The 71,860-nt window shown below is 44.4% G+C and overlaps 3 protein-coding genes across 6 annotated transcripts in view; all 3 read right to left on the reverse strand.

Moving 5' to 3' along the window:
- Positions 1 to 227: 227 nt before the first annotated feature.
- Positions 228 to 28,575, reverse strand: LOC138773403 (F-box/LRR-repeat protein 21-like). 2 transcript variants are annotated; one of them, XM_069954108.1, is made up of 7 exons: positions 28,460 to 28,575; positions 27,761 to 27,807; positions 14,304 to 14,399; positions 9,130 to 9,505; positions 7,935 to 8,057; positions 1,921 to 2,092; positions 228 to 995 (listed from the first exon to the last, which is right to left on the reverse strand). In XM_069954108.1, exons 3-7 carry the CDS (start codon positions 14,363 to 14,365, stop codon positions 352 to 354), a joined length of 1,377 nt encoding a protein of 458 aa, XP_069810209.1. In that variant the 5' UTR covers positions 14,366 to 14,399; positions 27,761 to 27,807; positions 28,460 to 28,575; the 3' UTR covers positions 228 to 351. The 2 variants fall into 2 exon arrangements, with proteins under 2 accessions (XP_069810209.1, XP_069810210.1); XM_069954109.1 differs by lacking the exon at positions 14,304 to 14,399.
- An 18,399-nt stretch (positions 28,576 to 46,974) lies between these two features.
- LOC138782159 (securin-like) lies at positions 46,975 to 59,997 on the reverse strand. The gene is made up of 7 exons (XM_069956807.1): positions 59,913 to 59,997; positions 50,267 to 50,370; positions 49,840 to 49,970; positions 48,851 to 48,932; positions 48,604 to 48,756; positions 48,418 to 48,474; positions 46,975 to 47,006 (listed from the first exon to the last, which is right to left on the reverse strand). Exons 2-7 carry the CDS (start codon positions 50,340 to 50,342, stop codon positions 46,975 to 46,977), a joined length of 531 nt encoding a protein of 176 aa, XP_069812908.1. The 5' UTR covers positions 50,343 to 50,370; positions 59,913 to 59,997.
- A 2,902-nt stretch (positions 59,998 to 62,899) lies between these two features.
- Positions 62,900 to 71,860, reverse strand: part of SLU7 (SLU7 homolog, splicing factor) — an 11,843-nt gene continuing 2,882 nt past the window's right edge. For all 3 annotated transcript variants that reach the window (XM_069969774.1, XM_069969794.1, XM_069969785.1), the window contains exons 4-16: positions 71,193 to 71,273; positions 70,529 to 70,693; positions 70,321 to 70,389; positions 69,011 to 69,058; positions 67,699 to 67,824; positions 67,478 to 67,575; positions 67,252 to 67,319; positions 66,184 to 66,323; positions 65,670 to 65,831; positions 64,885 to 64,989; positions 64,714 to 64,782; positions 64,362 to 64,463; positions 62,900 to 63,277 (exon numbers count right to left, since the gene is read on the reverse strand). In XM_069969774.1, coding sequence (XP_069825875.1) covers positions 63,098 to 63,277; positions 64,362 to 64,463; positions 64,714 to 64,782; positions 64,885 to 64,989; positions 65,670 to 65,831; positions 66,184 to 66,323; positions 67,252 to 67,319; positions 67,478 to 67,575; positions 67,699 to 67,824; positions 69,011 to 69,058; positions 70,321 to 70,389; positions 70,529 to 70,693; positions 71,193 to 71,273 — 1,413 coding nt within the window. In that variant the 3' untranslated portion in view covers positions 62,900 to 63,097. The remainder of the gene's footprint in view (positions 63,278 to 64,361; positions 64,464 to 64,713; positions 64,783 to 64,884; positions 64,990 to 65,669; positions 65,832 to 66,183; positions 66,324 to 67,251; positions 67,320 to 67,477; positions 67,576 to 67,698; positions 67,825 to 69,010; positions 69,059 to 70,320; positions 70,390 to 70,528; positions 70,694 to 71,192; positions 71,274 to 71,860) is intronic.

Raw genomic sequence — 71,860 nt, forward strand, 5'->3', positions numbered from 1 at the left:
CAATGTGATGAGTAACGATAAATCTGCCGCGAAGCCTTAACATACACAGTACCTAAAGTGCTACATTTAGGCTCAGAGCCTATCATAAGCTTTGATAAATATCTGCAAGTATTCATATTTCTTTGAACATGAGGCACATTAACAATAAATCTATGGTTGTATAATTTAAACCCTATATTACTAGCCCAGTATCCTCCTATAAAACAGCTCTCTATGTGATGAGGGTTAAATAATGTTCGTTTTGAAATGATTGTTTGGTTTGCAAGGACAACTTCTTGTGACATTGTATCTAGTTTTGTTGGAATTGCATAGCAAGCAAAAGTAAGACACTTTCTAGGTCTCTTCCGTAGTCTACCAAGTCGGCATCATATCCGGAAACCACATTCTTCCAAGGTGCTTTGAAACTTCACAGTGAATTTGATCCAGATTGTACTTGTTGTCTGGGATAAGTACTTCCTCCATAATAGAAAGTTGTGTAAGTCTCCTTCCACACATTTTTACAAACTCAACAAATGCGCTGCAAGTCACTTCGCACTCTCCGAGTCCAATGGCGGTCAGGTTTTTACAACGGTCAGCGATACGAATCAGCTCATCGTCCAAAGGTTGAAGTCCATTTGCACAAACCACAAGCTCGATGAGTCTGGGACAGTTCATGCCGATACGACCTAGCATTGCTTTGCTCACCGCCCGGCCAAAGTAGAGATGAGTAACTGGAGTCTCTTCTCGGAAAAATGCATCAAATTCCTCTTCATATAGGAAGAAGTACATAACAATATTGACCTTCGGAGAGTGTCTGATGAGGGCGTCCCAGCTTTGCTTCTTTATGGTGTGAAATTGTGTTTGACCTGGATTTTCACTGACTACATCAATACGAAGATGTTCAAGACGGACATGTTTTTCAGTCGAAAGGGCCAACAGTAATTCATCGCTCAGGAGATGGTAATTCAGGGCAAGTTCTCTTAGTCCATGACATTGATCGGCCACACACAAAATTCCTAATTGAGATAAAAGAGTATAACATGAGAAAACTAAAGCGCTATTGAGGGTCTGGGTCCAACAAGTCAGAGACGCAGTCCAACTTGACTGTGTCCACTTCCCCCTCTGTGTCTATGAGACCTGGATCGCCCCATAGACCTTCATCAGACCTTGTCTAAGAATTATCTGCTATTAAAGCAAATTCATATGTCATACAGACACAGAGTATCCCTCCCATATTAAAGTGGCCACTCACATAGGTCAGCATAACCTACCGATTTCAATGGAACCAGCCAACCCTCTAATGCATATAAGATTTTTGGCTGATGCCAGTTCAGTTTATGTCCCACGGAAAAGGACTGCCCATCTTAAATTTCAACATGCATGATTCTTTTTTCTCCAGAAGAACAGCCCAAGGGCCTGGCAGTGGCTTATTTAAAGGAAACCAATCCGCATGGTTGTGCTGATCTGGTTCCCTCAAGCACCGTATAGAGCTACTGTAGCTTTAGTAGTAGTAGCAGTAGCTTTAGCAGGCAGAAAAATACGTTTTATTCTGCCGCATGAAACAGGGAGAGGGACGGCAAATAGTCATTTGGGCAGGAAGCCACCCAGGTCTAGTCACGGCGTTTTCCCTGACAGACAGAGAGAACCCTTAGTGGCCCCTCTACCTGTCAATCATTGCTGCACTGCTTGCCGACCAGCAGAGAACAGTGACTAGTCCTGGGCGGCTCCCCGCCCAGATGACTAGGTGCCGCCCCTCTTCCTGTTTCACGCAGCAGAATAAAACTTGTTTTTCTGCCTACTAAAGCTACAGTAGCTCTATACAGTGCCTGAGAGAACCACATCACCACAATCCTACTGATTGGTTCCCTTTACGTCTTTCCCTGTCTGAGATCCACTAGTAATAAGAAATGGTATAAAGGTAATACAGCTATAATATCTTACCGGCAGGTGATACATGGGGGCAGCTGCTCATTTTCAATAACTTCAAAGTATCACTGTTGTTTGCAACTAAAACCTTTAAGGAAGGGTCATCCACTGGGGTATCATCAATCTTTATTGAAGACAACGACTTTGAGTTGACAAAGACTACGGTCAGTGCAGATACAAAGTGTGACTGAAGTAAAGAAGACATTATGATTGATTATATAGCATCCAGATATTATAACTACAGGTTTTATATCATTGTCATTCATTAAAGGGATGTTATAAACATTAATCTATTTCCAGCCCGTTCAGCCATTCAGCAGCTGTAGAGTGACCTCGCGGTCGGGTACCACAGACTGGAACAGCATGATGTGTGGACAGTGTTGCCTTTATCCACCCCTCCCCAGCCATAGCAAAAAAAGCCCTCCTGCCTGGAGTACCCCTTTAAATCATACATGCTGCAGTACCACAATGTATGCGCATTGTCAGACTTCTTGTTACTATACGAATTATGGGGGAGATTTATCAAACATGGTGTAAAGTTAAACTGGCTCAGTTGCCCCTAGCAACCAATCAGATTCCACCTTTCACTCCTCACAGACTCTTTGGAAAATGAAAGGTGGAATCTGGTTGCTAGGGGCAACTGAGCCGGTTTCACTTTACACCATGTTAGATTAATCTCCCCCTATATGTCTGGCAGGTGCAAAGCCAAGTATACAGCTAAAGATAGGGCCTTGATACAGGTGTGCCCATGGATAATTCTAACATGCTGCATAGTCACGTCACAGTCACACCTTCCCTGCTGGGAAGCAATAGGACACAGGGGGTATGGCTATTTTTAAAGGTCCATTGAATCTTGTTGAAAAACGGTGAAAGGACGACCCAAAAAAAATCTGTGTGAATAATTTAAAATAATATCCGTTGTCCTCTTAATAACGGGCACCGATAAAGGTCCTGAACATTATTTTGCTGTCCGGGGGAACAACGGCTGTTATTCTATGCATTGTGTGAACTAACGGCTGTTGTTTCCATAAACTTCCATAAAAAGCATTGAAGAATACATATGCTTTTTGGTCTGTGGCAGCAATGGGCTTGTCTGACCACTGGGTCTCTTCTCTAGAGATAAGAAAACCCTTAAAGAGGACCAATCACCTAAAAATCACTGTCCCTATTATCAAAGGAAATCTCTCCCTAAGTCTATCTATGAAGATACAGACTGCCTGTGCAGTCTGTATCTTATTCCTTTACCCAATTCTCTTGATAGCTGAACGAAGGCCGGGGCGCCGCCATCTTGATGACGTCACTTTGCATTTCACCGCTGGAACGCAAGTGACGTATTCAAGATGGCGTCGCCCGGCCTTCCAGCACCGAACAAGAGCATCAGGTAAAGTATAAGCTACAGACTGTAAAGGCAGTCTATTTATGAAGATACAGACTGCCTTTGCAGTCTGTATCTTATACTTTACCTGTTCCTCTTGTTTGCTGCAGCAAGGCCGGCACCGCCATCTTGATTACGTCGCTTGCGTTCCACCGCTGGAACGCAAGTGACGTATTCAAGATGGCGGCGCCCGGCATCAGACTGCAACGGACAAGAGGATCAGGTAAAGTATAAGATACAGACTGCAAAGGCAGCCTGTATCTTCATAAATAGACAAAATGAAGATACAGACTGCTGTTGCAGTCTGTATCTTATACTATACCTGTTCCTCTTGTTCGGCCCGGCCGCCGCCATCTTGATTACGTTACTTGCGTTCCACCACTGGAACGCAAATGACGTAATCAAGATGGCGGCCGGCCTTGCTGCCGCTGTGGATGACGGGAGCTTCCTGTCTCGAGCCGGCTCTTTTGAAAAGAGCCGGCGCGAGACAGTGAATTGAAAAGTTAATAAAACAAAAACGCGGCCGAAAAAATAAATAAAAGTATTTACAAATGTAATTAAATAAATAATTACATTGAATTAGAAAATAAAAAAAATAAAAATTTCTTCCGTGATTGGTTCTCTTTAAGCACGATTTGGTTCATCTGAACCGGAGCATGCAGCATCTGATTACTGGCGGCTGAAGAAGTTGGATACAGCCCTAAGACTGCTTGGAAGACATGGATACAGCCATAAGTAGAACTCCCCAGGGCTGCTCAGCTTGTTCAACTTGTTCAGCCACCGGTTATCTAAATGCTGCATGCTTGAGGTTTGCTCATCTCTCTACTCTTCTCCTGTGGGTGCTGGTGTTGTGGTGGCGATGGCTGCCATGTAGCATAACACCTTCTAGGTTAAGGACCCTCTTGAATGAGATGGCCATAAAGTGGCATATGAGCTTATACAATTGGATCAAAATACGTACTTATGACTTAGTGTTAATTTTGAAAGTTTTGCTGAGAAGCAGTAGATATAGATGAGTGGTCTTTATGGTGGACACACTTTGACCACCTACCAGTAGCGAAATTAGAGGGGGGCAAAGGGGGCGGTCGCCCCTGGGCCCACCAAGGCTGGGGGCCCCCCGGGCCGGTCCCCCCCAGTACACTTAAGGGCCGCAGAGGCAGGGTGTTAATTAGGCTGCTCTGCCACTTTAAGGCTGCCCGGAAGTAGTGGCCGCTGCACTCAGGGCAGACACTGCAGCTTCCTGTCTGTGTGTCTGCTCACTCTATACCAGGGCAGAAGAGACACAGACAGGACCCCCTCCTCACAGCCCGGGCCCCTCCCCCACTCCCTCACTACCTCCTCCGGCTGCTTCCTGCTCTCGTGGATGTCGGGACAGAAGAAGAAGAGGGGCCCAGAGTCCGACTGTGAGGAGAAGATCAGAGAACTGCACCACATGGCCCCCTCAGAGCTTCCCTGCAATTACAGTAAGTGCTGTGTGTCCTGGGTGCATGTGATGTGTGTGTCCCTGGGTGCATGTGATGTGTGTGTGTGTGTCCTGGGTGCATGTGATGTGTGTGTGTCCCTGGGTGCATGTGATGTGTGTGTGTCCTGGGTGCATGGGATGTGTGTGTGTCCCTGGGTGCATGTGATGTGTGTGTGTGTCCTGGGTGCATGGGATGTGTGTGTGTCCCTGGGTGCATGTGATGTGTGTGTGTCCTGGGTGCATGGGATGTGTGTGTGTCCCTGGGTGCATGTGATGTGTGTGTGTGTCCTGGGTGCATGGGATGTGTGTGTGTCCTGGGTGCATGGGATGTGTGTGTGTCCTGGGTGCATGGGATGTGTGTGTGTGTCCCGGGTGCATGGGATGTGTGTGTGTGTCCCTGGGTGCATGGGATGTGTCTGTGTCCTGGGTGCATGGGATGTGTGTGTCCCTGGGTGCATGGGATGTGTGTGTGTGTGTCCCTGGGTGTATGTAATGTGATGTAAGAAGAGATAAGTAAAACTTAGTGTTTAAGGCTATGTTCACACTACATACAGTAAGTTCCGTAGTAATCATGGCCATTGTAACAATGGCCGTGATTTCTACGGAACTTATGTAGTACTGCCTTCTGAGGAATCCCGGCTGGAGTGTATGCACATAGGTAGAGTTTATTTAGTAGTGTTCTCAAACCTGTGACAAAACTACAGCTCCCATCATGCCCTTCTGGCAGGAGATACTGGGGATTGTAGTTTAGGAACAGCAGGAGGGTCACATGTTGGAGAATACTTTACTAAATAAACTGTACCCCTAAATGATTGCTTCCTAACAGTGGCTCCTGAGCTGTTACCAAACTAAAACTTTCATCATGTCCTGCCACCAGGGTACAATGGGAGTTGTAGTTTTGCCACTGGTAGGGAAACCATAATTTAGGAGGGAGGTTTATTTAGTATAGTGTTCTCCAACATGTGACCCTTCAGTCGCTACAAGACTAGAACTCCCATCATGTCCTGACATAATGGAGGTTGTAGTTAAGGAACAGCTGAGGAGACACTGGTTGGAAAACAATGATTTAGGAGGTCAGTAGTAAAGTACATTAGAGGGGACAGTGGTACAATACATTAGAGAGGACAGTGGTACAGTACATTAGAGAGGACAGTGGTACAGTACATTAGAGGACAGTGGTACAGTACATTAGAGGACAGTGGTACAGTACATGAGAGAGGACAGTGGTACGGTACATTACAGGGGGCAGTGGTACATTGTAGTAATATAGTTTAGGGGGCAGTAGTAATATAGTTTATTAGGTAGGCAGTGGCAAACTACATTGTGGGCACAGTATAATACGGGGACAGTGGCACTGTTTAATATAAAAACAGTTCATAAGAGGCACAGTTTATACAGGGGGGCGGTGGTACAGTTCATTAGGACAAAGGGGTACCATTTATTTAGCACAAAGGGGGGGCTAACTGCAGATGGAGGCACAAAGTGGGGGCCCAACTAGTGTTGAGGGCATAAGGGGGGGGCTAACTACAGAGGGCAAAGAGAAGGAACACAACTACAGATGGGGCATGAAGAGGATGTCTTACTACAGATGAGGACACAATGATGGATCCTAACTACAGATACAGGCATAAAGAAGGGATCTAAGTATAGAAAGAAGCACAGAAAAGGAAAAATGACTACAGATTGGGCTTCAAAGAAGTCTCTGTTACTGTTTAAGGGCACTATGATGGAGAGTTTGTATAGAGGTGGTTAAAGGTGCTGTAAAAGTAAGGTGCTGAAGATGTTTGTCTGGCAGATACTGCTGTGATGATTTGTGGTTAGAAGAGTCTTCACAATGAAAAAGAAAAGGAAACCTGACCCACTCTCATCAGAGAAGACGTCACCTGTGAGTCACTGGATGTGTCTGCACTTTACTTACACCTCTATTTGTTTGGGGTCTACTGAGGTTCCCTATGGGTAACATAATAGGTTGGGGGCCCACTCAGACTCACTCGCCCCCCTAGGCTGAACCCCTAGCTACGCCCCTGCCACCTACTAATAATCATTTCTTCTTACAATGCTTGGTAACATGCCCTATAATAGTTGAAAGTTTCCAAAGCGTAGCATTTCTTATATTAAACTCCTATGAAATGGCTGTTCACTTCACTGTCACTTATTCCTTTATATATAATCTGATACCACAGGAGAGGGATCCAGGTCACAGACGCTGGAGCTTGTTAAGATGCCAATTCATCTTTCATTTTGAATTGCGTCCAAATATTCTAGTTTTAACAAGACATTTCTGGTTTGCAAACACTATCCCAAGATGCCGCACCTTAGATTACATAGTCACAAGTAACATCATGCAAGTGGAGGCGATAGGGTTATTGGGAGCATATTGTAATGTATGGCTGGCGTTATGGGGTCTGAGTGTTTTCCATAGCATGCACAGCTTTGCTCATGTTAAAGTGTAACTGTCATTTAAATGTAATTTTTCAGAAATCAATAAGTATCAATAGTACAAGCGATTTTAAGAAACTCTGTAATAGATTTTATTAAGAAAAAGAGTTTCATTCTGTACTTCTGTTTTCCTAGGTCCCCCCTCACTTCACAAGAAGCAGGATTTATGTGTCCATTATGGTCTATGGAGAGGGGAGGGGTCGAGGGGGGGTGAGTGATCACAGAGAGGAAAGAAACAGAAGTCCTGCACAGCATAACACCCTGCAATCTTCTCTCAGCAAGTTCCCAGATAAGCAGTGACCTTTCTGACCTCTGAGTTCAGTGTTTTATGTGCCCAGTCTGCAAACTGTACAGCTGCTTTTCTGCTCTCCCTGCTTACTCATCCTCCTCAACCCCTTCCCCTTTATAGGTTATAATGGACACAGCAAACCCATCTTCACTTTGCTTCTCTGTAATGAAGACAGATTTGCCTGATAATGCACAGACAAGAAGTGAGGGGAGGAGGCTTAGAAATTGTTTTTTGAGTACAGAAAGAGGCTTTTTTTGCCTAATAAAACCTATTACAGATTTTCTTAAAATTGCTTGTACTATTGATTTCTGCAATAAAAATGTAAATGATAGTTACACCTTAAGCTTTCCCACCTCCATGAAAGACGTTACCATGGTAACTGTGCACTCACTATTGCCATCGAACACAGCGCGTTCATCGTTACTTAACACATATTGAAACTCTATAAATCCTGTTAATTTTACCTTGGAAACGTTCATGAAGCTGGGCTTTGCTGTGGATATTAATCCAAGAGTTTTAATGGAACAATTTACGAGCTGAGAAAGAATGTCGCAGGCTGCTTCTGCCGACTCTGTGCAGCTATCAACCTGAAAAATAAAGAAAAGGCCCAATTCAGTACATAGTCCTCCTATCTATGTTGAGGGAGTAAAGATCAAAGCACCGTCTGGGGAGAGGAAGGAGAACTGTGGCAGAGATCACCTTCTCACATCTATGTTTTAGAAAAATAATTACATTGCAAAAGACACTGATTCCTCCATTATTACTCCTGGAAATTTACAGTATATAGAAGCTTAGAACTGGGCATTGCCAATCTGTTTGTCAATAGGGTGTGTCATTACACAATCAATGTGACAGTGTCAAAGTGTAAAGGGACACATCTTATTATAAATGGTTACACCCAATTGTCAATTTATTCACACATTTCCAGGCAAACTAAAAGGGGAACCATGTAACACAGATCTAAGTACAGTATTTACTAAAACACATTGGGGGAGATTTATCAAACTGGTGTAAAGTAGAACTGTCTTAGTTGCCCCTAGCAATCAGATTCCACCTTTCATTTTTCAAAGAATCTGTGAGGAATAAAAAGTGGAATCTGATTGGTTGCTAGGGGAAACTAAGACAATTCTACATTACACCAGTTTGATAAATCTCCCCCACTATGTGAGCTCAAAGGTCCATTATAAAGTAAGCTTCTAGGCGAAATTGAGATTGAGATTTACAGTATATACATACTTCTGCTAAACGACTGTGTATAATTAGTACAGGCATAGGGAACATTTGCAAAACTAAAATTCCCATCAAGCCAGATTTGGGTGTGCATGCATAATAGTAATTGTAGTTTTGCAATAGCTGGAAGGTCTAGGTTCATCCCTGAACTAGTAGTTTATCCAAGAAATCCTCTGTGCATTTTGGTTTTAGGAGTCCAGTGGGTGGTCCAATTTAGGAGTAGGACCGCCCAGTGAACCCCTGAATCCTGAACTGATTGAGGAATAAATCTGCTCAGCTCCTGTATAGCCCTGCTCAGCTCCTGTGGTGCAGTAACCCAGTCCTGCCACTACACAATGGACGGAGTCAAGGCCTCAGTCCTTGTATTTATGTATTTAGACACTACATTTAGGGTTTTATTATTCTTTTATGGCTTATTATGAACAATACCTTGAAACTAACATACTGAAGATGATCAGCATGTTTCTTAATGATTTGCTGGATGAGATCGGGATGTGTAGACTTCAGGTACGATGTAGCCGGCTGGTTTAGTTCAAACTCAAACTTTCTCCATAACTCAGGAATATGGAAAACTTCATTCCAACGGCGACAGACAGATGATGCCCGAGCCCTGTCAACAAGTGGAAGGTACTGAAAGATATGCAAGACAACATGGTGCGGCAGACTTGCCCAGTCCAACATGCAGGACTGCATTTGAGATTTCTGCAGTTTAGGTGGCGGAGTGTCCTTTTTTTGTTTCTTTATTCTTTTTGGTCCTTCAACAACTTGGCTGTCAATAGTAACAGTGAGTCTACCTCGTTTCATTCTGGAGAGGAGAAACACAAGAAAGGTTAAAAAAAAAAAACAGAATTCATTTTACTTTTTCTGCAGCATGTCAACCATTGTTGTTATTATCACCAGTATTCCATGACATGAATACATACATATACATATAGGACATATAGAGGGGTCTCATGATCCCTCCCCTTTGACTTTGAGTTTAAGTTTCTTCATACCTCCGTAACCTTCTATGAATATAGGCTTGCCTAACCTGCAATAAAGGACTCTTGTATCCACCTACCCAGGGAAGACCTGCCTCTTAAACTCTCCCTACTGACCCCGTGGCATAAAACAGCGAATGAGACATACGTACCCCCCTCAATCTCCTTGCATGCGCGATATTCCAGTCCGAGCTGTGTTCCCGTTCCGCCAGCTTTGACTAATGCCCCGCCTCCAGAGCTGAGCAGGGTGTGGGATGTCAGTAGAAGCCAGCAGAACAAGAACATAGCTGCTACTAAAATATCACACACAGGTTATTGTTAAGGCAGTAGGGAGGCAGACAAAGAGTCTAATTTATTTAAAGGGTAACTATAATATTTAGCGGGTGGCTATCAAAAAACCTGCCGCTGCACTCTAGCCACACTCTCGATGCATGCACGCACCAGAAACAGATTCCTTCAAGCATTGCAATCAACTGTGCTGCTGGAAGGAATCCGTATCTGGCCTGCATTGGCAACGCGGCTGGAGTGCAGTGGCAGGTATTCTAGGTAACCTAGTCTTAAGATGTATTGAGTATATCAAGGAAGCCAAAGTCTATAGAGCCATTGAGTGAGTAATCTACAACCACTTACCAGAGGTGATTATGGACGTCTGCCAAGACTCTGGTGATAGAATTCCTTTAAAAACCATAATGATAGATTGCTGGTACATCCACCAAGCCATCTTGTTGAGACAAGGATGGGATCAGTTACTGAGGCCCTGTCTGGCTACTTTGGGTGTGTATTAAGATCAGAATTTTAAATAACTTCTTTTTTTACAAGATATGGTTGGTAGACAAATTCCAAATGACTGTGATGGATGTTGAGACCCTGAGAGATCTTCTTTACAGCTCATCAAAGGGGACAAATCCTGTACTTTCATCAGTAATGCCTTGTATTTCTTCTTTTTGACCTAACAAGTGATACCATGAAAAAGTAGGCACTGCTATGGGGACCCCCTGTAAACCTAACTTTTTTTAAATATGTGTCTAGCTGATATATAGGGCAAAATAATATATGGCTTTAAAAATCCATATCTTAAAGCGACTCTCTACCCACAATCTGCCCTCCCAAACCACAGGTGAATAAAAACTACTTTTAAACTTGCAGCCCTGTGTTAAATTGGCGTGGCCTAGAGTGTCAGTGCCCTAGGCTTCCGACGCCTCTCCGTCCCTCCTCCCGCCCTTCATTATTAGGAATGACCCCGGGCAGAATTTCTCCTAATCATCACTTGTCACCTGTGCACTGTTCAGACAAGTGATGAATAGGAAAAATCCTGCCTGGGGGTGTTCCTAATGATGAAGAGGGTGGGGAGGAGGGACAGAGAGGCATCGCAAGGCTAGAGCACAGACACAGGGCTGCAAGTTTAAAAGTTGTTTTTCAGGGCAATAACTGCATCACCTGCCGAACGGACCCCAGGACAGATCTTGGATTGAAAGCAGCTATCTGACAGTACAAGCGGTTTGGGAGGGCAGATTGTGGGTACAGAATCGCTTTAAATATTCACAGATATATTCACGTATAGATGACATATAGTCTGGCCGGGGGTCATCTGATTTATTGAAGTTATAGGTTTTAAACCACAATGTATTGAATTTGAATTGAATTTCCAGTTGTGATGATGTAAACCCTCCTGAGGAATACTGATTTTGTCACAAACCAATGGGCAATTTAATCTGTTCAAAGATTAGAAGGGACTGGCACACTGTGGTGTTTTTTCTCCCATAGACTTCAATGGGATTGTTCTGGCTGTCTCAAAAACGCCATTGCTGTACCTTTTGTGACAGCTAGGTCATGTGATGGCAAAGGAAAAAAGTTCAGCACACAAAACCGCCTAAACCACAAAAAAGATCATTCACACATAAAGTCAGAAACGCTAGACAAAAATTCCAGAAAAAATGCATGGGTTTTTTTAAAAAAATTTCTTTTTTTGTTGCGTGAAAAAAATTAGGACAAAAAGTGTGTATGAGGGCACCCTTACACATATAATGGACCTTCCCTGTTCCTATGGAATTCTGGTCAAAAGTCCACACAATCTGCTGTCAGATAACTGGACTTTCTTTGGCCAGATCTCAGGCACATATTCTTTGAGGGCCTTAAATAGGCCAACTGCAGCACAATACAAACACCAATCACTGATCGATGATTGTTTAAAGAGCCTTTACATGCCTTCACTATCTTGCAAGCAGGACAATATCAACCTAGGGGGCTGATAATCACCCTGTGCAATAAGATCCTTATGATTCAATTACCTCCACCAACTAGACTAATTCAATTCAATACTGTCCCCTTGAATTCAATTTTGGGTCTTAGGGTCTGTCCACACAAGCAAACATGCTCCGATCAATGAGATTGGCGCTCATTTGCAGTGCCTTTACGCGGCACAACTAATCAAGTGGCCATGCCCCACAAACATTCCCTGTATTGTTTATGCACCCATTTAAATACATTGCTACCGGCTGCACACCCCCTTTTTACATTTCCCCTGTTGTGGCCGATAAACAATGATTTCTGGGACTGTTTAAAGGATGTGATCAGACGATGAATGGGCGTTTTCCCGCTTCTAGGCTGATCACTGACACTTTTACGTTTGGTGATTATGGGCCAAATAAGCATTGCTGGGCAAACTTTTTGCCTATAATTATCCCCTGTAAAAGGGCCCTTAGACATACACAAATCTATGTTGATACCTAACTCTTATATTTAGCCTTCTAAAACAATTGGTAAGACTATGTTCTATTCCCCTTTTTCCCTTTGTTCTCCCCTTTTTTTCCTCTTTAACTTCTGTAGTATGATCCTACTTTTTCAGAGTTGGAATTGTTATACAGTTGGAATTGTTATACACTGATGTTCATGGCACTCTCTGATAGCTTCTTTCCATTAAAAATGTTTTTACCATTTTCCTTTTTACCATTTTCTATGTTTCATTAAACGCCTAATAAAAATCTAAATTTGAAATGAAACTGCAAATAATAGTCTGAAATTATTCCCAGAATGTTATTCAGCAATCATTTTAACTTAGAGCATTACTGTCATTTAAAATAACTTTTGACATGTTGTACAGACAAGGCAAACCTTTAGATCGTTTGGGGTCTCGGTCCTGAGAATCCCTCCAAAAGTTAAAGAAGCATTTTTTTTTTTTTTTAATTGTTCCCCCGGATGCAGGCTGACACATATACGTAACGAAGATGATCAGTATCCCGCAGCTCAGCTTCGTTCCCATCCAACAGCGCCGCTCGCATCCCGCTGGAGGTGACCTCACCACTTTTTTAACTCTTGACCCTCTTCTGGCTCTCATAGAGATGCACTGGAGACCCTGGCTGCTGAGTGGCCTCCTTAGCTGTAGAGCAGGAGCTGAAGAGGTCACGTGGGTGCCAGCAGACTCTGAGCAGCGCCGTAGGACTGGAACAAAGCTGCGCCGCGGGACACCAATCACCATTGGTAAGTATATGTGTCAGCCTGTGGCCGAGGGAACAATAAAAAAAATAATGATAAAAACAGAATGCTTCTTTAACTCAGGTTTAACTAATCTAAGCTTTTGACATGTCTGTGCAAAATGTTATAACTTAACCAAAATGTCAGTAATGCTTTCGATTGAACATTCCCTTTTAAACCTCATGTCGTTCTGGGCTAAACATATCTTTATAGCTGCAGTAGCCCCATTTTTCTGATACAGAGCTCAAAATTCCCGAAATGAACCTATATAATGTATAAATGTAAAATCATGGCTCATAATATAGACCACTAGAGGAAGCATTGGAGCATATTACTGACACATTTAACTCAACAATACACCACAAGGCAACAATCTCCTTTGCTGCTATAGAGGCATTTATCATTTAACTCGGTCCACGCAGGGGATTTTGAGCTTCGTATCAGAAAGTGTCAATGTCGTTTATTTTTTTTTCCGAAATCAATAGTACAGGCGATTTTAAGAAACTTTGTCGTTGGGTTTATTAGGCGAAAAAAGCATTTTTATCATGAAAAAGCAGTTTGAAGCTCTCTCCCCTGTCTTCTAACATTGTGTATGGAGAGGGGAGGGGTGAAGGGAGATGAGGCACCAAAACAGGACAACAAAGAGTTAACTTACAACAACACGACCCGGCTATCTCCTCTGACAGTCCGCACTGACCTCTCTGACCTCTGAATACAGCTTTCACCCAGCTCCTGCCTGTAATCCTTTGTTCTCTGCTCTCTGCTGCTGACTCATGACCCTCCTTCCCCCCTCTCCATAGCACAGACAGGGATGTGTGTCACAATTTTCTGATATTTTGCAGTGAATGGAAAAGAAGAGGGAGGGGGGACCTGGGAAAAGTCTTTTTAAATGCAGATAATGGAATATTTGCCTAATAAACCCAAATACAAAGTTTCTTAAAATCGCCTGGACTATTGATTTCTGCAAAAAAACCAAAAAAAAACGACATTGACTCTTTAAACAAGAGAGAAATCATCTTCCAACCAAAGTAAATTTAGAGATGAATAAATGGTGGTGATTCACTTTTACGACAATGAAACAAGGGATGGACAATCTGTTCCTGTTTTTGTACAGTAAGAAGTGATTTCCATATTGGGAAACAAATTTCTTACCTAAAAAACGCTTCCAAGTTATAGCTTGTACTTGATGAATGAACTGAGGTAACCGCTGCCATGGGGCATTCACCAGCATCCGTCCACTTTGACCTCCTACCTCAGCAGAATACCATAAAAACAAGCCCGTCAGAAAATATATATAAAAACTAGCACAAGACATGTAACACAGACCACAAACCAGACAGTGACTAATATATGCAAAGTACATAAATGTCCATGAATTAAAAAAAAATGGCATACCAAAAGGATAAAACAGAAAGTATAATAATAAAAAAAGTAGTCATATATATATATATTTTTTTTTTTCAAATAAACTAACCAACAATAAATAATTATTCTATGTATGCGCGTTCAATGTTACTAACAAATACTTGACGCAGTTTATGGTGCAGCTGAGTTTATAGTCCACACTAAAACCATGAGCATCAATATGAATACTGCCACAATAGCTGCCTCCACTCTTCTAGGGAGGCTTTTCAGCCTACCTAGAAGAGCAGGGGTGTCAAACTCAAATACACAGTGGGCCAAAATGTAAAAATTGAACAACGTTGTGAGCCAACCATGATATTTAATGAGCATTGCATGCAGCGTTTCTGGCATTGTCAGAGCAGCGTGAGGCGTTCCTGGCACTGCCTATCCTAAAGTAATTTTCCCGACATGAAAGTTACCCATTATATCCCTCAAGCAGTAGGTAATCCCATAATTGTGCCCCATGTAGTAGCCACCCCAAATAGTGCCCCACATAATAGCCAGGCCTACTGTTAGAGACCTACAAAGTAGCCAGCCCTCCCGATAGTGTCCCACATAGTAACCAGCCCCCAATAGTGTCTTATAAAGTAGCCAGCCTTCCTAAGTGCCCAATATAGTAGCCAGCCCTCCCAATAGTGTCTTATATAGTAGCCAGCCCTCCTAAGTGCCCAATATAGTAGCCAGCCCTCCCAATAGTGTCTTATATAATAGCAAGCCTTCCTAAGTGCCCAATATAGTAACCAGCCCCCAATAGTGTCTTATATAGTAGCCAGCCCTCCCAATAGTCTCTTATATAGTAGCCAGCCCTCCTAAGTGCCCAATATAGTAGCCAGCCCTCCCAATAGTGTCTTATTTAGTAGCAAGCCCTCCCAATACTGTCTTATATAGTAGCCAGTCTTCCCAATAGTGTCTTAAATAGTAGCCAGCCCTCCCCAACTGTGTCTTATATAGTAGCCAGCCTTCCCCAATAGTCTCTTATGTAGAAGCCAGCCCTCCCCAATAGTCTTTCATATAAAAGCCAGTCCCTAAAATGGTCTCTTATATAGTAGCCAGCCCTCTCCAATTGTTTTATATAGTAGCCAACCCTCCCCAATAATCTCTTATGTAGAAGCCAGCCCTCCCCCGTAGTCTCTTATATAGAAGCCAGCCCTCCCCAATAGTGTCTCATATAGAAGCCAGTCCCTAAAATAGTCTCTTATATAGTAGCCAGCCCTCTCCAATTGTTTTATATAGTAGCCAGCCCTCCCCAATAATCTCTTATGTAGAAGCCAGCACTCCCCAATAGTCTCTTATGTAGAAGGCAGCCCTCCCCAATAGTGTCTTATATAGAAGCCAGTCCCTAAAATAGTCTCTTATATAGTAGCCAGCCAACCCCAATAGTTTTTTTTTATAGTAGTCAGCCCTCTACAATAGTCCTGTATAGTAGCCAGACCTCCCCAACAGTCTGTTATGTAGAAGCCAGTCCTTAAGAATAGTCTTTAAAATAGAAGCCAGCCCCTACTGTAGTTGTTCATGACTGCCCCCTTAACTTGGACTCAGCCTTCCTGGAGCTCCAGAGGCTGCAGGAGGCGCGCGATGACTTTAACACATTGCCAGCTTTGGGGCACTACTGAGATACTTCTAGGCCACGGGCTAAAAACTGCCTGCGGCCTACGAGATTATAATATGGGTGGTCCAAGCAGCTCTACGGACCACCGATATTATAATCTGCTGTAGAGATGAGCGAACCTCGAGCATGCTCGAGTCCATCCGAACCCGAACGTTCGGTATTTGATTAGTAGTGGCTGCTGAACTTGGATAATGCTCTAAGGTTGTCTGGAAAACATGGATACAGCCAATGACTTTATCCATGTTTTCCACATAGCCTTAGGGCTTTATCCAACTTCAGCAGCCACCGCTAATCAAATGCAGAAAGTTCGGGTTCGGATGGACTCGAGCATGCTCGAGGTTCGCTCATCTCTAGCTGCAACGTCAGGTGGGCCAAATTTAATACAGCAATGGAAAAGCATGACGGGCCAAAAAAAATGGAACCATTATGACATGACTGGGGTTGGCTTTTCAGCCTACCCATTGCTAACTAATAGCAATGTGAATATGAACTAGATAGACCCTCCTGTCATTCACCAAACCAAAATTCATCCAGCACACTACGCAGTGTTGGAGCATTAGTCAGTTGTGTGATGCATAAATATGCAGAGGATTATAAACATAATTAGTATAGTCATACGCAGAAATGTCCAAGCGATATAAACTATTATATTTACTATGCACGGTGAACACCACTTTAGTGTTGCCATAGCTACTTTCCCTGTTTTTCGAACAGTCCATGGCCTATGGCGCACTTAATCCATCACTGATGTATATAATAATAGCTGTCAAATTGTTTCCATGTATTTTTTTGATTTGTATTACATTGCAGTTTATTGTTGTATTATTATTATGTACATCTGCATTGTACATTACGTGGACCTGTATTAAGGGTTTATGTAGATTCCGGACCACCTGGAAAACTGGGATACAGCCTATGGCTATGGCTGTATCCCAGTTTTCCAGGCGGTCCTCAGGCTGTATCCACCCTCTCCACAGAGCGGGCAGATGGCGGGAATCAGAAGCTGAGAGTTCGGGTTCATACGAACCCAAACCTCGGCCGGTTCGCTGATGTCTCGAGTCACAGGTTGTTAAAGTGCTGGAAAGCCACTCTTAATTTTGTGCTATTTTAGTGGGTAGCAACTAGAGATGAGCGAGTACTAAAATGCTCGGGTGCTCGATACTCAAGGAGAATATTTCCCGATACTTGGGTGCTCGTTTCAAGTAACAAACCCCATTGAAGTCAATGGGAAACTCAAGCATTTTTGCAGGGGACCAAAGCTCTGCACAAGGAAGGTTGCCTGAAAACCTGGAAACCTCAGAAAATGATGGAAAGAACACGGGAATGGACAGGAAACAGCAGGGGCGGCATGCATGGATGCCTCTGGGGCTGGCTAATTGCACAGTGAGGATAGGTGAGGATAGGTATAGCTGAACTACAGATCCCAGCCAGCCACAAGAATGTCAGCAACAGGACAAATTGACTACTGACTACAAGTCCAAGCCAGCAGTCAAGAGTAGAAAAAAAAATGTTTTAAAAATTTCAAGCCCTTAGAAGGACTGTTGGGTTCTTCATGTCGGATTCCTGCCTAACCGCACATTAATTCCCTGCCTAACACTCTCCCTGACAGACAGCAGCTCTTTCCCTAATCTCTTCAAGCCTGCATGTGAGGAGAGCATCGCGGGACCTGATTCTTATATGCCCAGGTCATCTGATCTGGCCAGCCAATCGCTGCTATCGACATGTAGGGTTCCCACTTGATGCTATGAGCTCCCAAATACTCTCCTGCATGATGATTGGCTGAAAAAAAGCCGCCAAACATGCAGGAAGAAGAAGATGCCATTGTCTCGAGTATCAAAAGGTGCTCGTTGAGTTACAAGCAACAATTAGTACCCTAATACTTGAACGAGTACTAAGCCCGGACGAGCATGCTCGCTTATCTCTAGTAGCAACTAAGCTTAGAAAAAGGAAGGAAAAGTGATGATTGAGCAGACAAGGTAAAAGCTTGGAGAACTGCGGCCTAGTGCGTGACAAGCAGGGTTGCCAGGCAACACAAGTCTCATCACACTAGAGGGATTTATACAATGCAGCCTATTGTTGCTGAGGCCCTGGTAACACACTGCATTGCTACAGATAGCTAGGACAGAGTTACACGAGACAAGCTCACATTGTCCACAACTAAAAGGCCGTGTGATTAAGACACTATCACCTTGGTCTGCCCGACTGGTTCTGACCCTTGGCTTGTTTAGTACCCGTTTTTGACAGGGCTGTGGAGTCGGAGCCATGGAGTCGGAGCTAGTTTTGGCTGGAGTCGGAGTCGGAAAAAAATGTACCGACTCCAGCTGTAAAAAAATCTTTAAAAAATGTAGAATTGAATTTTGATATGAATTTTACAAGTTTTGCTCTTGAATATATATTATGAGCAACATTCTAATAGGACACTGTCCCTATTACATAAGGGTGGTCATGGAAAAGTTGTCGGTCACTATTTGGCAGTTTGTTTCTGAGCTGGAAGAGTCCATTGTGTGGGGAGAGATCTGTGCTGTTCTCTTCCTGAATGCTGGATGACTGTATATGAGCAGCAGTGTAATATGAAGATATCCTGTGTAATATAGAGGAGGAGGAGAAGACATAAGTAGTGTAGCTGTAACCTCTGTCCTCAGTGTGGGGTTTTCTCTCTGGGAGAAGATTGTGTGTTTTTCTTCAGTGTTCAATGGCTGCAGCTGTGTGTGTGTGTGTGTGTGTGTGTGTGCTATGGCTGCAGTAAGCTGTGTGTGTGCTATAACTACAGCAGGCTGTGTGTGTGTGTGTGCTATGACTACAGCAGGCTGTGTGTGTGTGTGTGCTATGGCTGCAACAAGCTGTGTGTATGTGTGCTATGGCTGCAGCAGGCTGTGTGTGTGTGTGTGTGTGTGCTATGGCTGCAGCAAGCTGTGTGTGTGTGTGTGCACACTATGGCTGCAGCAGGCTGTGTGTGTGTTTGCTATGGCTGCAGCAGGCTGTGTGTATGTGTGCTATAGCTGCAGCAGGCTGTGTGTGTGTGTGTGTGTGTGTGTGTGCGTGCTATTGCGTGCCCCCACAGTGACTTTCTATATCACTGTGTGACCTCTCTATCACTATGTGACCTCTATATAACTATGTTTGACCCCTCTCTATATCACTATGTGTGACCCCTCTCTATATCACTATGTCTGACCTCTATATTACAGGGATCTGGCATTGTTAGCAGTGTTTCTTTAAGTCTGGTGAATATTTAGTTAGAAACATAGAAGACTGTCAGCAGGAAAAGATCACCTGCTCCATCTAGTCTAGTTCTGAGTTGTTCAGGACATGGAGGCTGGAGACTGGCTGCACCCACTGCACACACAGGAGAAGCTGCTTTATATGTTTCCTTATTCCTCAGAAGTCGCCCCAGGATCATGTAGGACATTAGGGAGAAGCTGCTGAGCCAGTGTGATAAATAACTCCCCTGGTATATGACCGGCCATTTATAAAGGAGCAGGAGTCGGAGTTGGGAGTCGGTCCTGCTAAAATTCAGGAGTCGGAGTCGAAGTTGGAGTCGGTCCTGATAAAATTCAGGCGTTGGAGTCGGAGTTGGAGTCGCAGCTGCCGATTACCGACTCCACAGCCCTGGTTTTTGACCCTTGGCTTGTTTAGCCCCCATTTTTGTTTGTTTGTCTTGTCCCCATTCTGTGAATCATCTTTGGTGCAGAAAGGAGCCATTGCCAAGTTGTACTTTACCACCTACACAGGGGCGCAGCTTATGTCTCCTGGGCCCTTGTGCGAGAGGTCAACTTGGGCCACCACCCCCCCCTTTCAGTGATGCTACTGGTAGGTGTATGTGTGTAGATAGATAGATAGATAGATAGATAGATAGATAGATAGATAGATAATGTACCGCAAGACAGATATTACCAATAACACCAGCATATAGAAAGAAAAAATATTATCACCATATATATTACCGCCATACTGTTACTGTCCAAATCCTGTATACTGAGACCAATATTACTAATAATACCAGCAGTAGTGGATTATAATAGGGGCGTTTGGGGCGGCAGCCCAGGGCCCTGAGCTCCTGAGCTTTTTTATGGCAATTTTGGACAAATCAGGACATCATGACATTATCTATACTGTACTATGAATGCCAGGCTAGTGCTGCCATAGTTACAGTGGGGTGGGGGGCCTGAGGTAAAGTTAATCCGCCCCTGAATACCAGTATACAAGGGGGAAATATTACCGCCACACCACAACCACTACCATTACCACCATATTGTTACTGACCAAATCCAGTATACTAAGAACAATAAAACACAGTACCAGATAACAAGTAACAAATATTACCAGCACATACTGACTAACACCGCCACATACCGACTAATACCAGCACATACTGACTAACACCACCGCTGCTACTGAATAAGATCCACTGTTCACAGATCACTATCACCTCATCCAGTCATATAGAGGTGGACGCAGCTCCACACAGGTTGTATACACCATATACATTACAGTGCAGTTATATCAGATGACTCACAGGGGACATCTTCTCTGATCTGAGTTCTTCCCTTTTTATTTTCTTCTTCTCCACCTGCCCTGGGCCGTTATGAGAACTTCTCTGAGCCATGAATCCACAGAATCTGCCAGACAAACATATTAGGCTCCTCACTCTGGCACTATCCTCATCTCTCTACAAACTGCACACCTGTATTGGCCCCTTTACACCCTTCATTTAGTGAGTAGCCCTGACACTATGTGACCCCCCTTATAGTATATATAGATGGCCCTCACTGCATGTTGCCCCCCCTTATAGATGGCCCCCCCTCCGCTTATAGATGGCCCCCCTCTCCCTCCTCCCCTTATAGATGGCCCCCTCTCCCCCCATTATAGATGGCCCCCTCTCTCCCCCATCCCTTATAGATGCCCCCCCTCTCTCCCCCATTCCTTACAGATGCCCCCTCTTCCCCCATTCCTTATAGATGCCCCCCTCTTCCCCCATCCCTTATAGATGCCCCCCTCTCCCCATCCCTTATAGATGCCCCCCTCTTCCCCCATCCCCTATAGATGCCCCCCTCTCCCCCATCCCTTATAGATGCCCCCCTCTCCCCCATCCCTTATAGATGCCCCCCTCTCCCCCATCCCTTATAGATGCCGCTTCCTGGTCTGAGCTGCGGCTTGAGACGTGACGTCTTAAGGCAGCTCAGCGATTCAGTGGCCAAGGTGGGACTCCGCTCCGACTGAGCTCCGCTGGGACTGGGACTCTTCTGGGACTGGGACTCCGCACCGCTGAATGGCTGAGCTGCCTTGAGACATCACTTCTCAAGCCACAGCTCAGACCAGGAAGTGGCAGCTGGATGAGAGAACGGGGCGGCGTGATCTGGGACCCGGCGCTGGAACCGGGGAGGTAAGTTAACGGCGGCCTCTATTTCCACCCTTTTCCCGCCCATACCCTAAAAATAACCCCGACCATAGTTGGGGACAGCTGGATGGGTTTTGGCTTTAGGGATCGATGTCCTTATCTCCCCCCCTCCCTCCTGGCGTTACTGCGACAGATGATAGTATAAGAAGTACAGTTACATTTCTACAATAAAGTTCAGGAAAACTACACACTGAGTTTGGTGTGCATCCATTTTGGCACCCTATAAACCAGAAATGCCAGATATTGGTTTACAGGGTTATAATGGCCTCCCTCCACTCTGCACTCTCTATATGCTTACTCACATGCCTGTGTTTGTGAGCTAAAAACAATATGCAAGAATCACATTCCCAGTGGCATATTCATAGGGGTTGCAACAGTTGCCATTGCATCCATGGCTCTCCAGACTGTAGAAATACAACCCCCATCATGTCCTGCTGGCAGCTCATGTTGTAGTTTGATAACCTGTGGCACACCTGTGTGTTTAGTCTGCCCCAGGGCCCTTCTGAGCCTTTATCTATGCCCTGCACATTCCTCTATAATAAACTCAGCTATAAATCTGTTGAACTTTTCTCTTGTTTTCTTTCGGTGTGATGAAAGCCGAGAGGCAGGAAGAAGGAGAGAGGTGGCACGTGATTACAGGGAGGAAACAAAGCTAATCACCTGAGCACACTACAAAGAAACCTGTTTCTACTGTAATCTGCTAGACACCAGCAGAGGAGTGACAAGGCATATTTAGAGAGTGAATGTAATGGAGGGATCCCAACTATAAAGAAGAATTCACATGGGATTATAATCACCCATTGGGGACCAACCTGATGGCTTTCTGTTTGGGCAGCATGAAAATGATAAAAAATATCCTTTCAAAGGGGTATTCCCTTCTGACAAAGTTATTCCCTATTCACATGATAGGAGATAACTAGCTGATCTCAGGGGCTAGCCCTTTAAACCCAATAAATATTTCTCCTGCAGTAAAAAACCCTTACAACTATAGATAGTGAGTAAGGATCAATAACTCAGGAACAATGCTATTTACCAGATGGGTGTCCCTGGTTTTGCTTCTATTTCTATGTTCTATTTTTTATTTTATTTTTTTGCGTTTTCTTGTATGTTTTATTGTAATCTACAACTGGGTTGGCCAACTGATAAGAAAAAAATCTGGCAGCACGTTTAGTGGTCAATTGTGAGTAGGGCTAGGTTCACACACAGTATATTTCAGTCAGTATTGTGGTTCTCATATTGCAACCAAAACCAGGAGTGGATTGAAAACACAGAAAGGATCTGTTCACACAATGTTGAGATTGAGTGGATGGCCGATGGCTGTTGTATTGAAATAATGGCTGTTCTTTACCGTTATATGGCAGCCATCCACTCAATTTCAACAGTGTGTGAACAGATCCTTTCTGTGTTTTCAATTCACTCCTGGTTGAGGTTGCAAAATACTGACCAAATACTGACTGAAATATCCATGAGTCCATGACACTACTTGTTGGTTAGGATCGATTTTAGGTATGATTCTGAATTTACTGTTTGGCTGCTTCCTAAGTCACTTGGGCAGAAGTCAAACAGTAAACTCAGGTTCATACCTATAATAGATCCCTTACTATAAAATCTGTGAACGATAATGCAAAGCAGCAGTTCATAAAAATATCAGCTGTCAGATTACGTTATTACTTGCTGTTTTTCCTAAAATCAAAGTCTCAATATAAAATAATTCTGTGATAACAAGCAATTGCATATACAATAGACTCTCACGCTATTTTCATCTCAGACGGTTGCATTATTAATAGAAAAAAAGCTTTTCTAAACGATTTCCCAGTGTCCCAATTAAAGCCAAGGGGAGCATTGTGCGTCTGCAAAAATAAATGTGAGGAGTGGCAGACGTTCAAGAATGAATCACGACCTCGACCTAATTACCGAGCACAAGACACGGCAAAGAAAACGTTGTTCAAGATCCTCAGAGAACGACCCTGGTCTTCAACACTTCTATTATTACCTTGCCACCGACGTGGATCACCTATGATGACTAATGTCTCCTTTTTGCTTTGTGCTAAATTAGACGGTCTTATAATTAAGCGAAGTTTTACAAAACTCCTTCATCATTTCACACATTTATCTATTGTGAGAATAGTTTTGATGAGTCTCTCTGTGTATATATTATGATATAGTATTATATGATAATAGTAGTTGCAGTACCTATAGTAGTAATATACTAGAAGGTTGTGCATTTATATGCTGTGCTTTTTTATTTAAATTTACATTTTAATTGTGGCCAATAGATATCCTGATATGTTAGAAGATTTATCTTTTATAGCTCACCTGCTGCTAGTGCTAGTTCATAGAGTACAGGAGGTGATATGCCCCTTTGCCTCTTTAGTTGGTAGAGCCATTGATGGTAATGTTGCTCCAGGGGTAAATGAGTCAGTTTGAGGCCCCTTCCATATAGAGTAAAAATCTTTGGATACTGACATATACATATACAGTAAACCATACCCATCCACATATTCATCTGTACAACTGAGTGCAATTGATGTCATGTATCTTACAGAACTTTAATACTTGTACATGTTTATTGCTGTTTAATCCCCAGAATAAATCCAGAGACGTGAGTAACCTGCTTTTGTCATGGAAACTTAGTTAATTCAGAAATGTGAGTAATTAAAGAGCTGGAATACAAAACACAATGTTCTAAAAAGCAAAACAAAGGATATACAAAAGAACAGCAAACAGGGGGACATTTAAAGAACAACTCCGGCCATTTTTGTTTTCACGGCAATTAAAGCAATTTAAGCACAAAGTTATATACCCTTGCAATGTGCTTTATTTACCAGTTTGGCCCTCTTCCCTATGTCCTCCCCCTTGACCCCCCACCCCCAGGAGCATTAAAAAAATATACTTACGTGACCACTGTCAACCACAGAATCTTTGGCCTCTGCCATCTTGTGTCGACAACGTCATCTGTAGAGGAAGCGTGGCCTAACATCACCAGATGATTGACAGATTGCTCAGCTCCGATTGGCTGAGCAACCTGTAAGCCATCTGAGCGACTGAATGGAGGGGCTGGATTTTTTTGTACGTTCTAACCAGGAAGCTGTGAAAAACAGAAGACGTTGATCGGCCCACGGTGGGTTTCCGGAACGGACAAATTTTCGATTGCCGATGATTTGTACAGTAAGGGTAAGTATAAAAATTAAAAAAATACATTGTACGAGATTTCTTGGCAAATGGCAAGGTAAGCATACAAGTACACATCCTAGAACCACTAAAGTAATAGTGAATATTTTATGTTCCCAGTTGCAACATTGACTCTAGAAGAAACATCTGCACAAGATCTATTTGTAGGGAGTTTCATTGATTAGTGTTTACAGGAGAGTCACTACCCCTTTGACACACATCAATAGACCTCTCACTAGCCAACCAGCACTCTTCTCTGCACTGATGAGGGGCAAACCCCCCAAAACAGCTGTATGCAAATGGGAAATCTTTTCTTTTGAAGAGAATGTTTGGCTTGGCATAAAATCCCCATGTTCTAAGGCTCCTTGACTGAGCGAGACTTGACTTGAAGGGACATCTTTTTACTTAAGAGGTGTGAGAGCTATTTTGCATATTGTTTCTTCCCAGAATTCTCAGTGGAGCAGCAATAGTCTGTAAGTCTCCACACGTCTTTATGACGGGCTCTCCTTAAGGAGAGTCACTACCCCCTTTGACCCACATTGATAGACCTCTCACTAGCCAGCCAACACCCTGTTCTGCACTGATGAGGGGCAAAAATCCCGAAACAGCTGTCTGCAGATGGGAAATCTTTCCTTTTGAAGAGATTGTTTGGCTTGGCATAAAATCCCCAGTCAATGTTCTAAGGCTCCTTGACTGAGCGAGACTTGACTTGAAGGGACATCTCTTTGCTTAAGAGGTGTGAGAGCTATTTTGCATATTGTTTCTTCCTAGGGTTTACAGGGACACACAGAAGCCTAGGGATTGAAGTACCCAAATAACCAAAGAACAACATATTATTTAGGAATTATAAATGCTGGTGCTGGCCTTATGAAATGAATCAGTGACGGATGTGCTAAGGACATTACTTTCACACACAGATGACAAAGTTAGAAGCTGAGTTTTCAAAAACACTTCAGCCATATAAATTCCATAAACCAACATAATAACATCATTGGTTTCCAGACCTGACATAATATGAATGTCAGCTGCAGACATTCATAAAGTACCAGACAGGACTAAAGTGCAAATGCTTAACCCCTTGTAAATGCTGCAGACTCTTTTCCAAGCGGAAAAAAAGGATTCTAAAGCAGAGGGAGGAAAAGTTCTCCCGGCATCCAAGGCAGAAGGGGTTTTAAAGGGGTTATCTAGCGCTACAAAAACATGGCCACTTTTTCACCTCTCTTGTCTCCAGATTGAGTGCGATTTGGAACTCAGTTCCACTGAACTAAATGAAGCTTAATTGCAAACCACACCTGAACTGGAGACAAGAGAAGGGGAAAAGTAGCCATGTTTTTGTAGCGCTGGATAAACCCTATAAATGTTCTGCACTATCCTTTGCACCCAAAGGACAGCGTGATAACTTGCCAACTTCTAAAATATTCTATTTGCATTATGAGGCACCTCTTTTCCCCACCAAACCCTAGCACTCTTGTTAGAATAAAATTGCTATGGAATTTGTGCAGAAGTTTCAAGTGGAGTCCGTGAGTTCTGCCTGTCCCATTGACTTAATGATATTCTGAAGCTCAATACACCGTCCGCCCAAAAGAATTGACATGTCAATTCTTTGGGCGGATGGCGGATTGAGTCAATGGGACAGGCAGAACTTCAAGCAGAGTCCGCCGTGCAGACTCCGTAGTGGGAACATACTCTGTCACAGAAATTAGGAGAAATTGGTGACTGGGAGCTGCAAAAATAGCAGCTGCAGGTGATTGGGGAATATGAGTATCATCTAAGTATTATCTCCACTCATGAATAAAAAGCTAATATTTCCAGGCAACACATTTAAAATTGGACCCATACACTACATTTAATATCGCTCTTAATTTCACCATACACATATATATACTTGACTCAGCCAAACATGCATATGTTCGGAATGGGAAAAGAACAGAAAGCTAGTGTCAAACTTCTTGGGTAGCCGAGGATTGAGCAGCAAAAAACCAACATGCCCTATTCTTTAGATCTACAAATTCTATTATATCTGGCATAAGATAATATACAAGTTAGACAGTCCACCAAAATCAGTGGATTCAGCCAACACATGTGTAATGTATACAAGCAGCTTTGCTTCACATTGTACAATGTTCTCTTTGGGGCACAAGCTACCCAGTAAATACAGGTTTAGCGGTTAGATTTCCTCCATTTGACATAGAAGTACAGTGAAATAAAATTATATTCCCTGGATTCCACCTTGAAAACAGACAATGGTTTACCTATATCCGTCATACACCCAATTACCATGGTATCCCTGCAATACCCAGCACAGCCGCTACAAAAAGTATGGGTACAAATTAACAGATGTAAGCAATGCTACAGTGCTTTCCTAAGCACACTGACCCCTGAAAACAGCTGATCAATGAGCAGGAGTGCCAAGAGCTACTGATCTAGTATTAAAGGGGTTGTTCACAAAAAAAAAAAAATCAAATCAACTGGTGTCAGAAAAATCCAGAGATTTGTAATTTACTTCTATTAAAAAATCTGAAATTTTACATTACTTATCAGCTGCTATATGTCCTGCAGGAAGTGGTATATTCTTTCCAGTCTGGAGAACAGGAGAGGTTTTCTATGGAGATTTGGACAGAGGTGGCAGCAGAGAGCACTGTGTCAGACTGGAAAAAAAATACACCACTTCCTGCAGGACATACAGTAACTGATAAGTACTAAAAGACTTGAGATTTTTTTTAATAAACAAATTAATAGCCGTAATTTTTTTTCTATGAAATTGGCCCTAGCATGTATGAGTGATAGGAAAATTAGACAACTGCTGGGAATATACAGAGCTGCATAAGATACCGAAGCAATATAAGCAAATATAAATAAATATATACAAATACACCGAGGAAGCAGACGTAGCAACATCCATGTAAAATGCAGTCGACAACAAACTTATAAAGATATAAATTAATCCTAATGTTAAAAAAAAAAAAAATCTTCATCACTAACATTCCCAAAGTTACACATCGCAAAAAAATGTGAACAGCTTCTTACCGGTAAGAGAAGTTCTAACGCTTTCTGTAAGAGCCCGAAGGTGGATTCTGAGAGATAAAATTGGACAATAATAAATTATCGTGATTATTCAAACATAAAACAGAATTATGCAGAATGTATTATGTTGTTACCACAGATCATGGGCAGTAACACATGGGCTTGGCTCTATGGAGGGCTTCGCACTTTGCACCATGTTTACATCTCCAGAGCTGTCTTACAAATCCCTTTTGTCCTCTTGACCTGAAGTCACCATGCTCCAGATACTTGTAAGGGTATCCGCTCTTAATCCATGTGCGTCATATGTGACCCCAAATACATGCTGTCTGCTGCGTGTTAGAATATGCATTGTACATTCCTTGTGTGCACAGCTTTACTAGTTTTCACAGACCTTGTGATATACAATATAACGCAGAGTCCTACAATACTCAATGCATGGACTAAATCTATAATAATTTGTATTCTAATAGTACTATAAATGTGCACATGGCGGAATAAATAAGAGGAAAACAGAAGAATATAAACACTGCATGCAAAAATGGTGGAGAAGAAAACAGAGAGCCTGTGGAATACAAGCCCTGGTCTACTTCCTTAAGGTTTTGAGAGATTATTGCAGACATTGTTTACGAATCCATAGGACAGTTAATCAATATACATCCGTAGATTACAGTCACGACAGAATGCTTAATGAAGGCGACTTACCTGCCAGGTATTTCAGCAGGAACTATGGCTATAGCAGTATATCTCCGCAGACTGTGAGATCAGACTGTTTGTGACTTGATGACTACTGAGCTCCTACGTCTATCCTTCCCACTCCCTCCCCTGCCTCAATGTTTCTCTCTCTGTAAAGTAGGTCACTGTGTCAGTCAGGTCTTTGGGAAGGAGGAGACCTGGCAAAGCTCCAGCGAAAGAGCTGCAGTCACCAGTGTGAACTCTCAGCAACTTCATTCTCGATTGAAAACAATATGTTTTATTTATAAGGGTCATCTGTAGATAACCTATTTCCATATGCGCTATGTGGCGGGTTTAGCTTTAGCAGGGAGTCTCAGGATTCATAGTCACATCTATTTTTATACTGTGGCTTAGTCAACTAGACATCTTTTCCGGAAGAGCAGTCTGAGATTATAAAGATTATAAGCTTATAAAAAAAACGAAACAGAAACATAAATGTGTAAATGATAACTTGACCTTATAGTAAAGATTACCCAGCAAACTCCTATCCACATAAGCTGTAACGACTGGAGTCGTGGATCCGCTGTACCACCGCTAGCAATGGCATAAGCCGCACTGGGGAGCAGAGTCTAAGGGGGCGCTGGTCTTCACCAGTACCCACCGCAAGGCGGGAAAGACTTGCTGTGGCAGGCGACCCCCTGTTGGTACCCCTGACTTGTCTTGCTAGCCACGGCAGGCGAGGTGCAGCTGGAGACATGTAGGCAGGCAGGAAGACAGCAGGACTGATGGATGGAACCCCAGGCAGCAGGGACATGGCAGGAATCACGGAGAGCTGGACCACACGCTATGGGAAGCATGCAGAAGTTCCAACAAGAACACTAGGGATGGGCATACATTTATAGGACAGGGCAGCTGCGCAGCAGCCAATCAGGGCCCCTTAAGTTTAAAGTGACTGTACCACCAGGCCCAGGCTGAAGCACTGGATGCGGGCCAACCCACCCTTAGTGGGAGGAAACCCTAGCCCCTCTATGATAGGGTTCCATTGATTCTAATGAAGTCACGTCATGGAGGGGCTGGGGTTTCTTCCCACTGGAGGTGGGTCGGCCCTCATCCAGTGCTTCAGCCTGGGCCTGGTGGTACAGTCACTTTAAGCAGAGCCAGCGTGTGCGCGCCCTAGGAGACAGCAGGAGGAGGAGGAGACTGTGGAAGCATAAGACTGCGGGCAGGACCAGGTAACATGTGGCTGCAGTGGGAGATGAGAGAATAGCCATGGCTTCGGCATGCCGCGACTGTAACATAAGCCACTATGATCCTCCACAATATTGTTTGCTAATAGACATGAGCACAGCCAAAGGCTGTATCCATGTTTTCCTGGGCAACCTAGGGCTGTGTCCAACTTGTTTAGCCACAGGGGATCAAATGCCGAACAATCAAACTCGAGCATGTTTGAGTTGTGAATATCTGTTTTTGCTTTCAGGGTAATGACGCTTGACAGGGGTGGATTAACTTTACCATGGGCCCCAGGCTTTTCTCCAACTTGGGCCCCCTCAACCCACTATATGGCGGCACTAACTTAAGTCTTTTTCCTCCATAGTGCAGTGTAAAGGACCTGTGGTGACATCATTGTCACATGATAAGGTCCTTCAATATATTCTCTAATGTTACTGCGTTGTCTCCTGGCTGCAGTTTTGCCCTGATTTGTGCAAAATTGCGGTGAAAAGCATCAATTTTTATGCAAATCATGGCTGAACTGTAGTATGGAGATAATACACCACTGAAAGTATAAGTCTGTTTGGAGGGCCATGGGTCCCTCAGGAGCTCAGGGCCCCAAGCTACCGCCCAAAACGGACCTATTATAATCTGCTACTGACGCTTGACCTCAAGGAGATCAACCATAACACAGCGGAGACACCATTACGCGTTTCTTAACATCAGTCATTCTAGGAACATTGCTCCCTAGGAGACAAATATGCAAAAAATACTGCCGAGAGACACCATCATGTGTTTCCTAATGTCAGTTTGCTAACATTGTTTTGTCTTTGTGGAAGAAATCCCATAAAATGTTCTATTGTGATATAGCCACCTTGGAATTTTCTCACCATATAGTCTTGTCATGTTTTATGTACTGTGTATCATCGAAGCAGACATTTCAAATTCAACAATTGGAAAATCAACTTCTTCCCCGATACTGTGGAAAATGTTATGGCCTTACATGCCGTTCACGCTAGCTACAATATATCTCTGAAGCACTCTGATCTGGAGAAAAGGAGAAGGGAATTATTTCAAAGACTCCTTTTCCCTTTTGTAATTTGCATTCCATAAATATGGTAGTTTATAAACTTACATATGGGATCAGTTCAGGATAACCAAACAAATTATCGCCCGTGCCAGTGTAACAGAATAATTACGCCTTTAGATTACACAATTTTACATAATGATACATTACTGTAGCTAGTATTATTATGTGCTTCCATGTGAGATAATAGTAGATGAGCCATTCTATGTGTCCCGGTTTGTCCAAGACAGTACCTTACTTTCGGAATGCATATTTGCATAGTTTATTTTCCCTAAGGTAACGGCCTATTCCATTTTTCCATTGTAGTGTATGCAGCTTAGTGTTGCTAGTAGAAATGTTGCTATAAAGTGCATTTAGACTAGACTAGACAGATGTGGGATAGTTTACAGAGGAAGAGTTTACTTGTTAAGTTGTTGACTACTAAGTTGCTGACACCCAGAGGTTGCATACAAACTGATCCTTATTTTTCAACATGTTGCAAGATTTTTGAACGATAACAGCGGCCTGCTGGCCGTCGGTCCATGTAACAGAAGCGGAGGCAGCAGACCGCCGCTATCTTCTGTGGGCTCCTCAGACGACCTAAAAGCCCCTCCTGCAGCTCCCCAACCTATTACAAGCACTGACAGCGAGCGGGGAACAATTTGACAGGTCGACGCACAGGTGCTTGAAATTAGAATGGTCCTCTCAGCGTGAATTGAAGGCAGTGTTAGGTTAAAACACCTAAACACCTTACAATGCCATGATCCCTGTGTGTGTACGACCCAAATCTGTCCTAGGAGAAAGTAGCAACTCTAACACAATGTTGGGTGACTTGGTAGCATACTTTGCTGAAGTAGATGTTACAGGGAAGTAGAAACTGACTAGGCCTAAGGCTTCACACATTTCGTAAATTACGGGCCCTACGGATGGGGAAGCCCATTAATGGACTGTTTCCCTGCCCGGCATGATGTATCAATATCATGTAGTGACAGAGCCGCTGTGATTCAAAGAGTTTCCCTACTGGCATGATATTGATACATCATGCCGGACGGGGAAACAGTCTATTAAAGGGCTTCCCCAGCAGTAGGGACATGTGAATGCAGCCTAAGGCTCTGCGTGAAGCCTAGCAAACAGGAGATGGGGATGTTCTAACTCCCCTGGTCAAAAACGTCCAGCTCTCTGGGGAAGGAGAGGACTTAGGTGTGCAGGAATAGGTTCTAACTAGAGATGAGTGAACACGCTTGTTCGAGCTCACTATTCGCTTGAGTATCGGGGTACTTGAAAGTACTAGATACTCAACCAAGTACCACATGGCACTCAAGTAAAAATGACAGTCTCCTCACCGCATTTTTGGCAGCTTTAATTAGCCAATAAACATGCAGTGAAGGGGCTGGCACATCCTGCTATGCCACAGCCATGTTGGCTATAAGAATAGCAGTGATTGGCCGGCTGCATCAGATGACCTGAGTGTATATAGACCCAAGTCTCCTGATGCTCAATTCACTTGCGGCTGGAGCAGGGACAGAACAAGTGTAGGACTTAGTGGGTTTTTAATGATCCATTGGTGAGGTTGCTCATTGCACCTTCTTTTTCTTGTGCTCTTATAACCAAGTGTATATCTTTACCTTTGTACTTGTTGCACTTTGTCACTTTATGCATTTATGGTATATATGTATTTATGATTTGTTATTTATAAATAAGGTGCATATAGCGTGGTGCACACTTCTGTGACTTCATTATGTGATATTGAGGGGAAGACGTTGGAGAAGGCAATACATTGCATGTAAGCATGTCCTTGGCTAGTGAGGTAAGGGTGATATTGTGTCCCTCCTCGGGTCGCTTTTGCATTCTGTATACAGTTTGTTTCAATAACGTATATTACAATTTTACATTGGGATGTGCATATTTTTTTCTATCTTTGGTTATGATTTCAAAGACCTGAACATGACTGCTGCTTTGGCACTCACTAAAGGTAGAATCCTGTTTTTTCTATAGCACTTGGTAAATGTAAGATAAACTACAGAAAAAGAGTTCATCAAGCATATAGTAACAATCTTTGTTTTCATTTTAATAAACAAGGAACAAATCTGGAGTATAGTACTTGATATTGATGTAAGCTGCCAATGAAATCTGTTGTTTTCAGGAGGCGGCACACCCACAGACAATGACACGGTTCAGCTAATCTAGTGGAGCAGATCAAGCTGCCAGACTGGAGAATTCAGTAGGCCACAGAAAGTAGGTCAGTGTGTCATGTTTCACTGAGACGTGTGAGAAGTCTTAGCATCCCATTTCCAAAGGCATGTGACAACACGACATACACCTTTCTGATTGTACTCCAACAAGATTGTACTCCATCTTGAAATAATGGAATAATTGAAATATTTCTTTACATTTATCAATAAGCAACCTATTCAGGAACAGCAAGAGGCCTCCAAGCTGTATACAGCCGTAAAAGTATACGGGCCTTACTGTGCCCATGTTTGCTTCCAAATTCATTACAGATTTGGATTTATAGGAAAACTCCTCCAGCCTCAACAAAGGCTGCCTCCACCTTCTAGATGGAAGTGTTACTTTAAAAAGCGTATCCAGAGCAACAAAAACATAGCCACTTTTGCATATTCATGTTTCTCTTGTGGCCAGAGACAGAATCCTGCGTGCAGCCACAACACTGACTGGCAGGGCAGAAAGTCAATGTCTGCTTGTTTAGTCCATCCACTGTATTTAACTATAACAGCCTATTAGGAGCCTCATGGTTCTATACATAGGTGCAGCCTTTTGCTTAACCCCTTATTTACTGCAATGTGTAAGTGAACCAGTGTTCTCTTACATGATGCAACACAAAAAAGGGGTTACAATTAGCTCTCTTCTTCACTTCTCCTGCACTGATAACCACTGACCTCTGCAGGAGCTCAGAGAACAGAGGTCAGAGGTTATCAGAGTAGTAAGGCAGAGAGCTAATTGTCTTTAGCAAAGTAACCCTTTGTTGTGTTGCAGCATGTAAGACAACACTGGGTCACTTAGACACTGCAGTACATAAGGGGTTAAGCAAAAGGACACAGGGGACTCTTATCTTCCCGGTGCATCCCCGGGCCCCCTCCCTCCACGGGCCCTATAGCAACCACCTTCCCTGCCTCTATGGTAGCTACGCCACTGCGCTCAATGCAGTGAAATCCTAGGGGCACTGCCCCCTAAAAAGCATGAATATGCAAAAGAAGAGGCCGTGGAGCCTCATTGAAGAGTCTCAAAACACAGGACTAGCCAGATTTCCCTCCAGGAAGGACCCAGCCAGGGCATGGCTCCTGTAAGGAAACCACCAAAACCACCATATTAAGTGGCCCTATAAGTCAATGTAATGACAAGGGCTAAACAAAGGCCAGGTATCCATCCACATCCACATGCATGCATAGTGGGCTGTATATATGGCGCCGGCGCCGTACATAGAGCCCACTATGCATATATGAATATGTATAGTGGGCGGGAAGGAAGGGGCTGGGCGGGGCTCGGCGGTGCTGGTCACCTGCCAGCAAGGCCCCAAATGCTCTTAAGCAAGTAATTTGCATAAGAGCAATTACCAATTTAATAAACAGTGCAGGGGAGCTTAGAAACGTAGTTATCCTTTGCTACTGCGGCATATCAGCAGGTTCTGTAGGAAGAACCTGCTGATAGTGTCCCTTTAAGAATGGTGCTGAGGACTCCTTATATGGAAAGGGGGTGACTCACTTTTATTTGTTACATACTTATTCAGCTATTGCCTAGCTGTTATCAACTCCATACATGACAATACATGCCATAGTACAGAGCAAAGTGTAGGCAATGCAAACAAAAATAGTGCACAAGTGCACCAAATGTGAAAAGAACATCAGAAAATGCAACATAAATTGTCATGAAAGGGAAGTGAGAATGAGACACAGATAATCCAGACTAATGGACCGGAGGCCAGGCACAGATAATCCAGACTAATGGACAGGAGGCCAGGCACAGATAATCCAGACTAATGGACGGGAGGCCAGGCACAGATAATCCCATCCAGGCACAGATAATCCAGACTAATGGACTAGAGGCCAGGCTCAGATAATCCAGACTAATGGACTAGAGACCAGGCTCAGATAATCCAGACTAATGGACTAGAGGCCAGGCACAGATAATCTAGACTAATCGACGGGAGGTCCCCATACAACTTTAATCTAAAGTATATGGGGCTGCCTACAATAATTTTTATCACGAGAGTGCTCTCACTGCGGTTTACCTGTGCCAGAAAGCCCAGACTAAAGGATAGGTAGAGATAATCAAGACTAAAGGACAGAAAAACAGGTACTGATAATCCAGACTGAAGTAAGTGGGTAGAGGTACTGATAATCCAGACTAAAGGACATGCGGTCTAAAAACTAACCCTTTTAATGACCAAATGAAGATAAAAAATGTGCCCAAAACTTCAATTTACTGATTGACCATAGTCCCTAAACAATCCCATAAAAAAACATTAAGACAAAAAGACATTTAACTCCTTAAAGACAGCGGCAATTTAAATTTTTGGATTTTCGTTTTTTCCTCCTCGCCTTAAGAGCTATAACTCTTTTATTTTTCCATCTAAAGAGCCATGTAAGGGCTTGTTTTTATCAGGAAAAGGTATACTATGTAATGGCCCTACTATAAAATGAATGACGAAATCCCCAAAATATCATTTATGGGGTGAAATTGGGATACAAAATGCAATTCCTCAAATTGTTCGGGGGGGGGGGGGGGGGTTCCATGTTTAGGTAATGCACTTTACTGTAAAACGGACATCGTATCTTTACTCTATATAGCTTTCTACTTTACATTTTCTAGTTTTGCTATTTTTATTAACAGATACACAAAAAGAACAATATGGACATAATTCAAAGACAATATTCAATTCCTTTATTCACATGAATAGTTTAAAAACATAATACCATAAAATAGATGTATACTACATAAAAAGTTCCCTGAAGAAGCAGCATAAAGCGAAACGTATGTTGGGACAGCTCCAGTTCATGCAGCAACATGGGTGAGTGCAATCTTTGCTAACAGTATTCTTGATGGGTCCTTCGGAGGGGTTTTAATACCTTTTTGAGTGGAATAAATACTCTGATAAAGCTAAGATGTAAATGTGAGGTACCCTATACAGCAATCCTAGCACCCTGGATTACAATAGTTTGTCTGCATGGTCTTATATGATATTATATTAGTAACTTGTCTTTTTTTTACCTTTTTTATGTAGTATACTGTATTTTATTGTATCATGCTTTAAAACTTATCATGTGAATAAAGGAATTGAATATTGTATTTGAACTATGCCCATAGTGTTCTTTTTGTGTATCTATCTTGTAAGTGGGTGGTTCTTTGTAGGATACAGTGACATCTAGTGGTGCAGGGATTTACTGCAACCTGGATTTCTTTGCTATTAACCCTCTATCCTTTATTAACAGTTACATTTTTTTTGTAAATAGGTATATTTAAAATGTGTATTTGTGTACATCGGACACATTGATCACTTTTTATTAATTTGGCAATTAAAAAAATCTGCAATCCTGGCTTTTTACTGCTTTTTTTTCACAAATTTTTATCTTAATAGATTGGAGAATAACGTGTGCTACAACATATAATATGTTAATGAATTTTTATATTTTTAGGTGTTTTATTTAAAAAATGGGAAGGGGTGAGTTAGACTTTTATTAGGGGAGGGGCTTTGGCATATTTTTAAAAACATTTATTTATTTTACAACTTTTAAGTCCTCCTAGGTGACCTTTACATGCATGCATTAGGTTGCATCCACTGCTCATAGCTATACCATAGCAGAGCAGGGATCAGTGTTATCTGTGATCTTCTGATAGTACCTGCCTGTTGCAGACTCTATCAGAAAAGTGAAGACCTCACTGCCCGGAGGCAGTCAGGCAATGCAATCGGGACTCCCGGAGACAGACTGACAGGTTTTGATGTATATCAGCAATGTACTGGTAAAACATGATGTGAATCAAGCCTAACACATGAACAATAAAGCAACTATCCAAGCAGTCTTTACTAATAGTGTGTTTACATAGAGATTTATTTTTGAAGCCAAAGCCAGGAATGGATTTCCTTTATGATCTGTTTTCTGTTTGTAGTCTGTTCCTGACTAATGCTGGCTTTACACGGAACGATTATCGTGCAAATTTGCACGATAACGATCAAATTCGAACGATAATCGTATGTGTAAACGCAGCGAACGATCGCACGACGAGCGAGAAATCGTTCATTTTGATCTTTTAACTTGTTCTTAAATCGTCGTTCGCAAAAAATTCGCCGATCGTTCGGTGTAAACAGTCGTCGCGCGAAAGGCCCGCTGCCCAAAGTCCGGCCCCCCGCTCGTAGCCCAGCCCCTGCTCATCCGCAGCCCGGCCCTCCGCTCATCCGGCTCGATCGCCACCCCTGCCGCCACCGCTCCGATCGCCACCCCGCCGACGCCGCTCCGATCGCCACCCCCGCCGCCAGCACTCCGATCGCCACCCCCACCGCCAGCGCTCCGATTGCCATCCCTTCCGCCGCTCCGATCGCCACCCACGGCACGGCAGCACTGATTGGCTGAAGAGGGGAGCCGAGAAATTCAAACGGCCCCTCTTCAGCCAATCAGTGCTGCCGTGCATTGATTGGCTGAAGAGGGGAGCCGGGAATTTCAAACGGCTCCCCTTCAGCTAATCAGTGCTGAAGAGGAGCACTGATTGGCTGAAGAGGAGCCGTTTGAAATTCCCGGCTCATCTCTTCAGCCAATAAATGCGCTGAAGAGGGGAGTCGGGGATTTGAAGACCTGCTACCCGGAGCAAGTAACGTATGCTCGTGGCCGGGGCGGCGGAGGCGATTGGAGTGGCGGGGTGGCGATCGGGGCGGCGGAGGTGGCGATCAGAGCGGCGGGGATAGCGATCGGGGCCGCGCAGCGGGCTGCGGGGGGGGCGGGCTGCGGGCGGGCCGGGCTGCAGGCGTGCGATCGCAAAACGATTTTTCCGGACGATATATCGTACCGTCTAAACGCTGATCGTTATAAAAAAAAAAAATCTTTACTTCGAAATCGTTAATCATGCGATCAGGCCAATTATCGCTCCGTGTAAACTTAGCATAATGGTGCGTTTACACAGGCAGATTTATCTGACCAATTTTGGAAGCCAAAGTCAGGAATGGACTTGAAAAGACAGGGAATCTCAGTCTTTCCTTTATGACCTGCACCCTGTTTATAGTCTGTTCCTGGCTTTGGCTTCAGAAATCTGTCAGATAAATCTCTCTGTGTAAACGCACCATTAGTCTTCAAAGATCTGTCAGATAAATCTGTCTGTGTAAATGCACCATACAGGTCCCATAAAGATTATCTGAAAGTGACACCATGTGTAAATTGCTTCTATTGCTGTTTAGTATATGGATAAAGTAAAATGCGTCTATATTAAGGATGGTCCGAACCCTGACCCTACGCAATGATTACCGCTGGAACACCTGGAAAACTGGGATACAGCCATAGCACGGAGCAGGCAGACAGCGGGAATCCGCTGTTCAGCCGAACCCGAACCTCGGCGGCAGGGCCGATTCAAGGGTTTCTGCCGCCTGAGGCAAACCTCAGGCGGGCGCCCCAAGTGATAGCCGGCATCCCCCCGGACCCCCCCCAGCAAAGAGCAAAGAGGGACATGTGCGCCGCGGTCCCCATAGCCACGCCCCCATAGCGGGCCTCCTTAGCCACGCCCCCATAGCAACCCTCCATAGCCACTCCCCTACAGTCACCACATGCTGCTTACTGAATAGTGCCCTATACAGTATCCAATCCCCCAAAAAATGCCATATATAGTATCCAATCCCCCATATAGCGCCCCACATAGTATCCAATCCCCCATTATAGTGCCCCACATAGTATCCAATCCCCCATTATAGTGCCCCACATAGTATCCAATCCCCCATATAGTGCCCCACATAGTATCCAATCCCCCACATAGTATCCAATGCCCCCATATAATGCCCCACATAGTATCCAATGCCCCATATAGTGCCCCACATAGTATGCCCCCATATAGTGCCCCACATAGTATCCAATCCCCCACATAGTGCCCCACATAGTATCCAATGCCCCCATATAGTGCCCCACATAGTAGCCAATGCCCCCATATAGTGCCCCACATAGTATCCAATCCCCCACATAGTGCCCCACATAGTATCCAATGCCCCCATATAGTGCCCCACATAGTAGCCAATGCCCCCATATATGCCCCACATAGTAGCCAATCCCCCATATAGTGCCCCACATAGTAGCCAATGCCCCCATATAGTGCCTCACATAGTATCCAATCCCCCATATAGTGCCCCACATAGTAGCCAATCCCCATATAGTGCCCCACATATTATCCAATCCCCCCATATAGTGCCCCACATAGTAGCCAATCCCCATATAGTGCCCCACATATTATCCAATCCCCCATATAGTGCCCCACATAGTAGCCAATCCCCATATAGTGCCCCACATAGTAGCCAATCCCCATATAGTTCCCCACATAGTATCCAAACCCTAATATAGTGCCCACATAGTAGCCAATCCCCATATAGTGCCCCACATAGTAGCCAATCCCCATATAGTGCCCCACATATTATCCAATCCCCCATATAGTGCTCCACATAGTAGCCAATCCCCATATAGTGCCCCACATAGTAGCCAATCCCCATATAGTTCCCCACATAGTATCCAAACCCTAATATAGTGCCCACATAGTAGCCAATCCCCATATAGTGCCCCACATAGTAGCCAATCCCCATATAGTGCCCCACATAGTAGCCAATGCCCCCATATAGTGCCCACAGAGTAGCCAATCCCCCCATTAGTGTGGCCCCAGCGAAAAAAACAATAAACCAGTAACTCACCTGTCCGCCGGTCCCAGCAGCTCCTCTCCCGGCAGAGCGCGCACTCCCGTCATCCTCCGGGGTGGGCAGCGGGGTATACAGACACTGACTGTGCCGGAAGTGACTCATGACGGAGGCTGCAGGTCACTTCCGGCACAGTCAGTGTCTCTGTACCCCGCTGCCCGCCCCGGAGGATGACGGGATTGCGCGCTCTGCCGGGAGAGGAGCTGCTGGGACCGGAGGACAGGTGAGTTACTGGTTTATTGTTTTTTTGCTGGGGCCACATATAATGCGGGACACGGGGGGGGCGTTCCGGGACCGCGGGACAGAACCCCCGAAAACGGGACTGTCCCGCGGAATTCGGGACGGTTGGGAGGTATGTATACAGTATATATTACTTAAAACTGTGTGTGTGTGTGTGTGTGTGTATGTGTATGTTTTCTGGTGTGGCCGCTAGCCTCCTCTATACTGTACGCTGCAGCATGTTTCATTTACTTACTGAAGCCTTTAGTAGTGAGTTACCAGCTCTGCTCCGGGCCCTGCCCTGGACCATGTGACTAACACTCAGAAATACTAAAGGGGTCTGTAAAGCTGAACGCCAACCCACCCTTAAGATCAGCAGGAGAGGATACCAGGTAGGGATCCCCTCCTTCTCCATTAATTTCAACAACTTTATATAGAATACCCTTTGTCAGCCCTTTCCACTTACAATTACATGAGATTGTCAGCAGTCTCCTTCATGTTAACAAATGGGCCGTATATATCCGTATACCAGTGGATTCTAAACTGAGTGACATGAAGGAAATGCTGGGAATTGTAGTGTATAGAAATGTCTGTGAACCACAAGTGTCCCTCCAAAATGTTGGGAGATATGGAGGAGGGGCTGACTGCAAAGCATTATGGGGAAGCTTGATGTCATGTATTTTCAGTCATCATCATTATAAACTTTACAGCAATGGAACAGCTTTATCAACCTGCCAGAGACAAAACACGGTCTGATTCGCCCATAGCAACCAATCACAGCTCACCTTTCATATCTTTTTTTTTTTTAATTCTAAATTTTATTCATTTTCGAAATTTTTTAAAGAGATACACGTATACCATTAGTTGTATATACGTCAAAACAAGGACAAAGCACCTTTGGGTGCACAAACAAGAAAGAGGGCAAACAACAGCTTTCAAAATAACTCCCACAACGGGGAGGCCATCCATGGAAATGAGGCACATCTCATCATGCAGAGAGAGAAAAGAGCTGACGCTCAGGAAAAGTAAAGAATAAAAAGCGGCAACATCTAGGGAAGGGGGGGGGAAGAAGACAAGGGCGGGAGACTACAACACTGAAGAACACACGAAGGGAGAGGGCAGTGACAACCTACACACAAACCAACATAGGAAGAGAACACACAGGGGAAGTGGGAGAAGGGGGAAGCGCCTCACTGAGACATGAGAGTCTTATATTCGTCAGATTCAGCAAACTGTTCCCAATAGTACCAGGTCTGAAAGAACCAGGAATTCCGGTCATGTAATTGGGCGGTAAGGTTCTCCATGTACTTAAGGTCTTCCACCTTCCGCAACCACATAGAGATGGAAGGGGGGGGGGGGGCTGGTTGCCTCCAAAGGGCAGGGATACAGGCCCTTGCAGCGGAAGTGGCGGAGGAGAGAGCGGCGGTGGCCTCTTAGCGGGATGTCCGACAGGTGCAGGAGGAAAAGCGACGGAGAGAAAGGTAGAGGAGAGTCTGTAAAGGTAGAGGCAATACGCCAAACCTCTCTCCAAAAGGGGACCAGTTTGGGCCAACTCCAAAAGGTATGGAGGAGGGTCCCTTCAACACCACAGTTCCTCCAGCACAGGGGAGATACTTCAGGAAAGATTCTATGAAGACGGACCGGAACCCGGTACCATCTCGAGAGAATCTTGTAGCCCGCCTCCTGTAGCGGGAGGAGATGGAGAAAGTGTGAGTACAGGTATATATTCGGTCCAATTGTGGACCCGTAAATGAGACATTTAAGTCTTGCTCCAAGGCAGTGAGGAATGGAGGAGGCGGCTGTTCCGGGGGGGATCCCAACATGGCGTAAAGAAGGGAGAGCGAGTGTCGGAGAGGGCCCGTGCCAAGGCAGAACATCTCGAATTGTGTGAGCGTGCGAGAGAAAGAGGATGGAGCAGGCAGGGAAAGGAGGAAGTGTTGCAATGGTAGGACCCTCCAGAGTCCTAAAGGGAAAGGATCAGGGAGATCACGGAACTCCGAGAGGGACACCCAGGCCGTCCCCCGAAGAAAGCTACGTGCATGGAAAGAGCCTGCCTGGAACCAGTCACGGAAGACCGGGTCGGAGATTCCAGACGGAAACGAGGGGGTACCTATGACCGGGAACAAGGGAGATGGGTGAGGAGCTAGGGAGGCAGAGGAGAAATACTTCTGGCAAAGCTTAAGAGTTGTGACAACTGTAGGGTGAGGCCCGACCATTCTACTGGAGGTGGGGAGCCAGGGAGCCGCCAGCAAGGAAAGGGGTGAAAGTGACATTTCAAGGCCGACCCATAGTTTAGAAGAGCCGTGTCGGTGCCAGTCTATCACCCTAACGAGATGACTGGCTACATAATAATGGAGGATATTGGGGAGGCCTAGCCCTCCACGCGTCTTTGGACGATACAGCACCGATTTTGCTATTCAAGGCTGCTTGTGGGCCCAAATAAATTTAGTTAGTAAAGAAGAGAGTTGTCTGAAGAAGCTCAGGGGAACCGTCACCGGAAGGGCTTGGAAAAGATACAAAAGTCTAGGCAGGATATTCATCTTAAAGATGGAACAACGGCCGAACCATGTGAAGGTGCCCCTGTGCCACCCAGACAAGTCTGCCTCAATCTTCTTTAACATAGGCGGGAAATTAACCCTGAATAGATCGGAGATGGAGGGGGTAAGCTGAACCCCTAGGTAAGATAAAGAAGAACTCGACCAGCGAAAGGGGAAGGAGTCAGCAAGAGTGGAGGCCAGAGAGGGGGAGAGGGGAAGGTTCAACGCCTCGGACTTCTGTAGGTTAATTTTATAGTTGGAAAGGGTTTGAAATCTGGTGAGCTCAGAGAGCAAGTTGGGAAGAGAGACAGTGGGGTGGGTGAGAAAGAAGAGAAGATCGTCCGCGTAGGCTGCTACCTTATGAGTGACCGAGCCCACACGAACCCCCGATATGTTTATATTCTGCCTGACGTGGCGTAGGAAGGGCTCCAGTGTCAGTATGAAAATTAGGGGGGAGAGTGGGCATCCCTGACGGGTACCGTTGTGTATGGAGAAGGAAGACGAGAGAAGGCCGTTGACAGAGACCTGAGCCGAAGGATGTGAATAGAGAGAACCAATCCAGGCCAGCATACGAGGGCCCAGCCCAAGATGCTGGAGAGTGGCGGTCAGGAAGGGCCAGCCAACTCTGTCAAAGGCCTTCTCGGCGTCGGTAGAGAGGAGCATTGTTGGTAGGGAGTCAGAGTGGGCATAATGTATAAGGTTGATGGCCCACTGGTATTGTCCCTAGCCTCCCGGGTGGGCATAAAGCCCACTTGGTCTAAATGAATGATGGGTTGTAAAAGTGGTGTGAGGCGGGAAGCTAGGATTTTGGAGAAGAGTTTTAAGTCGAGGTTCAGGAGGGAAATAGGGCGGTAGTTCTGGCAAAGGGAAGGGTCCTTTCCATCTTTGGGGATGACCGTAATGTGAGCGCGCAGGGAGTCGAGGGGGAGATGAGAGTCAGCAGAAAGAGAGTTATAGGCCTCTAAGAAGTGGTCACGGAGCAAAGGGGAGAAGGCTTTATAATAAGGGAGCGTGAGCCCATCAGGGCCAGGGGCCTTCCCCGACGGGGAGGATTTGATGGCCCAGTTCCACTCCGTGGATGTGATGGGTGCCTCTAGTAGGGACACACTCTCTTCCGGTAAAGAGGGGTTGCCAAAGCCAGAAAGGTAGTCGGAGATCGCTGAGCGTAAAGCATCCAACGAGGACATCGAGGGTTGGAGGCTGTACAGTTGGCTATAGTATGTACGGAAGGCTTCCGCTATATGCGAGGTTAAGGAAAGTTTGGAGCCCGATGGAGAGGAGATGGAAGGTATAAAAGAACGAGCCCTTTGGACCCGAAGCGCGCGGGCCGGGTCTTACCTGGCTTGTTGCCGAACTCAAAATAATGACGGTGGCACCGAGCCAGGGAGGCCCTGGCATAGCAAAAAGTAAGTTCCCGGAGCTTACTACGGAGGGCAGCCAGCTCCGCACCCGTACACGGGGTGAGAGTTCGTTTATGACGTTTATCCAGATCAGGGAGACCAATGATTTTATCTTTGCCGAGCGTTCCTTCTTAAGCCAAGATGCAAGCTTAATGAAGGTGCCTCTGATATAGCATTTGTGAGCTTTCAAGATCACTGATGGGGACGAGTCGGTGGTAACATTGGTGGAGAAATAGTTAGTTAGCTCAGCTCGCACTTCGGAGAGAACTCCTGGGTCCCTCAGCAAGGTCTCAGTGAGGCGCCAGCGCCAAGATCTAGGTTGCGGTAGGGGAAAAGATAGAGAGAGGGAAATAAGGGCATGATCCGAGAAAGAAATCGGGTCTATAGAGGCAGATACCGCCTGGTCCAGGTGTGAGTGGGAGATAGTCGATATGGGAGTAGTAATTGTGAGGGTGGGAGAAGAAAGTGAAATCTTTGTCCTGCGGATGCAGGATACGCCAGACATCCATCAACTGGAAGGAATAAAGAGATTGCTTGTCACGGCAGAGAAAAGGGGAGAGAGGAATGCCCGGACGAAGAGTCCAAAGTGGGGTCTAACGCCATATTGAGGTCCCCCCCAAGAACCAACAGGCCCTCCAGGAAATCCTCCACTTCCAAGAGGCAGCGATCTAGGAAGGCTGGCTGGCCGGTGTTAGGGAGGTACACTGTACCGAAGGTACACAATGTACCTGCCATTTTGCCCTTCACAAAGAGGTAACGCCCCTCCTCGTCTACCCTCTGGTCTATAAACTCCCATGGGGCCAATCGGGAGAACAAAATGGAGACGCCTTTGGTCTTGGAGTCCGGTGAACAACTGTGATACGCTTCAGGGAAGTTACGGTCTGAGAGTTTTTGCAGGCTATCAGCTCGAAAATGAGTCTCCTGTAGGAAGGCCACAGAGGCCCGCTTGGCCCACAGGAGTCGCAGCAAGGAGGAACGCTTCTCAGGAACGTTCAGTCCTTGTGCATTGAGGGAAACACAAAGAACAGACGACATCTCTCAGGGAGGGGCGACAAGCAGACACGAACACACACACCAGGGAAGGGACTAGGACAATAACCTAAGGGAAGACAAGGGGAAGGGCGGGGAGAGGGCCCGAGAAGAGAGAAGAAAAGACACAACAAGCCTAGCAGCCCAGACAATAAGGGGAGAGGTGGAGGGGGGGGGGGAGGGAGAGGGAAAGGGAGGAAATGGGAACGGCACAGGAAAACGAGAAGAGAAGGGGTGCGGGATGGCACACTTCCAATATCCAGGGTACCGGGATGGGAGAGTCATAACACCCCCTGGCCCCAGTAGGCAGCCCGCTTAACTCAACTAAAGTCATTCTGAACTCACCAACAGAGCTCCTAGACCCCCCTGCGTCCATCATCACCCGGAGGTCAACCGGAGGGCGTCCAAGTTCGGCAGGAGTCAATGCAGGTCACACTGAGAGCCGATAAATCATCGGGGGGAGCGGGAAGCCCGTCGCAGAGGAGACTGGGTGAACCGCCGAGCTGATCACGGCGCTCTGTCTTCTGTAGCTTGATCGAGGACTGGAGAGGGAAGCACAGGAGCAGTCCAGTCCGGGACGGAGAGCGATGACAGACCAAGCAGCGATAGGGCCTCAGGCAGGTCCTCCGGAGACCGGACAATGCACGTAGTGCCGGAATGTCGTATGATAAGGTGAAAGGGATACCCCCAGCGGTAGGAGGCCCCCTGGTCCTTGATGGCAGAGAGCAGGGGACGGAGCAGGCGCCGCATTGCAAGCGTGCGCCTGGAAAGATCAGGTAGAAGGGAAAATTCCACCCCGGTGTAGTCTATGGGACCCAGTTCCCATGCCCACTGCATCAACACTTCCTTCTGCTGGTAATAGTGCACGCGGCACAACACATCCCTGGGATGGTTCCGATCCTGCGAGCGGGGACCTGCGACCCAGTGAGTTCGGTCCAGCTCGATATGGGTGTCGTCTGGGTCCCCGAGGTAGCGGTTGAAAATCATCCTGACTTCCTTCACAAGCCGATCTGGACCCACGTCTTCCGGTAAGCCCCGTATCTTGACATTATTGCGTCGGCCTCTATTCTCAAGGTCGTCAATATGTGTGATCATGTCTCTGATCGTGGCCTCTTGTGCGTCCAGGCGTGGGAGTATGGAAGCGAGGGAACGGTCCATAGTACCCTGGCGGGACTCTAGGGCAGACACCGTGGTCGTGACTGCTGCCACCGAGGATTTTATTTCCGCCATATCTCAGGCATGACGCTCCTCCATATGGGAGAGCTGGGCAGAAAGTTCAGCCCTCGTTGGCAGGGCCTGCAGGAGACTCCTTACCTCCGCAAGCAGCGTAGCCGGAGCAAGGGATGCAGCGGTATCGCGGGTCCCCTCTGTGGTGGGTGAGGGCGACAGGGTAGCCGCCGGGCGGAGGATCTCCGGGACCGATTGGCTCAGGTCCGGAAAGGCGCTGGCCTGCTTCTGTGTAGCCTGCCGTGTGGTAGGTGCGGCGGCCATCTTGCCCGCGGGAGACTCGGTCAGGGAGAAGGGCGGCATGGACCGCACAAACCAGACTATGAAGTCTCGTGGAGTGGCCCGAGGTGTGCAGGTAACCTTCTTACCCCCTTTGGGCATACCGAAGCCCCGATGGTTAGGTATTAGCACTAGGTATTGTGAGGATCGGGCCGGAGCTGCAGTGACATGCGTCCACACTCTGCCATGTCCAAGCCACGCCTTACCTTTCATATCTTAACAAGCGCTTTTAAAATTAAAGCTGAGCTTTAATTGGTTGCTATGGGCAAGTTAGACTAAGTTACGCATGGGAACCAATCACAGTTCAGCTTTTATTTTACCAGAGTAATGTGAGAAATGAAAGCTGAGCTGTGATTGGTTGCTATGGGCAACCGTATTATTTGTGTTCTTAGTGTGGCCTAACCATAAGCTGTTTGCTTGATTACAAGTGGGTTTAGTGATCTCTGAAAAAAAAGCACATCGCCAGTCATTAATGGGTTAATGCTTCAGATGCATCTGTCTGCAATAACCATGGCAACCATGCACAGTGATGACAGGCACTGATGTCATAAAGAAGATTCCATAAAGCAATGCACCGCGCCCTGATCAGTGCCATCTTGGATGCGCCAGAGGACCTTGAGCTTAACCACTTTATTGCCCCCTAGGTATAATTTGGAGGTTCTAGCAGGGGAAAAGGTGTGGTCTGCTTTAGACTACCCCTTCATCTTGAGAAGTGGACCTAGATCTGTGAGGGAGAAGAGATACATGAGCCTAGCCATCAATAAGGTGACAGATATTGCAGCTGAATTTGTCTCACATCCTGATTATATATAGTATGATATTACCCCCTAAGCCCAGGGGAGGGGCAACTCTCCAGCCATGGCTCCCTCAAGTTTTCCCCCACAGGGGTTTTTTCCTCGCCTGAGTGCTGGAGGGTGATTCTTTGTGAGTCAGGTGGTCTGCCATTTCTGGTGTCATGTAATTTTAAATAAAATTGGGCCCCTTTGACACCTGATTACAATGTGTTGTGTCTTTATTTTGCATTCTTTGGTTTAACTTATTATGCTTGGGAGTTGGGGATCCATCACATATTGCAGTCATGGATAAAGCTGGACATCTTCCTGCTACACAGATCACCTGCACAATGAGCACAAGTAGGATGGAGCAGTGGATAGTAGAACTCCTGCATGTATGTAAGTATCCCTGGACTAAAGGGACACTCAAAACTTGAAGAAAAAAAAAAAAAAAAACATTCATCACAAGGTTTATACCTACATCTGCAAAGTTTGACTTTTGGGTTTTTCTAGTGACAGGAGTCGCACCAATCATAGTTTTATGGACACCACCAAAAATATACATCATATATACATAACCCAGTGGATATTGTGTGTGGGCAGCATCAGGGGCAAGGCAAAATATCCCACCCACACATCCAAGGGTGCCTTAGCTAGCTGCCCCCCACCATCAAGTCTAAATTAGATGTTAGCTGATGGTGTTTTTTGTGAAATCGTAGCAGGCTAGGTGTTTGATGTTTTGCCACAGTCTTCTATGGGGGGGGGGGGGGGGGGGGAATAACTAATTTCTATACAGACTTGACTTTCACCATTGCTGCAACGAAAAACCTGGAATCACATGACACCAATATTTTACGATAAAAATTTGAATTGGCAAAAAAATTTCAGAAAAAAAAAAAAAAACTTTGAAAAGGAAGAATGTGAATTTTGTAGAATTAAAGGGGTTCTCTTTCAAATCAGCTGGTGTCAGAAAGTTAAGATTTGCATTTTACTTCTATTTAAAAATTTCCAGCCTTCAAATACCTATCAGCTGCTGTATGTCCTGCAGGAAATGTTCTCATCAGTCTGACAGTGCTCTCTGCTGCCACCTCTGTCCGTGACAGGAGCTGTCCAGTGCAGGAGGGATTTTCTATGGGGATTTGCTACGGCTTTGGACAGTTCTTTTCAGAGTTGGCAGCATCCATTCTATGCTCAGGCAGATTCCGCCGCCTGCGGCCTGTGAAACAGATCAAATCTAAGCAGAAGTTTTGCCCAATTGAACACTTTCACTGGTCACAGTCAAGATTTACTAGTAAAGAGCCTAGTTAAATTAAAAGAATCTTTATTTAAATAAGAAACATTTACAGAATATTTAAAAGTCACACAGAAGCGGCAAGTCAATAATTTCTTCAATCAGAGGGCTGGAGGTTTCAAAGCAATCTGAAAACAAAGACACAAGTGTATTAGAATTATGCAGTGTATTAGTCTGGGAAACTAGTTGAAGCACAACAGCCCGCTTAGACTCCACTATAGTACATATCCTGAAACATCTAGACCCCAAGTACTTACCATAGTCTATCGGTGCATTATCCATTGGGGAAAGAACAGGACTGGTAAGTGCTTCAAATTTCATTGCATCATCCCTTAATACAAGGAGTGGAACACCAGCAAGACAGCGATCACTAAGCTTATGTTCTTCAGGAACATCTAAGGTCTCAAAATCTGATGAAAGTCATAGACTGTTAGACATGTGTTTATGATGTGGAGCCCAACAAGACAACTAGGTTTTTAAAACCCTCTATACACAAAACTGTACCTAGAGGGTTATATGGGATGAAGGTGTCAATTTCAGGATACTTCTCAAACTTCTGCTTTACCAACTTGACCTTTCTGGCCACCTGCAAGTGAGGAAAGAAGTTTGAAGAGCATTATACTAGCTTACCTACCCTTAGTGCTGTATTAGAAGGCCTGACATTAAGGGCCAGTTCACACAGCAAAAGCAGCAGGCTTGTCCCTCCCATAGAGAAAACAGTCATACTGAAACAGATGGGATTCCCACCACTTACTCAGTGTGAACTGGTGTTTAATGTAAGTGAGCACTGACCTGCTAGATCAGTGCTCACTTACCAAGCCCATTACACGGCTTGATGATCGTGCAGCACTTTAAAGACTTTAAAGTTTACAGTTTACTTACCTCTCCACACCCCCAGTGCCCTCCTACCATCTCTCCACAGCTGGCATGTCTAAAGCCACCTCTGAAGTGAAAAAATACTGGCCAAGACATAGCAGCCTGTCACTGCACAGACTGCTTCAGAAGCACTGGGGAGCGTGGACAGGCAGGCATAACATTTTCTTAACACATTTCTCAACCATGCATGGCTATTACAAAGCTGTTTTTTGCAATCTATTACAGGAAGCAATGATCTGCTGAATTGCCTGATCCAGCAAATCACTCTAGGAACTCTTAAGAGTGTTTCTATAGGGTCTCTATTCAGTCACTATCTAGTAGTAGTAGTGTCCCTGATGTGGCATAACTATTCTTCTATAGCAACTGTATGACTATCTTAATGGTTAGGAAGGCCTCCAATTAAATCTCACTCCCCTGGATAGGGGATAAGTTTTAACACTTCACACCTTGCATGAGCACAGTGCATTACTATGGAGGCAGCACAGTTGTGTGTAAGGTTACACTCCCTCCTGTCTATCAGTCACACACTGCAAGATAAGACAGTAGATGATGACCAGCACACTGTTCACATTGGGCACCAGTGCATACACCTCCCGCACTACAGCAGCCCAGCTCACCTGTGTGGATGCAGACTTGTTGGGTTGCACTTGTTGGTTAACATTTCCCAGCGCCTTCCTAAGTGCTTGAGGTTTATCCAGTGTGAAGTTCTTCACTTTATGCACTTGCAAAGACCCTTTAGAAACAGAAGCTGCAAGAAAGTATGGACGGAAAAAACCTGTCTTATTGTGCTCACATCACAGAAGGGTTCAACAGCAGAGATCAACAAACACTATTGGCTACCAATAGTCCATAGTGACCCAAGACACGCATGTCAGGAATACTAGCTGTATATGGAGTTGGCCTGATGGGTATGACCACAAAGCCTTTAGATTAGCACAGGTTATTTGCCAACACAGGGGTATTTAACCCATATGTGCCACAATAGACTAATGATGGGGGGCAGCCCCCAATCTCCATAGATTAGTGTCCCCAATATGAACTTACAAAGGCCTTGATTAGTCTTGAAAGGAAGGTGGCTAAGGTCACCATTTTCTTTTCCAAACCACATGGTGGCTTCCATATTCTTGTTCAGTTCTTACAGCAATGTCCTGTAGAAAGCAATAACACATTTCTGCAGTTTAGGGAGAATACCCTGGATATATAGCATATAATGCAGAGATCTGTCCTAGGGACATAACCACAAATCACATGACAACAACCACATCACCTACATACATGTTTGATATGACTGAGGAACAATGCTCCGGTCACTGCCCTCACTAAACAAGGCATACTCTTGGACTATATAGTACTATACTACCTTCTTCATAAAGCCAGTATACTGCCCATTGTATTATGTGTGGCATCCCCAAAGATGGTGGAGAGATATATATATATATATATATATATATATATATATATATATATATATATATATATATATATATATATATATATATATATAATCTCACACACATTAAGCAAGCAGCACCATGTTCATACAACAGCTTCCAACAAGCACGCAGCTACAGAAAATAGACTGTATATTAGAATATAGCACCTTACACACAACTTCCAACACTATGCTAAATAGGCCCCATTCACATTGTAATACTTCAGCCAATACTTCCAAGCAGGCTGTGTAGGTGCTGGTTTAGGCTACTAACCTTGTCATGTGAAAGCAATCATCTACCTTACCTAAGCCAACCCCACATACCTCTCCCAGCAATCCTTCCACCACAGACACTGCTCCAACCAGTCACTACCTGGGAAAATGCTGCCCTCTGACCTTTTATGCAGAATATCAGCTGATCACTCAGTCAATCCACAGAATTAAGCACTTGCACACCTGTGTAATCTCATCAGAGTATGTTCACATCTAGTACAAATAGAAGCACCTGCTTTGACCTGGTCCAGACAGTTCTGTGCTGTTTAACCCCTTAATGTCACAGCCTATTTTAGCCTTGTGGGCAGAGACAATTTTAAATTTTTTGCATTTACATTTTTTCCTTCTTGCCTTCTAAGAGCCATGACTCAATTTTCAGTGTACAGAACTTTTATTTAAAAATAACGGTAATTATTTACCAATAAATGCGGCCATCCACTCAGTTTCAACAGTGTGTGCACATAGCCTTTCTGGGTTTTTGAGCAAAAATACTGGGTGGGAACATGGCCTTATAACCTTAAGGTGCGTTTACACGTAACGATTATCGTGCAAAATTGCGCGATAACGATCGAATCCGAACGATAATCGTACATGTAAACGCAGCGAACGATCAAACGACGAACAAGAAATCGTTCATTTTGATCTTTCAACATGTTATCAAATCGTCGTTCGCAAAAAATCGCAGATCGTTCCGTGTGAACAGTGTGAACACATTTAACCAATGTGTGAGATAGGCTTAAGCGATCACAAAACGAATTTTCCGTACGATATATCGTACCGTTTAAACGCTGATCGTTATGAAAAAAAAATCGTTACTCCGACATCGTTAATCGTACGATCGGGCCAATTATCGTTTCGTGTAAACACACCATTAGTGTTGGTTCAAACTACGGAAATTCTTGCAGATAAATTCCGCTGAATTCCGTCGCTAGAACGCACGCCTTTCCGCCGGCTCCATAGACACCATTTTATGGGCCGGCTGATTCCGCTATCCGCCGAAAGAATTGACCTGTAAATTCTTTCGGCGGAATGCAGAACCTCCTGTGCATAGAATGGTGTGAATGGCACGGGCGGAGAGGCCGTATTTTATCCGCGCGAATTCCCTAGTCTGAACCCACCCTCAGGGTGCATGCCCACTGCGAAATGGCGACGGATAACCCATTGCGAATTCCACAGCTTGCACCGCAACGCGTTATGCGTCGACATTTCGCAGTGTGCATGCACCCTAAGGCTGGGTTCACACTACGTATATTTCAGTCAGTATTGTGGTCCTCATATTGCAACCAAAACCAGGAGTGGATTAAAAACACAGAAAGGATCTGTTCACACAATGGTGAAATTGAGTGGGCCTTAATGACCAGGCTCATTTTTCAAAATCTGACCTGTCTCACTTTATGCGCTTATAGCTCAGTGATGCTTTAACGTATGCTAGCGATTCTGAGATTGTTTTTTCGTAACATATGGTACTTTATGTTAGTGGCAAAATTTGGTCACTGTCTTGTGTGTTTTTTGTGAAAAACATCAAAATATTATGAAAAATTAGAAAATTTTGCACTTTACGAACTTTGAAATTCTTTGCTTCTAAAAAAAGAAAGTCACATGACAAAAATTAGTTAGTAAGTCACATTATCAATATGTCCTCTTTATTTTGGCTTCATTTCGTAAACATATTTCACTTTTTTAGGGTGTTACGGGGCTTAGAAATGTATCACCAAATTATCAAATTTTCATGAAATTTCCAAAACTGATTTTTTTAGGGAACAGTTCTTTTTTTAAGTTGATTTAGGAGGCTTGTATACTGGAAACCCCCATAAGTGACCCCATTTTGGAAACTAGACACCTTAAAGAATTAATCTAGGGGTATAATGAGCATTTTAACCCTACTGGGGCTGGAGGAAAGTATTCACAATTAGGCCGGAAAAAAATGGAAAATAGAAATTTTCCAATAATATATTTGTTAAGATTAAAGTATCTCATTTTCATAATAAACATGAGAGAAAATGTACCCCAAATTTTGTAACACAGGTTGTCCTGAGTACAATGGTACCCCATATGTGGGCGTAAACCACTGTATGGGCACACAGCGGGGCTCAGAAGGGAAGGAGCGCCTATCAGCATTTCCAGTTCAGATTTTGCTGAAGAAGTTTCTGAGCGCCAGGTGCGTTTGCAGAGCCCCTGTAGTGTCAGCAGAATAGAACCCCCCAAAAGTCACCCCATTTTGGAAAGTGCATCCCTCAAAGAATACATCTTGGGGTGTGGTGACCATTTTGACCCCACAGGTATTAGAGGAAAGTATTCAAAAGAAGACAGTAAAAATGAAAAAATAGAATTTTTCCAATAACATGTTTGTTTAGTTTGAAATTTCTCAATTTCACGAGGAACAGGGGAGAAAACTCACACCAATATATGTAACGCAGGTTCTCCTGAGTAGAACGGTACCCCATATGTGGGCATAAACCACTGTGTGGGCACACAGCCGGGCTCAGAAGGGAAGGAGCTCCAATTAGCATTTTCAGTGCATGATCTTTCTGAAGAAGTTTCTGAGAGCCAGGTGCGTTTGCAGTGCCCCTGTAATGTCTACAGAATAGACCCTCCCCCCCAAAAGTCACCCCATTTTGGAAAGTACACCCCTCAAGGAAATTATCTTGGGGTGTGGTGAGCATTTTGACCACACTGGTATTGGAGGAAAGTATTCAAAACTAGACCGTAAAAATGAAAAAATATTGAATTTTTCCAATAACATGTTTCCATTTCGTCCCATTGGCATCACAACGATAGGGGTATTTTCGCCCCTGCGAGCCCCTGGGACGAAGGAATTTTTAAGCTTTATTAACCCCTCCTACAGGAAGTATAAATAAGCCCTTCCCCATAATCACATCAGTCTTTTTTTCTTCGCCTAAGTATAGCCCCTAGGGACCTTGCTCCCTCCTATTGATATGCTTGTGGGTTAATGATACCTTTGGTATTTTAGAAGGACCGGGACCTTCTGTGCCCGTTCTTTTCTTCTATACAGGTTCGGCGGAACATCTGTGGCTTGCAGGTGGAGGATACCGGGTCATTTTTGGTATCCTGAAGCGCGACCGCCATCTTGGTTCGGAGCTGTAGCGGTGCGCTGTGTCTGCGCATGCGCCTGCGTCACGTCGTGACGTCATCATTGGGGGCCGGAAGTGCACGCGGAGCCGGTAAGCTGATTCCTGAGTCAGTTAAAAGGTGAGCATTCACCAGGTAGGACTGGGTCTGACTTCTTGTCCTACCTACGATCCTAGAGAGGTGGTTTTTGTCCTCAGACATTGCCTTCTCAAGCCTGCGTTGTCATCGGTCTTTCTGCCTATACAATTGATTGTAAGTAGTACTCTGCTGCCATCTAGTGGCCTTATTGAATATGACACTCTTACAGTTTTTTCAGGCTAGGCCTGTTATTTATATTAAAATATTTTCCTATTATGGCATAATTTATATTTAGATGTCGACTATGGAGACTAGCCCATCAGGAAAGAGGACATCCAAGCGTAAACATCTAGCTTGTGTGGACTGTGAAAATCCCTTGCCGGATGGATATGAATATCGTACGCACCATCTTCTATATGGATATGTGAAGCCATCGAATTGTGTTATTCTTCCGCTGGGAAATCGCCTCCCTCCTTTACCAGGGCACATTCCACTAGAGCTGTTGCTTCTAGTTGGGCAGAACGATCCTTGGTGTCCCTGGAGAACATTTGTCAGGCTGCGTCTTGGTCATCCCTATCTACGTTTGTGAAACACTACAGACTAGACTCTAACTTTGCTGCTAGAACGGCCTTTGCTAGGTCAGTTCTTACTGCAGCTATGACGGAAAACCCACCCTCTGGGGATAGTACTTGCTAGTTCCCCTATCGTTGTGATGCCAATGGGACGAAAGGGAAGCTAAAATTATTATGTTAATTTGTTTTCCCTTAGTACCATTGGCATCACAAGTCTCCCTCCCTGTTATGTTTTCTTGTAAATGACTGATGTGATTATGGGGAAGGGCTTATTTATACTTCCTGTAGGAGGGGTTAATAAAGCTTTGCTATTGTTTTCATTAAAAATTCCTTCGTCCCAGGGGCTCGCAGGGGCGAAAATACCCCTATCGTTGTGATGCCAATTGTACTAAGGGAAAACAAATTAACATAATAATTTTAGCTTGTTTAGTTTGAAATTTCTCAATTTCACTAGGAACAGGGGAGAAAAAGCACCCCAAAATTTTTAACGGAGGTTCTCCTGAGTACAATGGTACCCCATATGTGGGCATAAACCACTGTATGGGCACACAGCAGGGCTCAGAAGAGAAGGAGTGTCATTTTAGTTACAGGCAATATGTGGGTGTTTACTGGTTATCTGGGGTGGTAATGGACAATCTTGGGGTGTTTACTGGCTATATGAGGTGTCAACAGGCAATCTGGTGGGGTTATGGGCAATCTGGGGTGGTTACGAGCAGTCTGTGCTAATCTGGGGTGGTTACGGTCAATCTGGGGTGGTTACGGTCAATCTGGGGGTGTTTACTGGCTGAATGGGGTGGTTATGGGCAATCTTGGGGTGTTTACTGGCTATCTAGGGGTGGTTACTGGCTATCTGGGGTGCTGATGGGCAATCTGGGGGTGTTTACTGGCTATCTGGGGTGGTGACGGGCAATCTGGTGGTGTTCACTGACTATCTGGGGTTGCAACGGGCAATCTGGGGTGGTGACGGGCAATCTGGGGTGGTGACGGACAATCTGGGGTGGTTGCGAGCAATCTGGGGTGGTTACAGGCAATTTGGGGTAGTTACAGGAAGTCTGTGGTGGTTACGGGCTGTCTGGAATGGTTATGGGCTATCTGGGGGGGATACGGGCAATCTGGGGAGATTACAGGCAATCTGGGGTAGTGACAGGCAATCTGGGGAAGTGACGGCAATCTGGGGTGGTGACGGGCAATCTGGGGTGGTGACGGGCAATCTGGGGTGGTCATGGGCTGTCTGGGATGGTCATGGGCTGTCTGGGATGGTTATGGGCTATCTGGGGTGGATACGGGCAATCTGGGGTGGATACGGGCAATTTGGGGAGATTACGGACAATCTGGGGAGATTACAGGCAATCTAGGGTGGTTACAGGCAATCTGGGGTGGTTATAGGTAATCTGGGGTGGTTACAAGTAATCCAGGGTGTTTACGGGTAATCCAGGGCACTTGACTTTGGTGACAGGCGTAAAAAAGTGCCGGCACCATTTGGAACAAGCGATCAGTGGTATATAGTATATACCGCTGATCACTTGTACTGGGACCACACCGGGTGGTCACCGATCATTGCCCCATGCTCCCCGCCACCTCCAGTGGTGGAGAGAATGAAGCTTTGATCATTTTTAGGAATCCATCACAATGGCGGCGGCCATCTTGGATCAGTTGGCCGCCCTGGGAGGGGAGGGTCAGTGACCAGGTCACTAGGGTTAATTCTGGGGACAGGGGGGGACATGTTCTCATCTCCTCTCACTGTGGATTCACGGTGAGAAGAGATGAAAGCGTTCAGCTGCGCTGGCAATGTCTGTTACCGGTGGCCGCCGTTATACTGAAAATAACGGCGATCGCCGGTGAGGGGACTTGCCGGGACTGACCCCACACTCTGCCCCAACCCCTCAGCTACCTCCGGTAGCTGAGAGGAGGGGGCTGCGGGCGTTACCGGCGCTGCTGCACTATTCTGCGCCATCGCCATAAAGAGCTGATGGCAGCAGAATAGAGCCCATTAGTGATCGCCGTAAAAATCCGTATCGGCAGTCACTAATAACATAATACATGTATTCTCTGGGTCACTACGGTTACGGCGATTTTTTAACTATTATCACTTTGGCGCAATAGAAACTATCTTCCTAGCAAAAACCCACAAAAACTGTCGCCGCATTGCAAGATCCATAGCGTTCTCATCTTTTGCGCGACAGAGCTGGTTTGGGGCTTATTTTTTTGCGGGAAGATCTGTAGTTTCTAACGATACCAAGTTTTATATGTATATGACTTTTTGATCTCTTTTATGACGTATTTTCTAAAGTGGATTGATAAAATACAGGTATTCTGGTACTGTTTTTTTTATATATTTTTCTACAGCGTGTGTCGTGCGATATAATTATTGATACAGTTTTATAGATTGGGTCGTTACGGACGTAACGATACCAAATATGTATAGGATTTGTGTTTTTGAACACTTTTATGTCACAATTTATTGGGTATAGGGAATGTAATGCATCTTTATTATTGGGGGGGCGGGGGGGGCTGTGTTGTGTTTGGTGCACTTTTTTTTCACTTTTTTTTACTTTTACACTAGTGTACATTACTGTACACTAGTGTAAAATACTTAGATCACTGATACAATACATTGCAGTACCTGATGTACTGCAATGTATTGTATCATGCCTCATGCTGACAGGCAATAGCCACAGCCACCCCTGTCAGCATGAAGCATCTCCATGGTGACCCCGGGGACCTTCATTAGGACCCCGGGATCACCATGGAGACATCGGAGGACCGGACGGCGCCGCGGGACATCGCGATCACGTAAGTGACCCACGGCGCCGTCCGGGATCCACCGAGACCCGTTAGATGCCGCTGTCATGGTTTGACAGCGGCTTTTAACCTGTTAAACTGCCCGGAGCGGAATCCACCGCTGATCACCCGCTCTGCAGCAGCCGCCGGTGGCTATTCGTTCCGATGCGTACGCCGTTAAAAGGCGTACGCATTGGAATAAAGCCCATTAGTGGCCGCCGTGAAAAGGCAGCATGGCGGTCACTAAGGGGTTAATGGCAAATATTTGCTGTTATTTTAAAACAACGGCTGTTATATTGAAATAATGGCCGTTATTTACTGTTATATGGCGGCCATCCACTCAATTTCAACATTGTGTGAACAGATCCTTTCTGTGTTTTCAATCCACTCCTGGTTTTGATTGCAATATGAGGACCACAATACTGTCTGACATATACGTAGTGTGAACCCAGCCTTAGGCTGCATTCACACGTTCCGTGTCCTGCACGGAACACGGATGTAGAATGCCTGTAACAGAGTTCTCCCCCCACCCAGGCAACATCTGTAATTAGATGCTGGAAGGGGGGGAACTGTACACATATGCGCTGCGCTGTAATGACAAGGTGTTAGGGTATGTTCACACTGAGTAATAGGTGAAGAATTTGCAAAGAATTGAAGAGGAAGGTTTTCTGTTTGAAATTCTTTGCCTATTCAGTTCTGTCGGGATTCGAGCAGAAATTTATAGCCTCAATGACTTCTATGGGATTTTTCTAGCGGAATCTACCCAAAGAATAGACATGTCAATTCTTGAGGTGAAAAGTGGATCCGTGGCAGAAAATTCTGAGCGCAAATTCCACCGTATGAACAACAGAGCGGAAATCCCATTGAACCCAATGGGGCATTGCTATCTTAATATTTTATGTCTGAAATGCGTGGGAATTATGTGCCGATCCCTCAGTGTGAACATACCCTAAGGTAGGAACTCTCTGGCAGGCACTTATCACAGGGATACTGTGACTGTTTTCAGGAACCATATTTAATTCAATTAAATTTGTTGGAATCCAGTCAAAAATCTATGCCAATGCACTCTGTGGTTCACTGGCCCATGGCACATTTTCTCCCTTTTTGACTATATTCAGGCCATTTCCCTCACCTATATCTTTAGAGAGAATCAAAAGTGTGGCCTACTGCATTGTGAATGTGAATCTGTTACAAATTCCAAACTGCTAATACTGTCAGATAGCTGTTAAGTCAAGGAGACCCATGGAAACTTCTCCCAGGACTGGATCCAGCTTTTCCAGGTGCACGGGGCAGAGAAGCACAGACTTCAAAGGCAGCTGGTTGATAAGCAGATTGCCAAGCTAACAAAGCGATTCGCTTTGTCTGTACTGACAATTCTCTCATCTCTAATTCCTATCATGCCTGGACAGCTAAAGCTTTGGCCTTGGCTGTTCAGGCATGATGTGAATTGTGCCTGTGTAGTAGTGTATGTCTTTTTGTGTCAACATATTGGCAAAAAGGTATGCATGATATATACTGCTGTGTCCCATTGGGTTATATTGACCTAAAGGTCTACCAGTGACTATATCTAATCCATTTCCCAATGTCTCAATGGGCCCACTACAGTATACGTGGGCATACCTTTCAGCCAATATGCCTCCTATGTATCAGCAAAACGTAGTGTGAATGGGGCCTAGACCATTAAATGACAAATGTGTATATAATTCAGCACAAGTTTAATATAATGCTAGTGCGTACATTTAGACGTTAAATAAAGGTCCTGAATCTCAGCTTTGATACCAAGCTCTTGGTGTAACATGAAGTTTGACATCCTGGTTGTGTGTGTGTAAAGGAGGGGTATACCAGGATAAAAGATTTAAAGGGGCTTGTTTATTCAACATTTACATGGACAGTGAGGATCCCAATTATTTGCAGCACATAACCCATTCTGACGGAAGTGTTGTTCAGGACTATGGGGGAGATTTATCAAACATGGTGTAAAGTGAAACTGGCTCAGTTGCCCCTAGCAACCAGTCAGATTCCACCTTTCATTCCTCACAGACTGTTTGGAAAATGAAAGGTGGAATCTGACTGGTTGCTAGGGGCAACTGAGCCAGTTTCACTTTACACCATGTTTGATAAATCTCCCCCTTTGACTATTTGCAAACCATAGATGTTATAGGGACATTCTCCATTCAGAAAGTTCGCTATCCACAGCAGATTTATGAGGGTCTAAGCACTGGGATATCTCCTGATCCCCAAAACACTGTAAAATTGTTCCCCTATATGAACGAAAGGCAGTGTGCATATGCAGCCACACGTCATATCACCCACTGAGAAGCTTCTGATCATTGCCAGGCCCAGGGCTGCTTGCCTGAACACTGTACACTATTATTGAATTATGCTTCTCAGGGTCTCGCAGTACAAACATATTAAGCGTTTTTACAAAATGTTACACTTGAATGCAAAATTGCATAAGACGTACCATAAATACTGTCACCCCCTTTTAGCATCCTGACTTCTCTACACAGGTGTAATGGGTAAATTTAGCAGTTTTGATACCCTATTTTATATTATACATCATGGTGCTTGTTCAAGTAAAAAGTCATCTTTTATGAACAGCAGATTGTGCTAAGTGAGTGGGGCGCCACTTAGCCCCGCCCCTCCATGACATCGGCATATAGGCCCTGCCCCTCAACGCCCATTGGTATGGGCCGACCTAGAGGGGGTGGGGCCTTGACCTTTAGGCCAGCCTGTTACAATGGTCAGTGAGGGGGCAGGGCCTATGTGCCTATGACATCAAGGAGGGGCTGGGCCAATTGTGACACTGTGGGCAGGGCTAAGTGGCACTGCCCTGAAACCCCGCCCACCTAGCACAATCTGCTGTTGATAAAAGATCACTTTTTACTTCAACAAGCACCATGACGTAAGATATAAAATAGGGAATGAAAACTGGTAAATTTACCCATTACACCTGTGTAGAGAAGTCAGAATGCAAAAAGGGGTTCACCTGGTTTGGCAGGTGTTCTTTATTCAAAATGACACTTTTACCCAAGCTCCTCTACTCTTTCCAATGCATACCCGTAAAAATACCAAAGGCCTTCTTTAGGGCCTTGTCTTCAGTGCAGATCAAATTTGTGTGGGGCTCCAAACCTGCCAGATTGAAAAGTACTTTGCTATGTAGGACCAAAGCACAAGGCGGGGTGGCCCTTCCGGATATACAAAGTTATTACTTGGCGGAAACGCTAGTTAGAGCAATTGACTGGATGCCTCATGGTGACCTCAAGCAGTGGGTGGATATAGAGCAATCCTCCACCGATACCCCCCTGGGATGCATCCCCTGGCTTCCGAGGCGCTACCTAAATGATCTCAGGCTCCAATCCCTCTATTGGCCCGTTAATATTGGCCTGTAATGAAGCTATGATCCGCTCTCGTTTTCTCCCCTTCCTCTCGCCCATGATGCCCATTCTGGGACACCCTGACTTCCCACCTGGTCTGGTGGACCCAGTGTTTCGAACCTGGCGTAAAGCCGGGAAGGGTGTGGCCTCCGAATTCATAGTCAATTCGGCCTGGGCGAACCTGACTGATCTCTTGGCACGTTCCGAACCGGCACCTTTGGGTCCTTGGCGTGCCAACCAACTCACTCACTACCTACGTGCCCGACCTCCCCCAACCCAGATTCCCTCATCAAAGACACATTTTGAGGCATTGTGCTCCGGTGTGGGTGTCCTTCGACATTTTCTTTCGCTGATTATGCTGACATGATTTCGCCGCCTGACCAAGACCCCTCCCCTTCCTGACTAAATGGGAAGAGGACTTGCAGTTGTCGTTGACCCCGTCCCAGCAGACCGATATACTCACGTTAGACCACAAGTGCTCTATCAGCTCCCGCTTCCAGGAGGCAGGTTACAAACTGACCTCCTGCTGGTACAGGGTCCCCGTTAAACTGCACGCAATTTGGCCAGATGCCGATCCCTTCTGTTGGCGATGCGGCACCGCGGAGGGCACATTTCTACACATTTTTTGGTCCTGGCCCTCTCTTACTCTTATCCCTTCTGGGATAAAGTTCAAGAGATAGCCCGGAAAATCTCTGGGACCACAATAGCCTTCACCCCGGCGTTGTTTCTTCTTCATCACACCGAGATGTCCACCAAGAAATACCGGCGCTCTGTTCTGAGATTTCTGGTAATGACTGCCAGAGCATGCATTCCCTTGTATTGGAAGCGTACAGATGCTCCCCCTGTTGCACTCTGGATATGGAAGGTTAATGAGGAGAATGGAGGACATGACCTCCTTCCTCCATAATGCCAATGCCCGGTTTTATCGGACTGTTTTCAACAGACAGCAGAATATTCTGAATTGCTGGGTGGTGAGGTTACTCCTGATGCATGAGGGATACATCCTCGGCCCCTCTGGATCGCTTGTGTCTCCTGATGTCACCCCTCTATTGTCTCCTCTCCCTGTTCACTTCCCCCCCTTTTTTCCTGTCCCTTCCCTTCCCCCCTTCCTCCCCTTCTTCTCTTTCTTCCTGTGCTCTACGGCCCTATGGGCTTGGAGTGGGCTCCTTCGACCTGCTCCCCTTTGTTGGTCTTCTATTTTTTGGCTTTAAGGAAAAATGAAAAGTGGAAATTTGGGGGTTGACTGGGGGTTCCCTCAATGTCGCCTTCCTTTGCTTTTGGCATTTATTTTCATTTGCTACTCACATGTGGTTTCATTTATGTAAATGCACTTTGTTATTCCATTTATTGCTGTGGCGGTTTTGGGGTTGCAACCCTTCTGTTACACCTGCCAATTGTGGTGTTAAATAAAGAGCTTATAAAAAAAAAAATAATGCAAAAAGGGGTGACAGGGTCACTTTAAAGCTTATTTGTATTCAAATGATGGGGCATAGCTCCAAAATCACAAACTAGAGATGAGCGAACCTCGAGCATCGGGTCCATCAGAACCAGATACCCGATCATCCGGCATTTGATTAGCTGGGGCTGCTGAAGTTGGATAAAGCTCTAAGTTTATCTGGAAAACATGGATACAGCCAATGACTATATCCATGTTTTCTACATAGCCTTAGGGTTTTATCCAACTTCAGCAGCCACCGTAAATGCTGAACGATCGGGTTCGGGTGGACTCGAGCATGCTCGAGGTTCGCTCATCTCTAATCACAACCCTTTAATATCTTATATATCCCATTTAATGTGATTTTCTCTACATTTTCATTTATGCCACATTAACATCGGAAGACTGGGTTCATATAGGATTTAGGTCAGTATTTTTAGCCAAGAATAGAAGCGGGTCCAACACAGAAAAATCATTCCATTTTTCACTATGGCGGATGCAGGTTTTAGCTACAAATACTGACCAAAACACTTTATGTGAACACATCCTGTATGGATCATACAGGATTTGTGTGACAATACCATTAACAATATCTATTTTCTTCTTCCAAAAAAGCAATTATCAATAATTAAACAATCATTTGTGTTAAATATTTAATGAGATTACTCAGATTTCCATTATACACAGTATAATGTAGATGACATGTTATTTATTTCCCCCCACAGTCCTTTAATACATGTAACACAAGCTATACAAATTGGATGCCAGATGGGTAGGGGAGGGGAAATAAAGGAAAAAATACATGGTGAAATCTACAGTTGGTCCCCAAAAGGTAAATCACTGTCCAAGGAATGAGGCCATTGGGTCATCAGGCCTCTGTCTTTTCATTCTGTATGCCTCCATCTCTTCCTCTGTAGGTTCCCGGGACTCATACAGACTGTTATAGGCTCTCTTCCTTTCATCTACTTGCAGCAATTCTTCAACGTGTTTCAGACGTGCTTCCTCAGCATTCAAAGCCTGCAGTGAGAGAGAGTAAATGTGTCACATATATGGCTGTATAAGCCTGTCATGTCTGTATCGCCATCTACTAAGATAAGCTCTTGGTCAAACACAGCTCTAGCAGAGGAGAGCACATAGACGGTAAAGTAAATTGTCTAAGAAATTGACATAATTCTTCTATGAATCCAGAGTGAATATTTTTTTTTTTTATTTATTGTTCCTCTTCCTTTACAATTCATTAAAGCACAGATTCAACAATGTGACAAACATTTCTTAGATTCTTGTCAATAAGGACATCATGAGATTGTGGTGAAGTGTGTACCTATAGTTTACATACCACCCTGTTTATGACATCTTGGATAGGTGGATGAATGCCCACCAAACAGCCCTAAGCAATAAAAACCGGCATACCATCTCTTTTCCATGGTACTGCTAGTTTTCACATTGTTTTGTAGGTCTATGACAACTCCAACTCTGTATTTGGTCCTTTTGGGCCCTAATAAAGGATGCAATGGTCAGCAAAACCAACTGATCTCTAACCAGTCATCACACAAGTGTATATAGGTGGGTGTGCAGGGGCCCCCAATGTTTGCTAGAGTGAAAAACCTTTCAGATTAACTGAGTGTTTGAATGTTCTCTCTGTGTTTGCGTGGGTTACCTCTGGGTACTCCGGTTTCCTACCACACCCGAGAACATGCAGATAGGTGAATTTAGATTGTGAGCCCTTATGGGGACAGGGAGCAATAACTGGCTGGTAATGTTAGCCAAAGGGGCAAAGCCACTGATATAAACTTCAGACAATTCCTATATTTAGAGAGAGCAGATATTCTGTAAAGCACTTGGAAGCAATTGAATCAGACCCAACTTAATATGGGCCACACAAATCTCCACACCATCAGCCAACAATAACACAAGGCAGGATGATGCCATGGTTTATCATGACTGGTACAAGCTTCCCTTTGCCGGTTTAAATCCAGTGGCAATGATTTGTCACAACCACTAGGTGGCAGTTATGCATTTGTCCATAACCAATACGCTAATGCCACAATACATTCTGGTTTAAAGGGGTTATCCAGGACCGGGCACATATACTTTAGCATACCTTCTTAAGTTTTTCCTGCTTTTTCTTCTCTTCGCCCTCACTATCAGAACCACCACTTTTACGGTGTTTTTTCTTATTTTTCTTTATCTTCTCTTGATGAATCTATTAAGAGGAAAGATGTTTTTATTGCATGTTATATGACGTACATGAGAGAAGCCAGATGTAAGTTTCTCTATATTTATTATAGGTTCCCAATCATCTGTAGTAAAGCATTAGTATCCCACAGTCACTTTCTTCTATGGGTACCCTGCAGAGATTTACCTGCTACAATATAACTATAGAAGACAATTTAGTAGTAAAATGGAATAGTAAACTCAACCAGTACAGCAGCCTTCACTGACACCTCACTAACCTCCACTAATGTCTTTGGCTTGGACATCTCTTCAATCGCTTCCAGTTCCTCTTCACAAATATCCGTATTCTAGCAAAAAAATAAATAAATTACAATTTACATTTATGATCATATTAGTATATGCAGTTTCATAAATCACAAACACAAGTACTTCAAAATTAGAAAACTTACATTCATGGTTTTCCCAGCTTCCCCGGTGCAATAAGACATTTTGACAAATGAATGGCAACACTTGTAGCCCCATCTTCCATCCTTCCAATACGAGCCCCAGATACACTAAACCAGAGAGACAACAAATATTAACAAACATTATAGATACAAGTGTTCCTTCAGCTTTAAAACTTTTCTGCTGTATGAGGCCTATCAATATCTCTTTATATAGCCTATACTTGTAATGTCAATTGTTTGCTAGTATAAAACAAGCCAAGCTAAGAGAAAGGGGTGCAGACAGTGCAGACAGATGTCCAAAATAACATTACAAAATGCTGAGTGTACTAGGTATATTACCGAGCAGTCATATAGTGTTACCATATATTTCCCTCCTTTATTGTTGCCAAAAATTCTGGCTATTAGGCATTAACTATAATAGTAGATGCAGGTTTATAAGACGCCATCTAAGAATAAGGTCTCAGGTGTATCTGTGGAAGACAACAGCTCGGCATTACTCCTTTAGGGCGGGTTCACACTACGATCCGCTGAAAGAAGTGACATGACACTTCTTTTAGCGTATAGCGGAATATGCCGGCCCATAGAATGGTGTCTATGGGGCCGGCGGAAAAGCGCGTGCCCGTGCGGGCGGACAGGTGACGGAATTCCGTGGACATTTTCCGCGAGAATTCCTCAGTCTGAACCCACCCTAAATATTTAAAAGTGGATACCTGGAATATTCTGTATGTAATAATTTTGATTTTATTTTTTTTTATTATTTTGCCATTTAAAAGGGTTCAATCACTTACCATGTGGTTATTTATAAGAACATCTTCCTCATACTTTGAGCGAACAACTGCTTTCTCCTGTCCCTTAATAACAGTGCCATGTCTGGAATATTCCACGTAGTCCTCTGTTTGGGCTAACAGCAGCTCAACAGGCGGAACGTCCAAATGTTCCTGTCCTCCATACTGTAAAACAAAGTATAAACCAACATCATGTAAGTTTTTGGCATGAGTTTTCCCTTTGCAAATATAATTAAATTTTGTCTTTACAATAAAAGGAAGGTTTTAATCGCACTTGAAATGTTACTAGCTTCCCATAGTACATGGTCTGTACATGGTCAAGAGATCAGCTGATGATAGCTATGTATGCAGCCCATGTTGTACAAGTATATCAATATAAACAATTACAACCATGGAGCCTGAGGAGGCATCTAAAGCTCAATTCTGACACTTTGCATGTTGTGTGTAATAGGACCTGGTTGTTAACACCAACCCTTTTTCCGTTATGGAGTCACTTGTCTGCATTACTAGAACTTACTTTCTCTAGGATACTCTTTTTCTGCTCTTCTTTGAAGTCTTCTTTCTTTACTTTGAATGATTTGCATAAAACTTCAAGTTTAGTGGGATCAGCCTGAAGATGTACATCTGACCCCTTCTCATAGGCTTCCCAGGCAAACACTAGATGGAGAAGAAAAAACTATAGTTTTAAATACTTGGCAACAAATAAGGATTTTTTGTCTTTAGTGAAATGTAAAATCCATCAAGGTTACACCACAGCAGAGACACCCCAACAAGCAACAGCTTTCACTTTACCAGACTCGGACTGTTTGTGTATAAAGCTTGTCACACACATGCCAGACATCCATATAATGTGTATAATAACCTCCTGATATCTCCAACAATGGCCAGCGATAGGACCAGGCATTTTCATTTCAACATGCCTGATGTCTTGTGACATATTTGTGCCAGCATTCAGAATACATACACAGTCAATTACTTAAAGGGCCAAAACAAAAACTGCTCTAATTCTGAGGTTAGAGCTAAGAATAGGCCTAGGATGGGATCACACAGAGCTTTTCTGTAAAGTCTGAAAGTCAGGAAGAAAACTGCATCACTTGCAACAAGGAAGACATTTGGGGAAAAAAGTTTCATCTGTTAAACATGAATGCAATGCACTGTTTTCTTCCATCTTCAAAACACACTTATGCCATGTTCAGACCTTGTAAGAAACCGGCCGTTCCATGACTCGGCCGGAGCCGCTCGCTCCACAATGCTGGAAGCTGGTGTAGATTTAGTACACCGGGTGCAGGTTCAGGAGCTTGGCCAGCCTTCACGGCCTTGTACGCCGGTCTTCATAAATCCCCCCCCTATGTGTATACACTCCGGCCAGGATTCCCTCAGCCTGCAGCACTACATAAGTACCGCACAAATGACGGCCGTTGTAACAACGGACACGATTTCTATGGAACTTACGTAGTGTGAACATAGCCCTAAAATGTGCAAAAGCGGCATTATGTGAACCCAGCCTTACATGTTTTAATTACATATTGATAACCTTATTACTTCTCACATATATGAAACCACCGGTCACAAAATTTATACTTACACTGTGTCTGTGCCATTGAAATTGTGTCTCCAGTATATCGGACAAAATTATCCCCAGCGTAGCTGACCCTGTACAGAAAACCATCATAGCCAGGTGAGCATCAAAATACTAACTTGTGTCTTCAACATTCACTTAAAAGGCCATTGGTGCTGCATTACTATATGGTTGGGGGGTTGGAGCGGAGGGAGCAATAACCAACAGCCAGCAAACAGAATATAAAACTTACTCGTCAGCACCCTTCCCTGCATCAGCATATGGATTATCCCTCATGGCTCTCGTTTTCGGATCATAGTAAGCAGAATTTGGATTTAGGTTCCTTAGGTACTGCAGGAGGAAAAGAATATGTCTCATACAATGTCATTAAATAATGCACAGCTCCATCATCCACACAGAGCTCCCACTGGGTAGAACGACCCCTCTAGGTAGGTAGGAGAATATTCATCTTACTTTGGCAGTGTCTTCTCGGATACGAAGGTTTCTGACTGTGATACGTCTCTTTGAGTCAAAGTTCTGTCCAGGCATATCAATGTCATCGGCATATTTGTCTTCATCCTCATCCTCGCTGTTGCGATCCTGAAAACAAAAACGAATCAGCAAAAACTAGCTTTAAGACAAAAAGTTTCAGGGTCAGTGTTCAGACAGTGACTGATCAGGAAAACGACTAGGTAGAGACACGAGCTGTAGACGTACATTACACAGTGTTATAAGTGTGTTCTTCTCCCGGCTCATTCTCCTGATCAGTCGTGGTCTGAACACCCACAGCCTGAACGATAAAACCTTTTGATATGATTTATAATGCATCAAAAGTTTATTCTAGTGACAGTGGTTATTTAAAAGTCTTTGACAGATTAAAGTTTTGACTGATCTGTGTCTGGGTGTTCAGATGCCGAAACGGGCACGGAAGCTGACATAATCACAAAAACAGGCAGGGAAAAGCAATCCTCCCCCATCTGCTTTCCTCGCCTCAAACATTCTAAATAATCCATCTCCTGTTGTGAGAAGGGACACAGAGAGAAGCGCCTTTCCTTCAAACCCATTCTAGCAATCATCAGGGTCCGAGCAGATCAAAACCTTTTACATGTCTCGGATGTGCGAAATCCATGTGCAAAGGAGCAAAAGCATTGTAAAGGTTGGCCAATCTCTCTTTATAAGCAATATTATGGTACCCCCCATCTATAGGTCACAATGAAGAGCTGCTCTGGCTTTCATTCTGTCCGACAGCCCTGTTTTTCATAAAAAAAATAAATAAATTAAAAAAAAAAAAGACGGACCCTTTGCAATCACATGACTGATTCAAAACAGATTGCCTTTATGAGAAGTACTATTTATTGGGAGAGAAAGAACATTTAGCCCATCTGTGCGTCCAACAATGATTTACTTTCACTGTTCCAAAAGAAGCAGATTTACCTCCAAGTCCCTGCCTGTCTTATCACACGTACAGGGCATGGAGAATCTGGAGCAGTCATTTTATTAAACCTCTACTAGATCTGTATTTATAGCTTTAGTTCTATCATAAAGAAATATATTTGCTATTTATTGCGTTTGGCTGGTGGATCTGTGGTTAACACATTTGCCTTCTAGAGCTGGGGGTCCTGGGTTCCTATCCCGCTAAAGGCAACATCTGCACGTAGTTTGCATACTCCCAGTGTTTGCGTTTCGCTTTTAAGCAATGCATAGCACTGTGATTTTCACCAAATACATGTACAACAAACAAATAGGCCAACTGCAGAAAGGCCTCCAGCATAATAAAACAGCTTACTGTTTGATGATTCTGATCCTCTTCTCCCCACTGGTGTCTTGGGGAGCTCTGAAGTAAAGAAAACGAGATAGATGATGGCATGCCCCATGTTTAGTAAGGAAAACAACAATGTTCCCTTAGGAAGTCATAACACGTGTGTGTATATGTATAATTTTATATACGATTTCTGCGCATGTTATCTGTATAATACAGACATGGAGAGAAAGGAGCTGCTGCACCTTACACCTATGGCTGACACTAATGCCTCTCGGCTGCATTTAAAGACCAACGCCAGGACATTGGTATAAAATTTGATCAAACCTACACTATATTGGCTTGCACTTCACCCATGTCCCAAGGGTGCTATAAAAGAGATCATTTGGCTCCTATCTGCCCAGTTGTAGGCTTATTCAGCCCAGGAGAGGCCATTGCTAGTGTGAAAATGCTAGCGTAGGGACCATGGGGGAGATTTAAAGTGAAGTGAAACTGGCTCAGTTGCCCCTAGCAACCAATCAGATTCCACTTTTCATTTTCCAAAGAGTCTATGAGGAATGAAAAGTGGAATCTGATTGGTTGCTAGGTGCGACTGAGCCAGTTTCACTTTACACCATGTTTGATCTCCCCCCATGTCTCCGAGGACACCTTAACGTTGGTGACATGGTACACTCTGTTTGATCAAATAGTTTGCTAAGATCCTCACTTTTTAATATCTACAGAGCAGGTGTTTATCATGTGTACGCTGGGAGGAGTATATACAGTAGGCCCTTGCACCTGTAGGTTGCTGCTGCACTTGTTTTTTTGTCTAAATTGGCGGGGGGGGGGGGGGGGGGGGGGGGGGGCTTGGGTCCTATGAAATTGGGGTTGCAGGGCCCTTCCATGGCCTTCCTTCCCTGCTTGTGCTCACTTTGCAGGGTTGGCGGTTGCTGACCGACAGTGTGGAGTTAAGTGCAGGGACTCATGTGAACCAGGGGACCTGCACGTGGTACATGAGGCAATATGGTTTCATCAAATTAATTACCAACATCCTGCCGTTGGTTTTTAAATGTAGCAGAGATGCATTAGTGTAAGCCATAGGTGTGAGGTGCAGCAGCTGCTTTTCTCTCCATGTCCGTGTTATCTGTATAATGATTGTTCTTCTTAGAACATGACCTACAGTTTGCATATTTACAGCAGTGTCTACGCATCACATGTGAAAAAATAAGCCTGTAAAATGGAGTAGAATAAATACAGCCCACACTTGTTGTGATGTTGTGAAATGTGTCATAATAAGGAAAGCAGAAAAATAAAGTCTAGCAACAAATCTGACAAGATATTTAGCCTTTTTTTCCTACCACTTGTTCTGAAAGTTTTCCTGAGGCCAGTTCCTCTTGAAGTTTTTGAGCCTTCAATGTACGTTTTGCCTAGGAGGATAAATTAGTGAGAAAGCAAAGGAGTCTTTTAGTCTCATGTTAACACTGGAGCCAAGTGGATTATTGGTATTACAGTGATCAGAAAGAGATAATAAAAAAAAGACAATAGACAACATCATCATCACCATACCAAGTCAACTTTGGAATGTTCCTCAACAATTCTCATGTGTTCATCTGGATTGTACCCGTTCCATCGATCTCTCTTGCCATCATAGTCAAGCATAAGCTGGGGTTGGTCAAACTCATCTGGAGCAATGTTTGCTCCATTGAACTTTGCCCCAACTCTCCGAGGTCTCTATAAAGTAAATATTCTGCATTAACATTAAGGAGTTATATAGTAAATATAGGATATACAATGTCAGATAACAGAGTGTGTGTGATTGGGATTAGATGGTCAGGCCATCTAATCCTGGTCAGTCATACACACCTATAAGGAGAAAAAAAAAACTAAAACAGTGTAGAAGATGCCCTTAATCCTCCCCTAATAGAGCAATCAATTTTTGTATTTCATTCTGTTGCATGACTGAACCCCAGAAGTGACCAGGATGTGGCCTCTGCCCACTTACATGGCATTACTAACAGCATCATCTAAGTGAATGAATGACTGCATCAAAGCTAGCTGAGATGCTGGTCTCAGACCTCAGACGTAAGCTTCTAGGTATAGAGAATGGTCATACATCTGTGTTATATATATATATATATATATAACTAATGACACACAGGGTTAATAACAATACACCTTACAGGCAACAATGTAAACACAGCAGCAAAATAAAAAAAGAAAGCAAACTCACCTCAAAACAGTCTTTTTTCTTATGAGACATGGCGCCACAGTTTTCACAAGCTCCTTGGCGATATTTGATTGCAATGGAGCCCTAAAGGGTGAAAAGACAAAGGCTGCTTTACCATTTCATAACTATTTTAAAAGGCTGCTTGAACATTACTGTTATTTGCTTTAACCCTTTGCCACTTTGTGCTGTACAATTACAGCCATGCAGTGTTAGACAAAGTCTTCACAGCAATTCCTGGTTGCCCAACTACACCTCTCCTTCAAGTGATTGGAGTCCTATTGCGACATAAAAATGGTCGCTATCCAGGACCGGGAATTTCAATGTAGTCCTAGCCTTAAAGGGAACCAATTACTTAAAAAACGCCTGTAACGCTATGGGAATGTGCTGTAGCAGCATCCAGCACACTTCCCAAACATGCTTCTACACCCCCCTTCCCTGGAATGTACAGCCCGAAAACTTACTTTACAAACTTGGCGCCCTGTATGTAAATTGCCCCCAAGAAATCACGGTGGGCGGTGAGCTGCGGCAAGTAGTCACTGTCCCCTGGGCGTTCTGGAGCGGTAATCACGCCCCTCTGGGCGTAATTAGCCTGCATAATTATGGCGACATCATCAAGAGGCGCACTGTCCCTAACATCAGCACGCCTTCCTGCTGTGCCGCTCATGCACAAT

The sequence above is a fragment of the Dendropsophus ebraccatus genome, chromosome 1, assembly GCF_027789765.1.
Source record: "Dendropsophus ebraccatus isolate aDenEbr1 chromosome 1, aDenEbr1.pat, whole genome shotgun sequence".
Taxonomy (NCBI): Eukaryota; Metazoa; Chordata; class Amphibia; order Anura; family Hylidae; genus Dendropsophus; species Dendropsophus ebraccatus.

Excerpts from the sequence above, each read along its gene's own strand:
- LOC138773403 (XM_069954108.1), bottom strand. The coding sequence starts at position 14,365 with ATGGCAGCGGTTACCTCAGTTCATTCATCAAGTACAAGCTATAACTTG. Across the intron at positions 9,506-14,303 it reads AACTTGGAAGCGTTTTTTAG|AATGAAACGAGGTAGACTCA; the intron begins GTAAGAAATTTG and ends TCTCCTCTCCAG. Across the intron at positions 996-1,920 it reads CCCCCATGTATCACCTGCCG|GAATTTTGTGTGTGGCCGAT; the intron begins GTAAGATATTAT and ends TATCTCAATTAG.
- LOC138782159 (XM_069956807.1), bottom strand. The coding sequence starts at position 50,342 with ATGGAAGCCACCATGTGGTTTGGAAAAGAAAATGGTGACCTTAGCCAC. Across the intron at positions 48,475-48,603 it reads TAATGCACCGATAGACTATG|ATTGCTTTGAAACCTCCAGC; the intron begins GTAAGTACTTGG and ends CTTTGTTTTCAG. Across the intron at positions 47,007-48,417 it reads TATTGACTTGCCGCTTCTGT|ATCTAGGTCCACTTCTCAAG; the intron begins GTGACTTTTAAA and ends TCTCCCTCACAG.